General features: G+C 42.5%; 1 protein-coding gene across 1 annotated transcript; it reads right to left on the reverse strand.

Annotated features, from left to right (window-relative positions):
- Positions 1-4,700: 4,700 nt before the first annotated feature.
- efna3a (ephrin-A3a) lies at positions 4,701-59,075 on the reverse strand. Its single transcript, XM_029514676.1, has 5 exons — positions 58,521-59,075; positions 12,368-12,669; positions 12,017-12,082; positions 10,270-10,347; positions 4,701-4,849 (listed from the first exon to the last, which is right to left on the reverse strand). The coding sequence occupies exons 1-5, from the start codon at positions 58,628-58,630 to the stop codon at positions 4,731-4,733; spliced, it is 675 nt and encodes a 224-aa protein (XP_029370536.1). The 5' UTR covers positions 58,631-59,075; the 3' UTR covers positions 4,701-4,730.
- Positions 59,076-72,089: the final 13,014 nt, after the last annotated feature.

Consider the following 72,089-nt stretch of genomic DNA (forward strand, 5'->3'; position numbering starts at 1 on the left):
TCTTTATCTGTGAGGCTGACATACTTGGTAAATCTGTTGCATAATGTTTGTCAGATGTCCTGCATGCATGTCGCCGTTCCAACAGCAGAATCCGGGGGTGACTGAAAGCTTTGGTGACACCTATGGGTGGAAAGTTGAACATTTACTTGCGTTTGGGGATTTGAGTGAAATACTCTGCTATGTATGTGTGTGCCAACATGTTACCTGATAGAGATGTTTCCCACAGCAACATCAAGACAGGCCCATCAGATAGCACGGGAAATGAAAACCTTACAGCTTACACATGAATACAATAAAATATAGTTATGGTTTATATCAATAACAGTTAAGGCAACCAGAAATGTTCCAGTGATGCATTAAAATGTCGGAGGGCAGGAAGGGGGCGGGGCTTCCTGACCAGATTAGTAAAAATGAGGCTATTTCATATGAACAAACATTTAGGCAGAAAATGACTTGGCTCATTTCTAACAAATACAAACTGAGCACAAATGAAAATAGATTGAGAATAAGTGAGTGGCTTTTTGCACAAACCGCTAATGTGCGTTCAGCTTGTCTCTGTTTAATATGTAGCTGTCACACATGAACTTTGTACGGCTTGCTGGTTCAATTCCTGCCTCCTGAGAAAACCCTGAGTTATGTGGACAGCATGCTGTGGGGGAAGTCGCAACATCTGCCAAATATCTATCCTGGGATGCATTATTCTAAAGTAAACCCCCACCCCCCCCCAAAAAAAGCAGAGATTTTGACTATTAGATCACGTTCTGGCTCGAGGTGTATGAATGAGCCACAACTCATTTATGTGGCTCCTAACCTTGCAATGGAGGGAGTTTTGAATGAAGCACTTGCAAGCAGCACTGAAGTCTCAGTGGTTGTCTCATTGATGTCCTGAGCTATAACAAGTTCTTTGAGGAGGAGGCATCTGTTTCATTGTTTGGGCCAGACGGTGCAGCTTGTCAGGGGAATTCTTCTTGATGGCACGGGCCTGCCCATACTACAGATGGCTTATCTCACAGTAAATGATTCAGAAAATGATAATATGCCTCCAAATGGAGAAGAGGTCATCTCCTTTGGCTAATGGAATGTCTTCCTTAGTTAGATCACGGACGGAGAGGTTGTTCGATAGCTATTTAGCAGGAGAAACAAAGCTGTGTCAATGTCTTAGGGTAAGATAGGCATTTCTAATCCGCATGCAACTGTCCTGAGCCTCTTATTTGAATAGGAAGCAGCTCAATTAATGTTTTATTTAAGAACAAGCAAAACATATGCTTTTCCAGACAGGAACTTCAGGTGTAAAGATGACAGTGTTAATTCCCTTACACAGGCAACCGCAGACATCCTCGCTGCCAACAATCCAACAGAATTATTTCCTGCAAAGTAATGGTTTAAGTTGTCAACTCAGGCCTGGGAGACAAAGTTACCCCCCCACCCCCATCCCCCGACTGCTAAGCAGTGTCAAAACACTGGAACAGTTATGTGCAAGTCCAAACCTATAAGCAGGCAAGAGACTGTAAGCCAAGACCTACTGTAATATTCAGCAATTATTGGTCTGTCAGACTGACTCAACATCGCAGCCGAGTCAAACAGCTGTGAAACAGACATTAATAGACTTGATCACTTCATTGTGGCCTGCTTGGCTAAGTGTGACTCACATTGTGTCTACTAAACTGTCAGTCGTGTAAAATATATTAAATTAATGTTAAACATTTCTTGGCACAAGCCCTACACACACATACACACACACACACAAACGTATTGCGACCAAAATCTGGAAGTGAAAAGCAGAAGCCGCCAGCAAAATCTGCTCTGCTTCTTTCTCGTGTGATTTCAGGTCTGATGTGCAACATCAAGGACAAAATCTTATCTGCCCCCCTCTGTCCCTTCTGACACGGTCATTAAAGCATGCGAGACACGTGTCCCTCCCCACTGTCAGCTTCTTTCTGTTCTGCGTACGAAGATCAGAAAGAAGGTGACAGGGGCAAAGAGAAAGGAGAGCGATGTGGAGTGACTGAGGGAGGCAGATCTGTGCAGACATGAATGGCTCGCAGGTGTTTTTTTTTTTTTTTTAACAGGAGCTGGAGAGAATGGGAGACGTGAAGCCGTGAGGCCCCCCCACGCTGTCATTATGTTTTATGGCAGAAAAAGTGCTTGTGAAGCCAAAGTTATGTGCTCTGAGGATGGTCCATGCATGAAAGGGTGAAAGTTTTCCCGCTAACAGCGCATACACCACGATTACTGTCTGCTTACGTGTCTCTTCACAACTAACAAATCTAAAAGTGGCGTTTTACAACAAGAAGGAGAGCACTTCTTTCAAGCAGTGCTCAAGAAGGGTAAACAGAAGTGTGTGCAGGGTGATTTAGGGTGAAGGAGTCACAGTTAAGATGAAGGGGCACACAGAGGAGGGAAGAAGAAACTGTACAAAGCAACAGGAGTCAGTTGCTCATGCACCTATAAATAAACGCACAAAAATAAATTTGCAAAAAGATTTTAATTGCCATTGTTTTTAATCATTCTTGGTTCAATTTACAGTTTTTTTTTTATTCATTCTTGTCAAAGGTAAACACATTTTTTGTGGTTGGCATCAGTAAATGCTTTCTGTTTTACTCTTCCCAAAGCCCGTAACGTAAGCTAACATTACAGAAGAGCACATTCTCTCACACGCACTTGCATATTCAGATCCTACAAATGACTCCTTAACAAGTACGAAATTTCTAAACGCCACATACTCAAAAAGCGCGGACAAACACAGTCTGCACACATACGCACACAATACATGTGCACACATTTTTTTTTTTCCTCTTCCTTGCATACTCATACTCATACTCACACACACACACACATTCCATAACCAGCTTGTATTATAAATATACATTACAATACAGACTCCTTTGTTTCACAAGCGCAGCACTGGAGGAATGCTGCCCTTCAGTCAACATGAGCTCTGTCTGTGCATTCACAGTTGCGTTATGACATGCTCTTCAACAACATAATCTGGTTAGCAGAGTCTGTTACATGAGAGTACGGTTACTGAACATCCCCACTGATTAGTCATAACCAATAACCGTCTCTTTTTCGTCAGGCTGAATTACTTCTGACTATTAATCTACACAAGCAAAACGCTGCAGTAAAAATTGCACGGTTTAAAAAAAAGGATAAAAAATGGCACGACAGCTTATTGAGCAAAGGCCTACAAATGCACACTAATAAATTAGATAGATAAATAATATGCTTTAATGTTAAAATAAATACATTTGAAAAGTAAATAAATAAAAAAAAGCACAACATTGTAATCTGATTAATGCCTGCCTACTTTTTCCTGTATTACAATATAAAAAAGTGAAGTCTTTATTTGCACATTCACACGTGTTTTACTTTTTTTTTTTGTTTTGTTTTGTTTTGTTTTTAACAAAATGGCGGCAGCGTTACTTTGAGACTCAAAGCACAATTTCTCCTCAGGCACCTGCCGCACTCTGGCGACTGTATGGGGTTGTTTCCATGGTGACGGTGACTGTGACGACCGTCAGCGCTGATTGGATGGATGGAAAAAGGAATAGCTTGTAAGGGATTAAAAGGGAAGTTGCTACCGCGAGAGGTTTTTAAGAACTGTAAATTGGCGGGATTCTGAATGACTGCTGATTGCTGTGAGGAGAAAGGTTTGACATCCGGAAAGTCTACAGCAAGTGCTGAAGGTAAATGCATCGGAACAAAACACACATCTACCAAATCTACCACGTCTAAGTGCCATCAAATCACTAGTCCAGGGTCTGTATTTTTCTTGGGTTGTTGCAGTGTGAAGGCAGGAAATGCAGACAAAGGACTAGTTCTCAGAGGGCACTCGCTATCTTCTAAGAAAGACAGGCTTTGCATCTGTACCTATCACAAAGCCAGGGGTATTTCTGATGTCTGGAGAAAAATCGATTGTTGAAAGGCCTGTGGATATCCTCACAAAGTCTTCCACTTTCCTAAAGAAACACCTTGCTCTTTCATTTCCAACTGTTCACTCACTCCCGCGTGAAAACATTCCTCAGTGTCCAGGACAGTCACAGCAGTTCTCATCACTGACTGATTCTAGAAATATCCTGTATAGTCCAGGTAATATCAGCACAGTTTCCAGAGTCCACCTGCTCTCTTCCACATCAGAGCTGAATTTAATCCATCAGAGTGTGGGCACCAAGGCCTGAAGATTAACTTTTGTTACATTTGCCATCTTTGTCAAAGTTGACAGTCATGAAAACCTTGCATTCATCAGCTTAAGACAGTGCAGTGCATTCCTCAGGTGATTTGATATCCATGCTACAATAAGAGTGTGTAGTCTACATCCCACTCAGTACAAGTCTTTCTCTGTTGACGGTTGACAGCAGCACAAAGGTCTGTATCTAATTATTGGTTATGGTTGTAGTCGCCATGTTGTTGCAAACACACCTGCATGAAATGCTTTGGTATTTGTATGGTAACTATGAGCAACAACATGTGATGAAATTGTGTCAAAATACACTGGTGTAGATATGAAAAGGCCTCTCCTTTTTGTTCTTTTGAAGTCCATTAAGTTAGATTCAAAGTTTTCTTTTTTTTTTTTTCTGAGTTCTTTCGATTGTGATTCTGTTGCACCTCTACTTGAGGCTCTTCCGTGTTTCTGCCAAACTTCCACATCAAAAACTCGCAGTAGGTGGATACAAAGCCCTTTGGACAAGGCGGTCCAGCTATGCATGAGGTGTCACTCTCGGCAACAGTCGCTAGGACAAAACCACGGCAGACACTACCAGCATTGCTATGGTGAGAAGAAGGCGGTCACGTGATGGGCTGCTGCCGCTCACGCTTTTCTCCAGTTTGGGAACTTCGGGGTTAAACTCATCTGGAGAGAAAGAGGAAGAAAAGAAGAAGAAGAAAATGAGGAAAGAGATTTGTGCAAGTGTGAAAGAAAGACAGTGACTGTGCCAGACAGAGGGAAACGAACCATTACTGCATTATTAATTCATCAATCTACAGGCAACCAGTGATGCATGCAAAGTGTGCTTTAACGTACGCAGAAAAAGAGGCATGATGCAATTATCAACAAACCACCAATTATCATCAACACTTGCTACATATGGCCATTTCCCCCCATGGGAAGGAAAATTAAAAACACTTTCTGTTTCTGATCTGCCCCCCCCCTCTCTCCACATAGTCCTCTTTTCACACTAATGATGTTTTTATCCTGGAGGGATTTCAATCAAACCAAATTACCATGGCCTTACCATTGATTAGACACAACAGAACATTAGCTGGAGAGGAAAGATGGGAAAAGAGCTGGGAGAACTCATTTTGTAATATTCGCTAAAAAGTGGATTACACTGAGTCATTACGCTCTGTCTCAACATAATGTTTCCCATTATATCTAGAGGGGTTATTATGTGTGGAAATAAAGCAAAAGGAACCCAAAAGCACTCAGTTGCTTACAAATCTATTATTGATTTTTACCATTTTTTTCCCCCTTTTTGGGGATAACCTGCATTCAGATTAATAAAACCTCCTTTTTTGTATCAAACAATCTTAGTGCAGAAAAAAGCTGCAATTTCTTGCTGATGACAGTCACATTAGCACAAAAGATGGAAAAAAGAGATGCAAAGGATGATGGACGAGTTTAAAGCCTTCTGATGTGACACTTCAGATGTTTCATTGTGTCTTGAGGGAATTATCTTGATTTAACATCTTAAAATGAGGCTGAGGAGAGAAAGAGTATTTGTTTTGAAGAAAGGACATATCTATTTATCAAGCTGTGAAAAAAACTCTCTGCTGACTACTTTTGTTTGTTCATAAAAAACACCATTACTTTTGCTTTAATGTGGTGTCAATATAATGTCCAAATGCATAACAGGCATATCGTCACCAGTAAATACATCAAATTAAGGAAGCATGGTGTCTACACATTGCCGTTTTACTGTGATGTTAAAGCTGAGTTTTTGGTTTGGTCAATATTTTTATCTGCAAGTAAAAACAAGAAAGGTGACAAGAGATTGCCGATAGAGTCCAGAAAAACATGACAGCTGATGTTTGGTGAATGTACGGAATTTTGTTTTTCCTCAGTGTCAAACTGAACCATCCAGACATTCTGGTTTGTCCTGGTCATGAGTTACTCCAGCCAACGTCAACGTTGCTCTTAAGAAACACAGGAACACAGGCGTCTGTCCCAACTGATGACAAACAACACTGACACACCAGGACAAACTCAAAGAGTGAAGGCAGGAGTCAGAATAGAAACCTGAAGTCTGCCTCAGGCTGTGGTGCCTTTACACTCTCTAAAAGGTCTTAGACATGTTTAAGAGGGAAAATGTATAGTCCGTGACAAAAAGGCTACACTCTGCAGCAATTCATTATGATTCTTAAGTGTTTACATTTACATGAGCACATCCCATTTGTAGCAACAACTCGGTGTCCTCAGTTGTTTTGCAAGGAGATTCTTCCAGACTTGTGGACGGCTTTGACATTTACAAACCTTCACAATATGCACCTCTTCAAAACTCTTGCTATTTAGGGAGTCTGTCCTTGCAAGATGAAGGTGGGGAATGTTGGGTGCCTCGGGCCATAACAAGTTATCAAAGGTCCTCAGTATGACACTTAACATCACAGTACAATTGTGGGATACAGCAATCAATTTTCCAGCACACAATCCGGCGCAGTCGTGTTTGTATGGGGTATACACAGAGCATGCAGGGGTGGGAGCTCTCCCGTCCACAGTAGAGCACCTGAGGCATTTACAGTGAGATAAGAAGCATCGGCTCGAGACTATTGATGAGAGAAAAAGGTTGTCTCGTCGGATAAATCCTTATGCCAACTGTGGCACAATGAGGGCAGACTCACAGTGAAGCAATGGACCCATCACGTCTGGCTACAGCTCTGCAGGTCAGAGGTAGAGATGTAACAGTACAGACTAACTCACAATCTCTTCTAACTGTAGATGGACATCTTGAACATACCAGCATGTTTTTACCCTTATGGCCATAAAGCTGCAGAGAGAGTAAAGATAAGACAATCTCACTGTGAAAGACGTCAGGAACAATCAGGTGAGGTCAGAATTAACCGAGAGCGTCTCCATTACAACCTCAGAAATGAAAGTGCAGTATGTGTAGAGGGGGTTATCAGCACATCAACCTCTGGCAATTCAGCAAAGCATTGATATCTTTCAGGCCTTAAAGCTCACCGCTGACAATGTTAGCTTTAACACGGCGAGGCTAATAGAGAGGTTTCAGATGTCCAATTCTACCATCTACCATCTGCGTATCTTTAAATAGATCTCCTATATGCCGAGCATTTGCTATGCGCACCAATTGGAGAAACAGCTGGCCAGTCAAAATTAAGATATCATTTTCTAGCCTAGGCATAACAGTTCCACAACAAGCAAAACATCCCAAGGGGAACGCGGCTGACACAAGCGAAACAATTCAGTCTTCTCCATAAACTGTCCGTCTGTCTGCTGTGAAGTCAAGGCAGCTATTAGCACCAAAGGTGGTCCAACTAAAACAGGCTTTGAGTTCTTCTGCTCTCTGAATCAAAGCGTTTTGGTCTGTATGATACGACAGATTTCGAGAGTCACTATGAACAGATCGGGGATGCTAATGTCTATTGATGCATTGTGAAATTATGTATTTTCAGCTGTATTTTCTGCTCCACCACCTGATTTAGGTTTGAGGCTGCAGCTCTCCACTGTTGCTGCAGACGTTCCATAGAGGAGGAAAAGTGTTTAAGGGCAAGTGTGTCACAGATGGAAAAGTGCACAGTAAATTAAGCTTTGCTGCAGGAAACTATAAAGTTTTGATTAACTGAAGTCGGAAGCAGCATGACTGATGCTGAATTCTTATAGCACATTTGTGCAAACAGTTGGCTAAACGATCTTCTATCAAAACTAATCTCTGTTATTCCTATTTAAGGTTTAAACCAGCTATAGGCAGAGCAGAGGTGTATTAGACCAGGTTTTTTTTTAAAAAAAGGCAACCTGGTAAAAGATAAATCTGGTTCGTTTCAACTTGGTTCTTGGAAACACCAAATAACTGCAGAGGTCTGGAAACACTTCAGGTGTGGAAACGAATCAGATGATCTGACAGGTTGTACGCAAGCCTATGGTGGCCTGTCTCAGCGTTGCCTCGCCTGGGGAATTGTTCTGCTCATATTTCCTACATTTTCTAACTGATACCTGCAGCAGAGTTTCTATAGCTAAGCAGTTAACCAGGTAAAATGAATGTTGCATTGTTAGCTGTAAAAATGATGGGTGAAACTCGAAAAATGTGAATTATCCTTACCGTACCGTGTTAAATAAGGATAATGTGTCATAGAGGCAACGCTAAGAATAAAGTAATGAGTCTGACAGCAAGTGAAACATATGTGGAGAGGGAGGGAAAGGTTTATTGAGGCGAAGCCAGTCTGTGGGCTGGTCTGGTCCTGAGGGTGAGTCAAGAGAGTGGGTGTCCAGCGGTCAGCAGGGCCATCAGGGGTATGGGTTGGTTTCAAGTGTGTGTGAGAGAGTGCATAAATCTATGTGTCCTGATTTTGTTATTTTCCAAATGTATTCAGCAAAATGCATCACAGTGCCAGAGGCTATGATTTTTTATGATTCCCTGCCAATGTGTGTGGTTTTTTTTTTATTTTTTTTATTAAATTCGACGTAAGCTCGAGCCCGAGTTACTGCTGAGCAATTCGCCCACCACCGAAATTTTCTTTCTTCCTCTGCCCCTACTCTGCACAGCCCCCTTTCTCTGCCCCCTCTCTGGTTTTATCTCTTCTTCTGCCTGTTTCACTTACTCTCTGCCTTATCTGTCCCTCTTTCTGCATTTCTTCTCCGCTGCCTCTTTCCTGTCTTTTATCGGTCTGACTTTCTCTATCTCACTTTGTCTCTCACCTTTCATTTCCCCTGCCTCCCACCCCCCCGCCGCTGTACCTTTCCTCTATTCCTTTCATTTTCATGCCTTCTCCTTCTCTCTCTGAAGGTACTCGTCGCTGATGGCTCGAGAGCTCCTCTTGTTCTCTCTCTGCTGGTCTCAGTTTCCATCTCAGACAGGTCACACTCTCTTAGCCCTCGTCACACACTGCCTACGACTCCCAGAAACAAGCATGCTAAATGATTCCGGGCAAGAGCCTTTTGTTTGAGATGGGAATGGAGAAAGAGAAAGAAAAATAGAGGGTTTATGTAACCACTCAGCTGTACAATTGACTCACTCGCTGACATGCTTTCTCCTAAAGTAAACATGGACCTTTCATTCCTTGCAAGACCTCTGCTGACCCTGTGGATTTCATGCAGAGGAAACAGGAAGAAAGGTTTTATATATGTGTATGTGTGTGCGAGTGAGCGTGAGCATTTGATTTACTGTGACAAACAAAAGACAAGCGTTTTGATTATTGTATTAAAAATAATCGATGGACATTTCTGGTTAGATACTGTTTCAAATGCTAATCATTCATTAAAAAAAAAAGCTAATTCCTTCATTACTATCTGAGGTCGGGGAATGTGTGAAATTGCTAAACGCAAGCCTGATGGGGTAATACAAGCTGCTAGACAGCTTCAACTTACCTCAGACAAACTGATGTAAACTGCAAAATTATCACCTAAACTGTCCACATGCCATCCTGTCAGTGCTGAATTAATGTAACAGGGAAAGGATATGCTAAATATGGTGATGAGACAGCATGACAAGGTCATTATCATGGGCGATACTGTGTCGGTGTAGCTGCGAAAATAAGAGTCAGGTTGTAATAAACAGAAACGCTTAGACGTCATTGGGATTTCTGTCAAGTGGCTTCATTTGCATATATATATATGCTGTTTGACATATATCCTGTAACATGATGAACTAGAGCTCCAAACTGATGGGTGGCAAAAATGATTTTTAATTCTTAAAATCACAAATGCATCTTTCTGTGAAAATCAAAACTTCGATGATGATACGAACACAATTGACTGTGCGAATACTGTACATCCTGTGAATGAAGTACAATGAAGTATGTAGGCCTTTTTATATAAGTGTGTCTGCATCGCTGAATCACTCGACTTGTAGTAGTCATGGTCTTCCCCTTGCACAACTCTCGAGAGCAAAAATAAAGAATGTACTCATCAACCACCTATGGCCTGTGGCTTTTCTTCTGCCAGTCACAGAATAAAAAAAAAAACTAACAAATGGTTGTTTCCTTGCTGCAATGATTGGTACACAAATCAAACCTTGCAGCCACAGCCAAATATTGACCAGCATCTGGCGATTGGCTGCTGTTCATTTTCAGCAACACAGAAACAAATGTCGAGTCACTCACCAAGGTTGTGTATTTTGATGTTTGGCCTGACTGTGTAGTCGGGAGAAGTCTGACTGGAGTCATCATCTGCCTGGGAGACTGAGAAACACACCACATATACACGCAAAGACAGAGGGGGGGAGAAACAACAAAGAATAGAGGAATAAAAAGCAGACCGAGAAAAGAGTAAGACACAGACAATGAAAGAAAACACCCCATTAAAATGACAACACTGAGTAAAATGTGCATTTTAGGCACCATTAAATTATGTACAGATATAGTTGTACCCGGAGGAGTTAGTTTGATCCTGCCAATGAGCAACTATGAAGAAATCCTGTGCTAAGCATTTGGAACCAGAGGACAGGAATTGTTAATGCAGTCGCTGTTTGTCTAGACACGGAATTACATTGAATCTGCATTGCTAAATTAACTATGAATGAATGATGTGTGGGTTTCTTGATGTGCATGTGCATGCATCCTTACGGATTTTCTGCTTTTTTACGGCTCAGTGTGTGTTTCTGTGTCTCTGATTCTGACGTGCAGTTGAGTGACTTAAAAAATGCTGAAATTACAGAGCTGGCAACAATTAAATTGCAGGTCTTCACAGATATTAAGTATGTTGTGGATATTTCCACGTCTGTCTTATCGGAAAGTTTTGCGAGGTTTAAGGTGGGGAAGCATGCAGAGAGAATGAAAAGGGGTCTGAAGGCTGCAGAAATTGATAGCAAGCTGTGAAAATGACCTTGCTGAGCAAAGGTTGCAGGTTGTATACTGGCCAAAGCCCCCATGCACACCCAGCCATTCAGGAACATGGACAAACACGCATTGAAAAAGATTTACAGCTGACATACTGCCATGTGCAGACACACACACGGGCGCACACTCTCACACACAAACACACACACTCACACACACGCATGCACGCACAAAGACAGACATGCTGAAACTCCTGCAGCTTGAACACACGCAGTGAGGCGGCCAAACACACACAAAAGTGAACAGAGGCGTGGTAGACACATCAATAGATTAGCCATGACACGGAGATGGGGAGGGGGGGGGGGTTGGGGGGTGGGTGTTAAGGTGATGTGTACACAGGGGCTGACACTGGCCTAAGTGTGGGATGTATTAGTGCTGACAAGGTTAGAGGAGAGGGGGAGGTTTTCAGCACTGGGCTCCCTGATCAAAGGCCTGCAGGGGAGAGAGCAGGCTACTGGGGTAAAAATAACACACACTATACAGAGCAGCAGGCGTCACAGACAGAAGAGATGGTCAAGAGGGAGAAAAGGATGTAGAGTGACAGAGAGAGAGAGAGGGGGGGGGAGGACAGCAGGTTTGGATCTTGCAGGCAAATCTGTTTTTGTTTTTTTTTTTTTTTTTTTTTTACATGAACACGCCATTCACAGAGAGAAATAGAGCATTACGGTAATAGCCCAGAGACACAGAATAGCATTAAGCCATCATTCCCAAAACATTGCTTGAAAGCGGGGGAAAAATAATGCCACCATCAAAACCTCGCCAAGCCGGCATGAGGTAAAGTTAAAAAAAAAAAAAAAAAGCCTCTCCCTGAGACGAGACTGTCAGATCTCAGTTTTTCTCCTTGTCTCTCTGTCTTTATTTCTCTGTGTGTTTGTGTGGTTAGGAGTTACAAAGAGATAGCAAGGAGAGATAAAGAGAAACAGAACGAGAGGTGTGTCAAATGAGTGGGGGAGAGAGAGAGAGAGAGAGAGAGAGAGAGAGAGAGAGGTAGCACGAGGTTATTAGGTCTCACCAGTGGAGCAGCAGACGAAGACCCTCAGTCTCAGACAACTGTGGCCGTGGTGGTGGGTGGGTGTGGCTGAAAGAGAGCAAACACACACACATCATGTCAACCTTGTGCCCTCTGCAGGCAACCCCACCCTCAACAATCAGCCACGAAAACTGCAGCGAAGCAACTAAGCAGCACACGGTGTCCCCAGCTGAACCTCCAGGATCGATTAGAAACACCAACACAGCCGACTGGTGTGAGAGACAGCAGCTAGGAAGGGAAGCTCCACATTATAAACTCACAGTTGCATCCAGTGTATGGGCTTCTTCTGTCCACCACAATAAGCTAACACTGCTCTTTGCTAGCCAGACTTACAGATATAGTAGTACTCCTGGCCCACGTTGAACTCGTAGCCCAGGGAGAAGGCGCTGTAGCGCTGGAACTTCTCAGAGAACTTGATGGGTGTGTGAGGTGCGTGGGGCCGGTTGCACTCCCAGCGTTTGAAGCCCATCAGGGGGTCACAGGTGCGGTAGCCGCGGTAGTTGACCATGTAGAGGATGTACTGTTCGGCCACATTGCGGTCTAGTGTCCCTCGCTGGGTGGTGTTGTAATGCGGGCAGTAGATGTCCAGATAGTCATTGACGCTGACCTGCACCGTGTATCCTTCCCGTCGTAGCCTGGAGTACAAACGCAGGCAGGAAGAGAAAGACAGAAAAGGAATGTGAATGAGTAACTTGGGCTGTGAATAATAAACTGTTTACCCTCAAAGGAATATTCCAGCATTTGGAGCCTTCTTACAAAGTTTGTGAGGCAACCAGACTCCAGGAAATCACTTCTCTCATCCAATAAATAGCACAACACACAGTAACCCATAAAACTGCTCATGGGTGCTCCAAGGTGGATTGTTTTGGACAGAACCAGACTACCTGTTTGCCCTTATTTCTGGGTTTTATGTTGAGCAAAGCTAATATCTTGCAGCCTTCAGCTTCATAATTAGTTAACATTGGACATTGGACTGATATCAATTCCCTGATCTAATTCTTGGTTCATATATTTCCAAAACACATCAAAATATTCCTTTAACGGCTATCTTCAAAATTAGTGTATTTATTATCTGGTCAGTTCAATAATGTCAAAGTGTGAAACGCCCATCACAAGGTCAAAAAGCCTGAGGTGATGTCTTCAAATTGTTTATTTGTATAACAATTTTTTTAGTATAAAAGGAAACACAACAGCACAGCAAAGCTGGGCAGTTATGGACTCTAACGCACCTTTTTCTCCTTCAAGAGATAAAACTATTCCACCTGTGTATCCCTCTACATGTAAATATACATGTTCTCCCTCTAAATACCTCGTGTCAGGTGCTGAGCACGATAATCTGCACTCCTGTCTTTCCCCATGAGCCCACTACAGGCCGGGTCACTGAGGCAGAAGGAGATCCTGTCAGTGACGATGTATACCTTGGCCGCAGGGGAAGCAGCCTGCACACAGTACATAGGATGGTTCATGCTCCACTGGCAACCGCCGCTGATGGACGAGCAGGCTGTTCGCAGGCAAGGAAGGCCACTCTAAGGTTGAGCGTGTGTGTGTGTGTGTGTGTGTGATGTACATGACGGCACAGTAACCCTTTTCAGACTCCTGTCTGAACATCTGAGGTGATGATGCGGTATGAGTTTGTATTCAGGAGCCCTGCTGTGATCTTCACTGTTTATAATACTGAGTATACTTATTATGTAAATTACACAATCTTTAATTAGACAAAGTAGAAGTCATTAGAAGGGCTCCTGCAGGTGAGCTGATCAGACGAGAATTGTCCTTGGCTGCAGTGATGTGCAACCTGTGCAAACGAGCTGCAGTGACTCACTGGCACCAGCAAGTGGCGGTGTTGCGCTGCATGAAGCTGAACCTCCGCTCTTCTCGCTTTTGCACGTTACTCCCCTTCTCCTGGCTGTCGCTGCTTTCTTACACATTCTCTGTTACATCCATGCAAAGAGCACACACTCACAACCACCACTCATTGTGTGTGCATTGTGCCATCTCTCTCACACACACACACACACACTCACGCACGTGCACAAGTATGCTCACACATGCGTGTGTTATTGGGTCAGACCTCCAGAGAGAGAGATTATTATTCAATTACAAAATGAGGATCAGAAATGTCATAACACCTCGCCTTTCTTTCTCTCTCTCTTGTGCTGCCCCGCCATCTTTCTCACAGTGTTGTTACGACTGTTCCTGTTTTCTGGCTCTATCCTCCACTCCCATCCTCTTTTTCATCTCCACCCCTTCGTTCGCATACATACATCAGCTGAGTATCTGTTCTCTTAACCAGAGTTCTTTTTGGGCCATCAATCCTATCTGTGCTTTCTATCCCTGCTGCTCAGATGTGAGATGACAGACTTTTGTCTTGCAGTGTTGTGGGTAGAGACAACACAGCTATGCTTCAAAGGGACTATATTTAGCGAGGGGGGTTGGTGGTGGTAGGAAAGGAGAGGAAGTTTTGGATGGGGGTTGAGAGGGAGGAGAGGTAGAGCAAGCTAAAGATGTACAATGGGCGTGAAATAGAGAGAATGGTTAAGGAGATGAAAGATGAAAGTGGGAGAATGGGGTTTGTGTTGAATATGAACACATGCCACAAGGAAAATCCTGAATGCAACGGGCATGGAGAGAGTGAGAGAGTGACACGGTCAATGAGAAATAGGTGAGAGGAAAGCAGCAGAGACGAAATGAAGAGCAGCAGGAAGAGAGGGTGTGTGTCTGTATTTATGGAAGCCTCTGAGTGCTGCTGTGACAGGAGAGCAAATGCAGCCAACTCATCACCAGGGCATTTAATCATCATTTATGATTTACTGGCAGAAGAGATAGAGAGATGTAAAGGTCTTTTTTACATTTTTTTTTTATCATGCTATTGGTCATTTTGCCCGTTAAATGCCCGTAAAAAAAAAAATATTATAATGATGTCACACAGCTAATGGTGACATCCAAGTCACCTTCCAAGATAAAACGGTATTCAATTGACAAGAAGCAAATCCTCACATTTAGGATTTCCAGGATAATTGCTGAGTGATTGATGATCACAATTGTCTGCTGTTTCACCACTACACAAACAGGGAACTCCGTTTTTATTGTTTTGGTTATCACTTAGTGTCACAAGCTGCAGCTACACAGCAGAAGCAGCATTTGTCCCAAACATAGCGTCAGCAGCAGAGGAAGAGGAGGAAGAAAAAAAAAGACTCTGTAGGAGGAAGACAAGGTAAGGAGGCGCAGAAGAGGAGAATGGGAGGAAAGGAGGGGGAAAAGGGGTGAAGAACAGGCTGGCTGTTCTGTCAAAGTCCAGATCCTCAGCGTCAACGCTCAGCGTTACTCCAATCAAAGTGAGAGTAGCTCATTTAAACTATGACTTGAGCAAAAACAACAAAGTACTCAAAGTACTCAAAATACATTTTCCTGAAGCAGTGCTTCCAAAGATCAGACAAAGTAGAAGTCATTAGAAGGGCTCCTGCAGGTGAGCTGATCCCCTTATTTGGCCCCTTCCATTTATCCTGGCTTAGGACGGCACAAGAGTACCACTGGTGGAAGCCCTGTGGGTGGGGCACCCCTCGTGGAATCGAACCCCAGCCTCCCGCATAAGTGGGTAGACTCCTAAATTCAAAGAATCTGACTCTACAATAAGGCAGTGAATGAACTGATTTGAACCAAGGGTTAGGGTTAAGAAACCACCCCCGTTAGAATGAAAACGCTAAAATAAGTTCTAATAAACGTCTTGGCTCGGTGAAAAGGCCTCTTAAACTTAGACGTTGCCTGCTGAAGCCATGAACTGGGGTGCACAGCTGCAGCGGATCACCTTTACCCTTCCGTTCCCGAACGATCCGAGTCCGAGAGCTGGCTGTTTGAAGTGAATGGCAGGAGGCAGCTCTTGATTGGGAGCTGATGGTTGTTTTATTTTTTCTTTTTTAAACTTTTCTTTTCTGTTAAAGTCACGTGTGATCGGTTGAGACGTGCGGTGGCATCTGTGTGTCCATGCTGAGCAGAAGGAGTAGAGCACTGTGAGCACACAAACAGAAGGGAGACGAGACAAGGAAAGAAAGTTTGTCTCCTACAAACAGACAACACACTGAAAGGTGAGAAGCGCAGACCCACTGAGCGGGAGACGAAGGGCTCAGTCTGCCCACATCTTCCACTGTGATGGCACAGACACTGTGCATTGTAGCAACATCCGACCCCTCAGAGAGAATCCTCTCCTAAATAGGCCAGATAATAATAACAGAGAGAAGAAACAGGATTAACCCCTCAAAGCTGAGACACTCGTCACTAAAGACGAGCTCAAACTGTTACCAGGATGCTGCGTTTTTCTTTTGTTGTACACATTTTATTTGCACTGATATTTGGGTTTTGGGTATTATTGTTTGGTTCAGTGTGCAAAATATTTAAAACAAAGCCCTATAAAATAATAAAAAAAATATTTAACGTATTTATATTGCTTGGTCCTTGTGCACATAATTTTCCATTACTTTTGTGATAAATAAATTAAGCAACAAAAAAGAGTCGACTCTCTTTAGTGAGCTGAGCCAAAACAGCCGACTCGCCCATCGCTACCTGCGAGCTCGCTCCCAAACAGAGGGGCCCACGTGCAAAGGACAGCTACAGCAACACCATCAGCACTAGAGATGCGCATGATCGGCGTTTCTGGAATTTTCTAACGCAAATGCAAAGAGTACTCCATCGAAATGTAGTGGAGTCAAAAAGTACACAGTTTCCAAAAAAATAAATAAATCACTGAAAGTACTGATCCTCAAAAACTGTGCTTAAGTAAATTTACTTTGTTACTGTCCACCACTGGTGGGGAGTCCCTCTAGGTGTGTGCAGTTATATAAGCAGTCCACTTAGTGGCACAAGACAGAAAGGTTGCAGGGCAGAGAGGAATGGAAGGAGGAGAAACAGGAGAGAGGGTGAGAGGAGATATAATAATTTACAGTCAAGGGAGGAGGGGGATTGGTGCGAGAGGGAAACACACTGAAAGATGACAACAAAAAGAAAGGGATGGAAAGGAAGGCGGGGGGCCTCGACAGAGACATAGTGCTCCCCCAAGGATGAACATATATGTGGTAAAAGTGCATAAAAAAGACTGATGGCTCTCATTCTCTCGTTGTTTCACTCTTCCTGCAGCCCCTTCTCTCTCTCCAACTTGCTGCCTCTCTTTCCAGCATGCATTGTCTCTGTGGTGAATTTGCTGTCTCATCATCATTTTCCTGAGTGGGAGTGCACAGCTAGTTAGTAAAGGCTGCACAGGCTGGTGAAGACTGCCAAGGGAGGCAGATAGCAGGAGTGAGGGAGGGAAAGAAAGGAGAAGGAGGAGGAGGAGGAGGGGAGAGAGAGAGAAAGAAACAACAAGCAATGAAGACTGAGACAAAGATAGACCACTGCAGCTTTCACACCTGCACTAAAAAGAGTCTTTGGAGGATACTGCTGGTATCAATAAATAACCACGGTAAGGTAGGACTACAGCTAAAGATACTTAAAAACATACAGTGGACAGAAACAGAGCATTTCATACAACCACACAAAAGCTACACTTCTAAAAATCATAAAAGGCCATTTGAAAAATGACAAGCACTAGGAAATATTTCCCACACTTTCCACATGAGTGATGTAAATCATTTCTTGTTTTGCTCACAGAGCATAAAACTAGACCAAATTCATGTTCTCTGTATATTATAGATCTATGCTCTGTATAATAATCACAGCAGATTGCATCAAAGTGAAAACAGACAGACTTTCAAGGAAAAGAAAACCACTGCATCTGTATTTGCTTTATTTTTATTTTTTTCTTTGTGACAAAAATGGATATGAAAGGTCTGAATCCACAGAGATATTCTACACAATCTAAAGTTGGTGCTGTTTGTTCTGCTGCGGGTTCTCCCCATGTCGCTGCCACGGGCTCCAACTGTTTTCATGAATGCATTAAAAACAGCTGGAGGAGACGAGGTTGCTGCCTCTAATGAAAACAGGCCAACCTCACAGTAGAAAAGACAGAAATAACATTAGTGTTTGGAAATAAACTTTTAACTCTTCATAGGTGTTAGTGCTGATGAATGCATTATCCTCTACAAATGTATACCTCAGCAGCTGTTGGAGCCTTCTTCTTAAAATTCCAGGGACTCACAGGAAAAGGAAAACATTACAGTTTGAGCTTCACTGCAGTTTTACTTCAGGATTCGTTTTTTTTATTTTATTTTATTTTTTTTTTGTGCAAAGATACCCTTAGATTTCTTTTCCCACCTGTTTTGTGTGCTGGTATATCTACAAAGTAATTACGGCCAGAGCTGTGCTGACTCAAAAATTGCACCACGGACTCAACATGATTCAATTCAAAGAATCGACGTTGGCTGAAGCGCACATCGCTGCGCTGCCTAACACTTTCCCTGCACTGTCAGTGAGTAATCTATATCTCATTAACAGGTTGTTTTGTGGTGCCCGAGTTGTTTGTCACCGTTTCACTCGAAGATGTCGGCCATTAAAAAAATTTATTAATTCCACATTTTTATGAAAGCGGTTATGTAAAATCTCGTAGGCTATTGGCTGGGTTACTGTATTTCACTCTTCTGGAGGCTTCTCTGAATCGAGATGGGGTCAATGTGGCATCATCACTGATGATCTTAAAACCACTCTCTCAGGGGTAATCAACATTAGACTCATCAGGAGGATACACCACCGATTCACAAAATGGCACAACTTAAATGGCATTTGCCAGTCGTCTGTTTACCTCCGACAAGAGTCCTCCAATCAAATCCCACGGCAGGGATGGGCTAGGCTCTGCTGTTTTTCTCTGTACCTCAGCACCAAAACTCATTAGTTGTGCACACATACATACACACACACACACACACACACCAGACAACCATAAGACATGCAGGCAAATGAACACACGCACACACACATTAGCTCTTGTGAATCGTCACTGATTGAGTTAACACCGCAATTAACTGCCCAATTTACAGTGTTTCGATCCAAAATGGGGGAATGAGAGAGGAACAAGTGCTGAGCAAGACGGTGGGAAGCGGCAGACACTGCAACTATGCTCCATTGCTATTAGACCGCTGGGAGTCATCCACCGGCTCCCTCCACAACCTCTGTCCACTCTGGCCTCAGAAAAATCGAGGAACATTACCTTTTCATATTTACCCATTTCTCTGTAACTGTCCCACCGCTTATTCCCCAGCCGTCGGCCTTTACTTCCATCGTTACCTCCGCCGAGGAGCTTATGTGTTCACTTGTGTCCGACGGTTTGTTCATTTGTTAAGCTTACTGGACCATTTTGCAGCAAATTCGGTGGAAAGATGGCACACGGTTCAGGAAGAGATCATTAAAGTTTGATCCATTTCCTTCGCATTGCAGGAATTCAGATGTATCTTGATGCTAAAAGCAGAAATACTTATGGCATTAAGATCTATGTGTATAATTTTGTGGATTGGGGTTTAAGATAAAGAACTAAATTCACATTACCCAGTCATACTATATTTTTTTCCCACATATTATTGATTTATATTATCAGACTCCTTTCTTTTTGCTCTAATTTATTTATTTTTGTTTAAAAAAAAAAAAGCTGGGGGGACGTATGGGCTTGTTTGGCCTTGGTACAGATTTCTGATCCACTGGGTCATTCCAGTTTGAAAAATTGGAATCCTAAATGTATTTCTTTGCTTATTCATGCCTTGCAGTAATAGTTTTACCATTTATATGACATTCATATACATCTGCTGACTCCGGAAACACCTGCTTTAGCTTACACCTCTGTTGAAGTAATTACGTTTCACACAAACACACATTGACAATAATCACTTATTCAAAACAATCACCGCAACAGCAGTTCATCAATACAAACCAATCACAAATCAGCTTTTCTGTTCCCTGACCCTTACTCCAGTGTGGACACAGCACATTTTCTGCTGTTTCCTACAGCTTCTGTTGAGCGGACTTTAAAGCATACTGCCTCCATGTGCATGCGAGCTAGAGGCCTGAGACATTTAAAAGCAAACAAGCAAAAACAGGTGACGTTATTGGATGAACATCCAAAATACTGAAACCTGAATAGATACACTCTGCTCTTGAGAAGTGCTGAAATGCTGCTGCTTTTGAATAAATTACTCACTTTAGTGAAAAGATTTGTGTTAATGTTGCCTGTTCATGGCATTTACACTACAGGCCAGCAAACGAGAGGTGAAACAACTTCATAAGTGAACCACAAAGGCTTGGTCATGGCTGCTGTAGTTTCAACATGCAGACATCCAGCTTTAAAGAGATATTTTATGGATCTGCTACAAAGAAAATCTCTTCGCTTTCCCCTCTCAGTGGGAGGTAACGCAGCAGCGTGTGGGAGCCCACTGCAGCCAACACATGCCTTTTGTAACGTTGGGTGTGGGGTGCGCGGATGGGACCTGTTCAGAAATGCTAAATGTTAGCCAACTTGTGTGATGTGCAGTGTCACATCGACTGGCTGCCAACACCACTGGATTTATAGCTGGTGCAAGAGATGGTGCAAGAATGAGTCAGAAGCTAGGAGGAGAGAATTTCATGAAAAACATAAATGTGTCTATATAGGACTGTGACCCAGTAGGCTAATGGATCAGCCTCCTGAGGTGGGGACTGTGAGTCCCACCTGAGTTGCTCGTCGTCCCTTGGGGTTGTTTCCAGTGTTTGAGGGAAGACAGCCTCATATTTCAGACCACCAGTGATTAAGGTAAAGTCAGAAAATGTAGATCTCTACTCATAAAAGACCAGGACAGACTGCGATCACACCTGGGGGGCATTTCCACAGTGCCGAATGGAACCAATGCAAAACAACAAGAAAAACTGAAAAATCCTCAGAAATGTGTGAGCTTGATAAATGCCCTTTAATAATTATTATTCTATTCAATTACATGATTTGGTCCATTTATCAACCAATTTTTTCGCTGCTATATTTGTTATTCACATGTAATTAGATTAGTCTCGAAACTGTTTCTTCAATTTTTGCCTCCTTAAACATGTAAAACATATTAAACCACACAATATGAGAAGTAAATAATCTATTTTCTTGAACTCTTATAAATATGCAGCGCTGGAAACAGCCTCTCAGTCAGATATCGATCTATTTTAAGAAGCCATGAAGTCAGTGGTTTAAGGCAAAGGACACTTGATTGTCTGCTGGATTAGCGTGGGAACGTTTATTTGCAATGTGTTGGTGAGGAAACAAAACTGACTATGATCAACATAATAACTCCATTTCCACTGCTCCAACTTCTGATTAAAGCACTTGCAAAGCATTATGGGTCACTGCAAGCTTGTCCACAGGAAATATGAACGTGCGCGAATTTCATTGATTAATCTATGTGCCCCAAGCTGCTCTTTATTTTCTAGACATCCACAGAGGAAGTTTCAATATCAAAAAGAAATATAGATGACACAGTTGAATATTAAACTTTGGCTGTCCTCCAACTATACTTTTTGCATAAAATAAATATGAGAACCCACTGGCATCTTTTTTTTTTTTTTTCCCAGGGACCTCTTGGGAATGTTTTCTGGTTATAACTGGCCCCTGGGCTTCAGGTTTTGTGCTGGAGTGGCAACTCAGACTGGCAGCAATAAGGCTTACACTTTAGTGAGCACTCAAATCTAGCAGTAAAATCTGCTGTCTTAATGACTGAGGATTCGTTGAATGCAACTGGGATTTGGAGTAGTCAAAATTTAAGGCAATCTCTGTCAATGTCGGTGCTAAAGTCTGTGAGGTCCAAAAAGCTGGTCATAAATAAAGTGGGGAAATGGAGAAAGAAAATGGGAATCCATTTTGTATTAGTGGCAGCATATTGAAACCCCTCAGCGGTAACATGAGGTGATGTTAAACTGTGCTCGGGGCCATCCTTAAAAAGTCATCCATCCCACTGAGCTCCTGGTGTGATAATATCTTTCGACAAGGCACGATAACAAGAGTCCATTCCTCTCAAGGTGAGGCTCTAATTGTGCATCACTATTGAAACCTCGATTGCCCACATCAGCTCGCTCACTTTTTCTCCGCTAGCCTTCTTCTCGTTTGCCATCTCACACCCAACCCCCTTTGGTCCCTTGTTCACCATTTCTCTGCTTTGCAGAACACTGCCCTCAGATAATGAAAAGTCCAGCGCATTCTGCTTCTCCCCCCACATGGAGATAATGGATCGGCCCGGTGGAAAATAATTGAGCGTGTGCGTGTTCAGGTAAGCAGTATAAGCCAAACCAGATTGCATTTGGCATGTTCTAACATTGTTGAATGTGATTCTGTGAAAAGTTATGGAGTTTTCTTTTGATTTCATTTGGCTTAACAAGACTAACTAACTAAGTAACTAACTAAATGAATAAATAAATAAATAAATAAGCCAACAAACAAACAACCCCCCCCCAAAAAAAAAACAACCCAAAAAAAGCTATAAATGTTACTTAGCTACATTACAGTTGGAGATGGAGCCCTCACTTAATACAAAAGGTGAAAACTAAAATAAAGACAACAGCTGTGATTCATTTGCATGAGAATTAATTAAGAGAGGATGAAATGAAAATCAACTGTCCTTGATGAACTAAATGGGCATCTAATTCAAAACAGACGCACAACACGGAGGAGTGAATGTCATTTGATCATATTTTTAATTTTCCAGAATTAGTTCCTTCCATTAACTACAAATCTTCCAGGGACAAAAAACTACATACGGCACTCTGACAAAGCAATAATTATTCACAAATTTATCAAACCGGTGTCGTTTCTACTAAAACAAAACAGGCACATTTTCAACCCTACATCGCGTATTCTGCTAAACATCTGTTAGGTACCATCACCTAATGTATCTCATGACCATATGGTGTCTGCTGCAATATGGAAAACAGTTTAGTTAGATTTTATATTAAAAAAAAACAAAAACAAACTGTGAATCATGTGCAAATTAGACAGTAAAATGGTGTAAAATAAGCAAAAATTAAAGTAAATGTTTTCAATGAACAGAGAAATCGGCACAAGCTTAATGAAGGATGCAGTTTGCTCTGTCTCTCACATTTTTAGTGTCTACCATAATAAGCCTTCGTACGGGTGGAAATAACACTCAATTTCTCTTTGTCTAGAATCAATTCAGCTGTTTGCTCCAACTGGTCCATCTTCCCAAAGTGTAAATGAGACAGGCGGAAAATTTGTCAAGTTCTGACCAGAGATGTGGCCACATTGTGGCGATTGCACCATACCTGACACATTTCCTGTGAGAAGAGGCCAATTTCTGTTTTATTTGTAGTTAACTGCCTCCTAAGTGTCAGGGTGTGTACGACTCTCTCAGAGATGGAGAGGCTCTCATCAAGATGAATTCTCCACAGTACACACCTCCAGCGAGGGTGCCGGGCAGCTAGCCCAGTGCGGCCATATCTGAAAACAAATGCTTGTCTTGCCCATACCTGACTGTTGACAGAGCAGAGGGCACCCTCCAAAAAAGGCTAAGAGGGTTCACAAACACACATCATCCTGGTATTCAGGCGTCAACAAAGAAATAAATTAGTGTGAACTGGTGTGGCGGTAAAACAACAAAACCGGAGAGGAGACCTGCATGAAAATATCCCGCAAAAGCAAATCCACAGAGGGGGCGCAAGCTTTGAGACAACAGAGCCACTTTTATTATCTTTATGAAGTACAATATGCAAGCTCTGAAGCTCAGTGTGCGAGGGGCTCGGCTTCTCTCGCAGGAAGTCTTTCACAGTAGGGTGTTCACTTTCACAAACCTCACTCTTTAAGCCCTTCCCCTGAGCTGGCACACATATCCCTCTCTCTGCGATCACAGAGGAGAGGAAGAAGGAAGGGAGGAGAGAGAGCGAGAAGGGGTGAGGAGGAAAAGAAGAACTAAAGATGAAGGAAAGTAGTTCTAGGTCAGATTTAGACCGGACGATATTCAGGCCGCGCCAACCTAACGGATGCCAAGAAGAATAATCTGGTCTTTTAACTTCAAGCCATGGCAACTGGATGGCTTCATGTAGGTACACGGCGCCCCCGTAGAGACCACCAAACATACACATACACACAAATTCACTTTTAAAGCCACAAAGTGAACATATTCCCTGATTGCCGAGGCTTAATATAATTAGCTTAGCAGAAGAACATTCCCTCATGACGTCATTTCTCGCTTGTGATTTCCCCAACCACACCGAATGTAAAGAGGCCCGACCACGCAAACACCACCCAGCAGGCCACCATAAATTATTCACCCATTCTCTTTAAATAACCCATCGGCCTTTTAAAGTATATTCTCTTTTCTTTGTGCAAACAACCTTCCAGCTCACACAGCGAAGCGGTCATGGAGTAATTATTTACATGTTCGACCAGAGAGCACTGATAAGAGCCTGAAGGTAAGAGCTTTTTTTTGGGGGGGAGTTTGAGGAGGAGAGCCGGCTTAGGTAGCATGTCAATCTGTGGCCCATTAGCAGGTGATGCCAGCCAGGCATGTTAAAGCGGCTCCCAAGGTACGACAGACCTTTCTCCTCTGAATAATTGACTGGCTGCAGCCTGCGTTTTCTTGCCTCCCCCTCCCCCCTCCATTTGTCTCTGTCTCCCCTGCGTCACCTGTATAGTCCTTCTATGGCTTTTTTTTTTTTTCTTTGTCTTTTGTTTTCTCTTCCGATCCCTCCCATCACTCTCCGGCTCCCAAGGCTATGAATTGTCGAGGCTGTCGGTACATATAGGTACTTATGTAACCCGAGGAGATAAAGAGTTCTGCGAGCTTTCGGTGTGAAGCATCCTCAGAGAGGCGACACATCTCACAGTACTGTGTGATATCATGAAATGGCCTAGCGTTTTTCATGTCACGTCTATGTATTTCAATCTTTTCATGTGTCATTTAACACCATTTCAGATAGGCTAAGGGTTACTCTGAGAAATAGCATAGTTGTAGTTACGGCAGAGAAATGGACAAGGTGCGAAATGAAACGCGAAGAGAAAAAAATGTGTAGTGATAGCACACAAAATGACTTAAGAAATTGGGCTTTTATTCATACACCATTTGGTGATACCAGGCTGCTGAGTGTGTTTACTTCTTCAGGACATTTTCTAACACCACAGCTGCTGTTTGGTGATGCATGCATACCAGGAAGGGAGGCAGAGAGAACGAGAGAGACTGGGAGTACCGGCTGCAGAAGGCTGAAACACAACACATTTGTACCGCTCTCGCTTAAAACACTTCAAGCAGATTGAGAGAAGCTTTGAGTGGACAGTTGAGGGCTTTGAATACTGAGCAGGCTCAGATGAGGCTTGATGGAGATAGGCCTGGAACACAGCGAGGGAGGGATATCAACGGATGGTGGGGGGGTTATTACACCACAGAACAATGCTTAAGGAAATCCACCTGCTCTCTCAATAGTCACAATGCCTCCTTCTGAAAATGGAGCGCACTCCCCCACCCCCCATGCTCCTTTCTGGAACAACTTTCTGATGAGGGACAATATATTATCCTGAGGGATCAAATCAAATTCAAAGCCCCCCCCCGCCCTCGTCTACCTTCAATGTGCTGCACAGCATCTGGTTTGGGCCATTAATGTATGCTGCCTCATGCCATCCCCTAATGGAATTGCCTTGTCTTGGAGTTCACTGCTGTGACACCGGCTCAGCAGTGGCAAAGAGATTACTCGAAAGATTAAAAGACAGAAGAAACCAGAGTCTGCCTATGACAGCGAGCCCGGCCTCAAGATCACACATTAGGCAATTGGTGCAAAAAAAAATAAAAAATCTCTCTTCTCTGTCTCTCCACTGTTTTCCACTGGGGTTGAAAATTCCTGATACAGACACAGATCCCTGCCTGTTGTTCGGTCACACCTTTGCATTGTAAAGTGGCTGGAACAAAGCCTGTCAGCTGGATGTTGGGTCTGAGTGAAAGTGTTACCTTTGTGGATCCGGCAATGAGCCCAAAACCAGTGGAATAGTTAGCAATTCTGCACTCAGCTGGTTAGATTTGGTAACAATGCAGCGTCCACACACACACACACACAGTCACAAATTTACACAAAAGATGAGCACGCACACACACAGACACACACACACACGCACTCGCTTCTCCAGTCCAAAACAAACACCCTCTCACTCCACTACAAACACACGTGTTATCTCCTTGTCTTATTGTGCCAGTGCATCCTGCTCGCCTTTATTTTTCGTCTTTGCTTCACTCGACACTATCTTTCTATCTATCTACAGTGTGTATCTCTGCCTCCATCTCTTCCCTCCTCAGAGCAGCCTGGCGAAGGGCTTGTGCCCTTTCATAATTCATGGAGTTGTTCTTATGGCTCAGGCAGCCATGTCGGATGTGAATCTGTGCGCCTCAAAGGCTCACTCAGCCTCCACTGCCTCAGCCAGAAGGGTTACTGTTGGAGTTAGTGTGCTCAGGTACCAGACTAAATCTGGCATGCTCAATCACACATGGGTCACACAGCACATGCAAATTCTCTGCTTTTGTTCCAACCAACATAAATATCTCTCTTCAATAAAAGATAGCAAAGTTTTTGTCACACATGAACAGATCATGTTGTCCATGATCATCATGGACGTGTTTTGAATTTAACAGGTGATTATATTGATATTATATGTTAATTTGCATGCCCTTTTCTTCATTATGATATATTTAATAGCAATTAGACTGAGTGGTTTTGAGGGTGAAGTAAAAATTTAAGTTGTTAAAATCAGCACAACATGCTGAAAGATAATGAAATTCAAGGAATAAAGCAAAAGTCATATCTGCGACTTTTCAATTTCTGTAGCAATTTGTCCACTCTTATAACGAGACTCCTTTGAGCAGTTTTGAATATCCCCATACATATTGTCATATCACCAACAACCTATCAGACCATGCCTTTATTCTGTATTCTCAACTCCATCCATGCAGTCTAAACCAGACACCTACCAAAATCGTTTTAAGTGTATATCTGCATGCACACATCCATGCACATGAAAGAAAATAATTTTCAAATAATGAAACACTGTGTCAGACTCAGTGTGTTCTTGAGATAAAATGACAGCTTTGATTGGTCACTTGATTGGAAGCTGAATTAAGCTACGGGGCGTTTGGTCCTCGCTGTTCAGATCTGAGTGTAAATTGGTCCATGTGGCAGAAAAACAAAGGATGAGAGTTTCTGCTCAACAGGCGGCTAAATTACAGAGTGCAAGCGTGCGTACTGTATATTATATGCACACAAATGCATGCGCACAAAGACAGACACAGACACAAACATGAGCTCACACATGCCTGCTTGTCTGCAATCCCATCAAACATACAGGCACCTACACCTCCAAGCACTCACAGCTGGGCTTTTCTTCTCTCACACACCAAGGCCAGATGAGTGACAGCTTTATGAACACAACAACACACTCACGGAAGCACATGCACTAAAACACACAGAAACACACACCAACAGAATGAAAAGGAGACTCGTTAGCCACTTTAATCAATGTTAATCACTGCAGACTCGCCTCACTGTCAAGACTGCGACAATGTCTGTCTGAGAGAGAAGGGAGGAGATGGAGCAAACCAGACCGGGGGAGGTGGGGGGGTGCAGAGACAGACTGGGTGGAGCAGGGTGGAGAGAGCGTAAAAATGTGAAATGATATCCAAAAATACACACTGCCCATGGAGCAGTGAACCCGCTGCAGTTTTGATGTACTTTATCTTGTTTTTCAAGGTCTGTTTCTCGGGTCTGTGTGGCTGAGCCTCTGTGGGAGATGTGGACGGGCCAGACTCATGCCAAAGGGGTTTAATTTCAGGAAGACCAGGAGCAAGGAGAGGGAGGGGATAGAGGTCAGAGAGGAAGGGCGCACGAAGTAGCTCGGCATGGAAAGATAGAGGAAAAGGACAGGAAAAGGAGAGATGAAGGAATGTAGAAGGGGAGATAAGGATTCAGTCGAATGGAGGAAGTGTGCCCTGGCATGTAGATAGTGGAGAGGTGAAACACTTTAAGCGACTCCGAAGAAAGGCGTGCAGAAAGTGAGGGCGTCAAAGAGGGAAAATTGAAAGATGAGAAAAGAGATTAATAAGAAAAGATGTGTCACGCACTAATAACTTGTGACAAAAAGGAATGGATCTGCTGAATGCACGGAGAATGTGGAGGGGGTGGGGTGCATTGTTTTGAAGTTGGAACGGGTGCCGGTGGAGGCCAAGGTAAAGGCAAAAACTGACGGGGGAGGAGGGGAGGGGAAGGAGTCAGCAGCAGATTGGGGACACAAAGTAACGGCCGGATTGTGTTTATCAATATGTAATACAAATGTGGGCGTTATGAAATGAGCTTTGGCCTTCACGGTTTAACCAAAACTTTTGTGCAAAGCTTAGCCGTTGCACAGGCAGCCAGTGGAAGCACAGACTGAATAGTAATGTGTATGAGTGGTGATTAGAATTTCAGATAGAGGCAGGCGGGCCGCTTTGCCATGATTCCTGGGCCTAATGCAGCCGGCCTGTGTAGTGAGGCATACAGGAGCTCTGAAAGTGACCTCATGTACGTGGAAGATAGAATACTCTAACAGCCTAATGTAGTGAGCTTTGTGTGTGTGTGTGTGTGTACGCGGATGCAAATTCATATGTTCTGAAGCATGACAGAAGCAAGGTGATCTGACCTTATTTAATATGCACAAATCAAACTCTAAACACGTGCTGCTCAGAGCTAGAAAGCAAACACAGAGTTAAACGGGGACCTCCTATGCGGGTCGCGCTATCAGGCTTCACATCGCATTAAGCACAAATAGACAAATGCGCGCACACATAAACTTCATATACTGTCTCTGTGAAGTGTGTCTGTCCGTCTGAAATTGACAGCTGTCAGTATGGACGGATCAGCAGCTGGAGGGGGGCGGGGGCAGGGTGAGCGGTGTCAGGGTAGCAATGACAGGAAGAAGCAGATGGAGGGGCAGAGATCAGGAGGGGAGGAACAGAGAACAGACAAATGAAAGGCAGAAAAAGAGAGAGAGAAATGGAGGCACAGAGACGGAGGCTGAAAAAGATTGGAAAGAAAGACATTAGGAAAAAGAGAGCATTAAAAGGGTAACCTCCTCCCTCCCTGTCAGTCTTTATGATCGTTTGTTTCTCGTCTCCTCTCTATCAGCGACTCGGTAACCTTCAGCACAAGACCCACGAAGAGATGATGAATTGAGACGGAGAGCAGAGAAAGGACGGAGATTAGCAAACATGGACAGATGATGAAAAATGACAAACAGAGAGGGTGAGAGAGGAAGGCAATGAGGGAGAAAGGGAGGGAGGAGAGAAGGAGGAGAAAGTAAAAAGTGGAGGAAGGAAAGGTGACATTGGGGGAGGAGTGTAGAGGAGAGCGAGCCGCTGGCTTTTAGCTGGAGGACGGCCACAGGATGACATTAGAGGAACGCACTTTGGCTGCTCCTGCTGGGAGGTTCTGCACAAACACAGCCGCGCACGCACACTCGAGCAAGAACACACAAAGACAGGCGAATAAACAGACGCATGGACGGACAGTTTTGCAACACACACACACACACACAGACAGGTAAAATAAGCGCCTAACTGGTGCTGCATACTTATGCCTCCTAACCTGTGGGGAGCCCGCCGCGCCTCCTCTCCACCTCTAGTCTAGTTTGTGTGCTGGCCTGATAACCTTCATGGCAACTGGGCTAAACCCGCACTCAGGGTGACAGCTCTGTCTACCTGCAAACACAATGATAACTTTGTCTGGAAGAGTTTCTGAGGCTCCTGCCAAATCCTTGCAATACTGATACTCCTATTATTACTAAAACTGGAAAGATATGAAATGTTTCAATTTTAGCTAAATGAGCATATTATCGGGTTAAAACTGAGTCACATGTCAGTAATTTTATGGCAGAGCGGATATTAACTTTTTGCTTAGGTAAGATAGATAAATCAGCTTATTAATACATTTGACTGAAACTGGCCTTTAATTAAATATCAGAACTTAGCCAGTCAAATAAAATAATCGACTGAAATACTTAAAAAATGTGACCATAACACCTGCGATGACAGTCAATTCATTTTTTTTAACTCATCAATTTAGCTGCTTAATATGTTGAAGTGAATTTATCCCTCATTTAAAAGCAGTGTTGTGCCCCAGACTTTTCAGAGTTTTTACACGAGCCCTGCCGATTTCATTAGCAGCACGGTTAGAAAGTGGTTGATTGCAATTACCACGATAACGGCAACAAAGTCACTTTTTTCGACACCTCCATTTAAAGATAAAAAAAAAAAAAAGTGAAAAATAAATAAATATTTTCCACAAGTCAAACTTTTCTGTTCTCTTTCATCACAGCTGAATAAGTGTATAATGATCTGAATCCCATTAATGAATTCAGTAATTAATATGCTAATTACCTGCATAAAATATTAATTACTGATAGGTTGAAATTTAACATAATACAAGCAAAGAAAAGTTCCTTAAGTTAGTGGCTCGGTGTAACTTAGAAACCAAGACAGCAACAAAACCAGGGCTGATGAAAAAATGTTAAGTAATTAGCCCACTGACAGAAAATTCACTGTGACAATTGTGACCAAGCAAATAGCTTGAGAGGCTGGAAGCGGTGCATGTTTCATCGAGGATTTTCATCTTTTGTCTGTTTCGTTTAATTGGAATTTGAATTGGTTTCAGTTTCAGATTGTTGCTTGGCAAAAAATAAGCTATTTGAAGACTTCAATATGGGGCTCGAGGAAATGTGTCTGCTTTTTCAATTTGTCCATGCCAGTTTATGGTCTTAAAAATGAATTGGTTAATTGAAAAATAATTGGGAGTTGCAACTAAACCAGGGGTCTCTAAAAAACTCGAAACATGTCACCAAACAACAGAATATACAAATCGTGTGCTGTCAGGAGTAATAAACTAGAAGAACAGCACAACCCAGATTTATGAGGAGAGAGCGGACAGTGCTGGAAAAAAAAGGGGGTGGTGGGGGAAATAACATAATGAAAAGAAGGATGACTCATTCAGTGATAAAAACAGCATTCCACACCTTTTGCCCAAATTGCCCACATTTTCAGATGAGCCCCCTCAAAAGTACACACACACACACACACACACACACACACACACACAACTCAGCGCCCTTTTACTCTCCCTTTGAGTGAGGCATAAATGAGTGGAGTGACAGACAGAGAGAGCTGATGGGCCCCCTCCCTGGAGAGGGGAAACGCACTCATCCGTACTGATCTTAAAACAACAACCTCCCCCCTCCCTCTCCATCCTTCCCTCCATTACTTTTCACTCTGACTTTCAACCTCCTTCTGGCCCCCTCACACGTCTGGAGCCCCTTCTTCACTTCCTCATTCCTCATTCGTTTTAATTTGCTGCTACTTATTCGTCGCCCATTTTCTGTTTGTCTGTGTGATTGCTGTTGGTGCTCATTCTCGATAATATGGTGACCCGACATCAGCTCTCAGCCCCCTCATCCCTCATCAGTAAACGTTGCTCTTTCAAACAGTCATTTCTCACTCTCTCATTCATTTGATCACATTTTTATGTCACACTTTATGTCTCATAAATATCTAAGAGGGATCTTTGACCCTCTTTAGTCTGTAGCACAATCAACTTCTCTCGTCTTGTCTCCCTGTCTCACTTCTCTCCTTTTCGCATTTTTCACTCATGAAGATGATCTGAATAAAATGGCTAATTGCAATGCAATAGCATTTTCTGTACATGAAAAACAGGCCTGAATTTGGGCTTCATTTTTAAAGACTGATGTACATTTGTATCAAGCATGATCATAAACTTACTGGATCCATCTCATCCACTGCATCCAACTCCACATGTATATATTCAGGTATAATAATGCTGTTACTTGTTCTAAAAACTACAGCATGGTCCATTTCCTCTATAGTTTTCAAAATAACTAAAAAATAACCAACTTAGCCCACATATCAATATTAAATCACTGGTATATAATTATGAATATTCAAATGCAATCCAGACATTCCAGGCCTGTCATATCTGTTATGATGGATACAAAGCTGGGCAGGTATGTGGTAATAACATCAAGCTGCTCATAAGCTGGCTCTGATAATGTTTTGATGTCTGACTGACGACCCCCTAATGATACTTTTGACAGGTCTGCACCGTCGCTGCAAGAGCTCACATTCATCTCCTGAGACTGAGACGCTGAAGTGCCTCACAGCCCTGAATTCTGGGAGTCATCTTAAAATGATGGCATGATATGCTTTTCCATTCAGAATAGCAGCCTTAATTTATCAACTATAGATGAACAGGATCACGACTCTTCATATGAATCTGACATTTGGTTCAGGAGTAACTACAAATGTGAGGTATGTGAGCGAGGCATATTTCCGGTTACCCTTGAAAAGACTGCACTGACATAAGTTTTTACAGTTATTTAGTCATATTTCTCTGATTACAGCACAGGAGTCACGACGAACATTGATGCCATCTTCGTCCTATTAATCTGTCCCATTTACCTCTGACAGTGAACCAGCGTGCCCGACACCAGGACCCTGAAACTTTAGCTGCTAAGTAGCATTCCTTTGGTGGACCACTGCCATGCTGCAGTCTATACTGGATTCACGCTTCACATAACCCAGACAAAGTAAACTTTGTTTGAAAGAGCTGACTCTCCTCATTCTAGCCACAAATTGGTGCTGCAGCTTTTGCCAAAGAATTACCTCAAACTTTTGGTTATGGCTCAAAAGTGTTCCCCCGTCGTCAAGTTAAAAATGTACATTTCAACCACACTGGTTGATTTTCTAATTATTCAGAGGTTTTGGTTGCCAAAATTAAAAAGGAGATCAGAGTTTCCTGTCATAAAGAAGTGTGAAGAACAGTAACCTTAATATTTTGGGTGGACCGTTTTCAACCAAATTCATTGTACCATTTACATCCGTGATTCTTTTACTGTCAAAATGCCCATATTAGGGAGGCGTATCCAAATTTCTTTAAAATGCTTAAGTGGGTGAATTCACAGCACCGTCCACCATCTCATTAACTGACTAATTATTATAGTTACCAGTCCAAAGTTGACATGGCAGTGAGATTATTTATCTCGAGAAAGACTCACTACTGCATTTTTTGAGGAGTGCAAAGTTGCAGCGAACTCATTCCAAAATGAAAAGAAACGGAGCTGTGTTACTTCCAGAAGTGTCTTTGGGAGCTGGCGTGCAGTTTATTAATCTGACAACTGCCAAGAATGTCTTCATTTGGTGAACTCTCTGAATTAATGTTAATTAGCTAAAGCTGAGTAGGTTTGCCACCAACAGTTGTCATTGTAGTTTTTGAAATCAGCGGTTTCCAAGAAAAACCTTTCACCTCCAACAGCTTGAGAAACTTACTTCTGTGGGTTCATGATTCAAATATTTGTCATTTAAAAAAATGAGACCCACTTTAGATTAAGATTTTAAAAGAAAACTTGCTCAGCTTTGTCTCTTACTCTCTTCCCGCCGCTTTGCTTATGTTGCCCTATTCCACTTAAGAGTCAATTTGGGACAGAAGTGCTCCACCAGTACCCCTGGTTTTCATTGTTTTCAAGTCTGCATTTAAAATGGTGCACACTCCACAACCCCGATTCCCATCTACACTCGGGCTGAGTGAGAGAGCTTTTCCGCACTCCATGACACCACTGAGATGCCACTGACGCAGTCCAGTGTTTGACAAATGAGCCAGCAAATTGACTTCTCCGAGCATTTCAAACAACAGAGGCAAAACAAAACAAATCTCACTTAACTAAATGCTGGATGAAATGGCACAATAGAGCGCGCAGGCTCTTACAAACGATCCCTCCCGTGCACTCCATCTCATCGCTCCCACCCCTCCTCTTTTTCTCTTAATCTTTCTTCCTCCCTAACATCCCCTTCCCTCTTTTCCTCCCTTTTTCCTGTTTCTTGTGGTTCGTGCCCCAGACGCACATTGACCCACGTGCTCTGGACCCAGTAGGGGGCCTTGTTCCTCTGCGCCGCTCCACTGCACATGACTGACATTCCCCTTACGGGAGGAGGAGGAGGCGTAGGAGAGGGAGAGGGAGGTGGAGGAGGAGGTGTGCAGGAGGGAGCAATGAAGGGAGAAAAAGAGTGAGAGTCAGTCAGTGGAAAACAGCAGCCCTGAGTTCAGGGAGGAGGGAGATGGAGCTGAATGTGATTCATGATCAATGGTGCTTCTCCAATTACATTCCAATTAAAGGCAAGTCTCAAGCACAGCTCTAGTACAGCGCAACACAGAGGAGCTTTTGACATGCTTTACACTGCCGATGCTGTGCCCATAACAATGCCCATTTACGCACGCACCAGCTCGCTCCCTCCCTCTCATATCAACTCTTTATGCACACATGCACTTCCTCCGCGTATCTATGTATTTATTCATTTATTAAAGGGCTAATGCCCACTATTACATCGATGCTAGTTTAACACCGCCTTACACTGTTCCACAGTCAATAAAGAAGAAGGGAGATGGAAGGAGAGCAGCCGACCAGAACCACTGGGGATGAAGAGAGAAGGAAAGGAAAGAGAGAGGAAGGAGACGGGGGGGGGGGGGGGGGGGGGGGGGGGGGGGGGGGGCAATGTTTGAGTTGACTGGAGCATGGCTAACATGGATTAGAGCACAAAGTTTCAAATGATTCCAATTAGACTTAAATGATCAATTAGAGTGTTACACTGGTTAGATTACGGCTGGCAAAATGCTAATGACAATGACAAACCAGTCTGTTTGTAAGCTGCAGTGAACGCAACACAGACTCTCCGAGCAACAGCGGTGAGTTCAGGGCTGCTCAGTCACCAGTGAAAGAGACACTTACAATACAAAACGTAAGAGCTGAGGCGTACAAAAAACGCATACACAACCGAGTCATCCTGGGCTCTGACATCGAACCACAGCTCCGTCTGACTCTCCTTTTCTCAGTTTGTACCTTGAGTCATCAGGTATTGACAGTATGCATCTAATTGTTCAGACGTTTCCTGGGTTGTAGTCGGTGACCGTGAACTTGCTTGCTAGAGCTTGTTTTACTTTAGATTAAATGCTGGCAGAGTTCCTTAGATTGCCGCTTGTGAATAAATCTTAATTTAAGGTCTGCTTACAACCTTTTTTCCAAACCTTTCAACCTTATCCAACTGTATTTTCAGTGTTAAAAAAGACTTAAAGATTTGGTTGAAAGCTTTTTCTTTCCAAGCTATGTCCAAGGTCATAGTACTGTCACTTACAACCATTTTTCTTCTAATCTTCCATCATCTCGTGGTTTTTCTATTAATCAGTGATTGATCTGTCTATCAAATGCCTTAAAATCCCAGATGATGAAGGTAACATTTTCACATTTCTGGTTTTGTTTGATTAACAGCCCAAAATCAAAAAGATATTTGGAAAGTTAAGAATCATGAAAGAGCAGATGTGTTTGACTTTATCAGATGGGGCATTTTCCTGGCGCGGTTGCGGTGACTGAAACCATTAAATATTCAGGAGATGTTTGGATGACAGTGTTCGACTGAAAGGGCCCAATTGAGACTATTGGGTAACTGTCTGTTTTGATGCTTTTCATCTTTGTCAAATAGCACTGACTGATGCTTTTCTCATTTGACCGGAGAGCCTGTGTGTGTGTAAAACCTGAAGACTTCTCTCTTTGATTATGTATATATTTTTATGTATAGATTTTTTTCCTCAAAACTGTCACATAAGCCAATGAAAAGCAGAATTTGAAGAGGGACCCGAGGTTATACCGGAGATTATCAGAAAATAGTTTTTCAAGGATAATCAGTTATCAGGAGTTATTTCAAGTACTGAAGCACTTGTTCAAGATGTTTTTTTTATTTTAACGTTTACATAATTTAGATATCACTTCTGACATAAATGTGATAACATTGGCATGAAAAGGAGATGTTGGAATAATGCAAACATTTTAACGCAGCATCCAGACAGAACATTGTTGGATTTAGGGGATAAAAGGTTCATCTGGCACACAGCTGAGCTGCTGATTAATATGAATCTGATTGTAGCTCTTCATGCTCATTTAGTGATGAAACAAAATGCAACGCAAACAACAACAAAAAAAAAAAAAAACAAAAAAAAAAACAAGTGTAAAGCCTATAATGATTCACAACAAAGATGGATGGCTTAGTCATCACCCTATGCTTCCTGGCTCTCAGCAAACAGCATCCTGGCAGAATAGCACTTTGGTTTGAGCTTGTATTTAGCAGCAGAGTTAATTATCCTGTGTTACATGCTATAATGCATTATTAATGTGTGTGAGCAACATGAGTCAGTGTTCTCCAAGCCCACAGGGGTATTTGGCTCAGTTCTAACTGTTCAGTCATTACTGATGAGAAACACGGACAACAGCTCTTGAGTCGTGGAGGAAACTGCAGCCAGTTTCGGCCGGTTGGCTGCAGCTTAAGGCCCATATTGATTCGCACGAAAGTTAGGAAGCCTCTGACAACACTAGTGTAAAACCAGTTTGATTTGGCTCCTTTCTTGCTGCCCCCGGGCACCCCCATGTGCTGGACAAAGGCCTTGAACCACCCAAGTCCACAGCTGAGAGCTAGCTGGACACGTTCCAGTCGGCAGAACCTCGCAGTTCACCACACAGGGCCTGGCCTCTACTAACTCGGAAGAACAGCTGACAACAATCTTTTAAAATTGGATTGTTGATAATTAAACTACGCAGACCATCATACTATTTCATTACTGCAACAGCCCGATTCCATTATCAAAAAGTTCGCCACAGTACATATTCTATTAATCCTACAGTGTCGAACACATTTTCTTCATTATAATTTATCTTATAATAAAATTTTTAGTCGACAAAATAAATAGAATCTACTGTTTGGAATTAGAAAAAACTGTAATATAATTTTAACTGCAGCGACCACACTGAATAGGTGATTCAGTCAAGGATTACCGGATTCTGTATCTTAATCTCCATAGACCCAAGATTATCAAACACATCTCACAATGCATTGGAAGCCAAAACTGATGAGGCCACTTTATTGTTACTAGTATTCTATCTCTAGATGAATAGGCACCACATGTAGCAGCCTGATTCCTGATTCATGAATTAAAAACTATCCTACTTAATATGGTAATTGTGTCCTTTTAAATGAATAATCCATCATCCTCTGTCAGGTGCATTGGTTAAAACAGCGTCCATGTAGCCTGGAAGAATTACCAAAACATTCTCATCTTTTCATCTCCGCTTTATTCGCTTCCCATGTCTGCAGGTGCTTCTTCATTTCCACCACCGTTTTCTGCTGCTCCTGCTTCTTCATCTATGCTCTCTTTAAATTAAATTACACTCACTTGCCTTGAGCACAGATCGCTCGGTTTGGCATGACATACATTTGTGTAGCAAAAGCGTGAACACAAACAAAACAAATTGAGCAAGGAAAGAATAAGTGGGAACAACGAGCAGTGATTATAAAGCAGAATTAAACCAATAATCCCATGAATGTGTTTGGAACAATTAAAGAGAGAAGAGTTTTGACAGGCAGATGTTTTTGTTTTTGTTTTTTTTTGGAGGGGGGGGGGGGTTGCCCTCCCTGCTGTGTTGAGGGATGTGACAGGTGGCGACAGGCTTTCTGCACACCTCAGTGTCGCTCTCAAGAGGGGCTCCGAATTATTGTTGAATCCATGTTCCTATTTACCGGCAGTTTGTGCACAGCCAGTGTTCTCCAGCAAGGGGCCAAATCATCCTCTCTGACAGAGACAAACAAATACGCCCACGTTCTAACAGGTACATGTAAATACATTGACATTGCCCCCTGCAATTCACCACAGAGAACAATGGATGAGTTGTACATAAAAATGTCCGCCTCTTCAGTTGACATCTTTCAGTCCTGCGGAGCTATCCCACAATGCAATTTGCACCCCACGCACTTGCTCCATTCTTTGCAAATAATTACCTGTTGTACCGAGACTGCCGTGTGTGTGTATGTGTGTGTGTGTGTGTGTGTGTGTGTGTGTGTGTGTGTGTTTAAGTACACCCCACCCCTCCCTGTTCATTTACAAAAGATAAAAAAAAATTAAAAAATGAACCCCCAGAAGCAGAGAGAGAGATGTGTGAGCACACTTTAGGCATAATGCTGAAAGCAGCAAAAAAAATAAAAAAGACAGGGAAGAAAAGAAACTGCACAAATAATAGGGGCAGATGGACATTTTGAGTCATATGCAATACCACAATCTGTTCCACTTGCTGGTAGTCTGCACAACGCTCACTCTCTACAGACAGCGCTGCTAAGTACATTATTGTATTGTAGTGACTTCCTACTAACAAGGAGCAGATCTTTTTTCGATTCAGGAACGGTGAAGCTTCACAAACCACACTGAGTGAGTTTTGTTTTTGTTTTCCATCTCCATGTGGCGTGTCCCTGTGTGTCTACTATGGCTGCGTACGGATTAATTAAGGCCACCACTCCTGCTATGATTGCTTTCCTTATTCGTTTCCTGTGTATCTCCATCTTAAACCATCCATACACAGCCGCCTTTCACCTGTCAAGGGAGGCTCAATATATGTCGTGACTCACGGCTGGTGACATAAATATTTCTCATCATCAGACACAACATTAATAGAGATAAGTGCAAAATGTCACATTACACTCAACGCCATTAAATAAAATTATGGACTGTTTCATTTCATTTGGATGCCTTTTTTTTTTTTTTTTTTTTTTATTCTGTACACATAAGAGGTAACTTTGAGGTTCAGCACGTAAATGGGAGGAGCTGGGCACCAAACCTCATGATTAATGGCCAGTCCTCTCTGCTACCTAATGCAATGTGTGTGTGGTTTTTTTTTTGTTTTTTTTTTTTACACGGGAAGATTTTTACTTATCATAGTTGGTATAATGTTCTATCATGCTGGGGAAAATGTCAAGAGCGTCGCCAGCAATTGTACACTCCAGTCGTCACTGTAGAGGTCTGTTAAGTCTGTCTTAGCTGCCCTTCCTACACTGCTGCTGGATATCTGCACTGGACACTAATGCTCCGTTCCTGAATCGTCCAATATTAATATAATTGCTATGGATGCTCGCCCCTATTCTGCTCCCTTAACTGTTTGCCTCAAAGCTGAACATTTAACTAAATATGCAGGGCATTTATCATAATTGAAACCAATAGGCAGCTGCAGTTAATACAGATGTTGTGTTTAAACATCTTGATTTACTATAATTGAATCCTGTTGCATCCCTGTTGTCAAGTAGATGGATCAATTAAGTCATTGTATGGTGCGTGGACACACATGCAGAGCGGTTCAAAATATTCGGTTCCGGTTGAACGGGCTTTCAGGTAAAGCAGATGATACAACATGTCCGTCTGACAGGTTATGCATGACGCACAGCTTGTATTCATGTATGGTACAGATTGGCCTATAAACTGTCGTCTTGTGGCAGAGCGCGGTGTGAGGCCGACAACATGTTCGGTTGCTATTCCCCTGCCACCTTCAACTTCCTGAGGCACGGAACATTTTTGAAGGCAGGGCTGAAAGAGGGCAGAGAAATGCAATTACTGGTAAATACAGACTCCCTGCTACTGCAAATTTATCCAGGGTCCAGAAATTATTCCTCACAAGACTGCTAGAGGTGTGTGTGTGTGTGTGGGTGTTTGTCTGTCTCACATGGTGTGAATCATTGTGGCGGTGCCATTAAGGCTTATCAGTCTCCAATGGAGCTGCCAAGCCGTGGTTGGCTCTTTCCTTTCCCCCCTTCCAGCGTGTCACTGAGTGGCAGTGACTGCCGGCCGTTGCACGATCAGCCGCTCCTGCTGACCCCCACTGGCACTCAGGCCAAAAAGGCAGGAAGGCTGTGGCAGCTTTATTCTAGAAGCCAGTCCAATTCAGCCCTCCCAAATTCAGCACAAATAACAGGTGGATGGGTTGTTCTATTTGGGGGTTGCGATAATGGCACTGGTACACTTTGTGCTGCGTACATCCGCCACCTCCTTTAACCTTCTGTCCTATTTCACCAACCGATTTTCCTTACAACCTCCCACAGATGGCAGGTTTCCTCCTGTTCAATATCTGTTCCACATCACCACTTTTCTTTTTGAACATTCACAAGAGAGTGACCTAGAATGAATCGTGGCAATCGTGACAATCTGAGTGCTCACTACCGGCTATATTGTGCTCCACGATGTTTCATGGGGACAGAACAATAGTGGAAGGAGTGAAATGGCAGAGAGGTGTGCAGGCAATCAATGGCTTCAATGGTTATGAATAGTTTTTCTGTTCTGTATTGAGTTTGAAAGCACAGCTGAGGTTTTTCTTTTGACAAATACCAATCAGATCCGACTGTATTTAATTACAACCTCCTTCTCCCACTCGCAGTCACTTGTTTCTAAATGTATGTTATTGACAAAAGCAGAATACAGTACGTATTTATTTTTATCTAAATTTATCTGAATCTAAATTCCATTTGAAGAAGAAAAAAAAAAAACCCAACATAATTATTTCACCTGGAAACGCGGCTTCAGTGATTGGCACATACAAGCAACATGTAAACGATTACTTTCTCCGTTTCTCCCTCTGAGATTCAATTTCCCCACTAAGTCGGGTAAACAGACTCTAATTTGTGCAGAAAGATATCAGCGCCTCTCGTTACAAAGCAGCACGTGCTGTCACATATGCTACGAAGGCGGCAGGCCCTCTGAAATAAAATGAGAAGACGGCATGTAACATGACTCAGCAATCATATCTCCATTCACTCCATCCACTGCGCATCTATTCCAGACATGCACATGTAATTGTAATGACAAAATATTTATTAGGACGCATTCACAAATATTTCGTGACCAGTTCTTGTCGAAGAGAAGGTGAGTTTTTCGGTCATATATAAAATCAATAAAAGGTCTTTGCACCTTTTTTTTAATTAGCATATTAAATACATAAAAACTGATGATAATGATAAAAAGTTTTAAACACTGTGTAGGAGAGGTTGGAAGCCAAAAGAGGCTTATAAAAATCCCTCCAATATATAAACAACACAGATTCTTGATCAAATGCCAGCAAAAGCAATCACCAAATACATAATTACATGATACAACAAATGAAAGCTATAATTATATATATATATATATATATATATATTATGAACAATGATAATCTAGATATTGATTGTAATGTTGTATGTAAATTTTACCTTTCAGATAAAGCTGCAAATCAATGCCATTTATATCTAAATGTTACATGTGTCATTTTATATACCTAGAGATTTCAGAGGGGTGTCTGTAATGACAACAAATGCTGATAAGGGATTTCACATCGTTTTTATTTTTTATTTTTTTGGTCAATCAGAGCGATATGAGCTGAACAGGGAGTGTGGTTGCCAGTTATGCTAATGAAGGTAGAAATCTGCCTAGTGTTTTCTCGGAGTGTTGAAAAATGGTTTTGATCAGGTGCAAAACAATCCTGGTTCCATCTGTTCTTCATAAATTTCACATTGATTTTTTGTACTAGCAAATAATTAACAGCTGCATCACATGTGCAAACCCAATTTCTTTGAATAGGTGTTCTGAATACTATTTTACTACTATTTGAGTGTTGTCAAAATAACAAAATCTACTTTTTGCAGCATTTATTTACTGATAATCAATACAGAGCACAGTATGAATGCTGAATATGTTTTTTTGTTTCAGGCAAAATAGAGTTTATTGCTGAAAAAAAATAAAACCCAAAACAAAACAGGCAGCTTCTTCTTTTTCCACTTAGGATAATATTGTTTGACTTATAATAGATTTTAAAAAAAACAACAACAACAACAACAACAATAAAGCAATCAAATCTCAAATATAACAGCTTCTCGTATCACACATTCTGCAACCGTCAGCAAGAAAAATATTTAGAAAAATCAAGGAATAAATTTAGGCCATTCACTGATGCAACATATTCCAATAAAATGACTTTAATAAGCCTAGCAGAGAAAAAAAGTGAGTGCTTTCTAGCAAACTGAAGAATTCCCCTGCAGGTAACATTACTGACTGCGAGTCTGTCTTGTTGTCAAAGTCATTTTTTAACCTGTCAGACATCAGCTCCTTCCAGGTTACGTGCAGTGCAGCCTCCAAAGGACACAACCTGCCTTACAGCCTTTGAAAAGACACAAAGCCCGATTCCCCCTTTCATTAGCAAACCTGGCAACCGAGCACTCAGCCACCATCACTCTCTGTTTGGAGAGTCAGAAATGATGTGTCCCCCCCTTTTGGCTCATCACACAGACATCAGATGGCTGCCAAAAGTCTGCATGTGTACAAGATGTGCTCCATGCATTATTAATTTAATGCTACTCTGTGTGTGTGTGTGTGTGTTTTGTCCACGTGAGCAACATTTTTGCATTTTTTCACATTCATTAATGGTGAGGTGCATCAACCTTTGTGGACATCTTTAAAATATTTTGCACAGTATTCAAACCAGACAAGCTGTAAAGTACAAAGTCCTGAACTACTTGTGGACAAATCATGATGTTAAAACCAAACGACAAAGGAACCACAGAGACAGCAGGCCGACAGTTTTACTTCAGACTGTCAGAACAGTCATAGCTCAAATAAAATGCCCGTATTAGTCCTTAATAGAGAAAAGAAGCTGGAACCATGTTTTGTTTTTGTTTTTTCTTTTCATACGAAAACAGAGAGTTTGCTGAGGGCCTCACTTTAGATCATAACATTTATTGATCCATTCATTTACTATGATTAATTCATGTTTTGAATGCACACAGGCCCTCTGGTTAATTACTTTGGGTGCTGCTCTCTATCTATCTATCTTGATCTATCTTGATGAATTAATATTAAAACCATCAGCCTCAGTGTAGGTTCAAATCATGTTCTAATTAAATCATAAATACAGCCAGCTATTCCAAGTGTTGATGCCTTGAATTAATATAATATCCATGCTTGATTGGCAACATTATGATAAAGACAAGGTCCTTTATGCCCAGTCCCCGCTGAAAGGCTGAAGCGTAGGTGCTAATTTTTCATATTACCTTGACTGTCAGCATCAGGCCATACATGCCACACGTCATTGATGGGGTCATGCATTTTTCATAAGGTTGTACGTGTATTTTAATGAGCAGGGTTGATGAGGTGTGCTACATCGGCATGGAAGACGGCCTTAACACTCCCTCTCATTCACCATGTTGCTCACAGCCTGTCAGTCAACCACTCCGAGGCCTCCTCTCATCTGTCTCTCGTAGTATCCTCAAATATCAATCAAACCAAAAATCTTTGCATATTTTCTTGGAGATAATTAAGAGGAGATTGCAACTTGGTGCAGATGATCAATCTGCAAATCAGTGGACCAGATTAAATCCAAATTCCGACTCAGTTTCACAGATGGCAAACTAAACAGCCTAAACTGACAGAGATGCGTTCGGATGGCAGGCTGGATACCCCCCCTGCCGAGTGGAGGAGCCCATGTCAGTGCCTGTGTGTAATTTGGAATTAATGGGACGGTAAAACTTTTAATTCAAAATCCCAGCCTTGGGGACAAACACATTTGCATACAAATGAACACAATTTCCTGTTTATTCGGTATGCAAATACAAAAGAAGGAACTTACAGAGGGGCTGCCAGAGTTGAACAAGCACCACGACTCTCACCCAAGTGTGGAAAGCACAGGCACCCAACCAAGCACTTCAAACACAGCTCTGTTTGAGATATCAGACTATGGCAGGGGTGCGCCGAGACCATCCTGAAGGACTGCAATGTCTTATGGGACTCGAGGTAACCTTTCTCTCCTCATCTCATTTACACCAAGAAAAAACAAGTGAGGTAAGGTACAGGTAATTAAACGGTACTGATCTGGGGTGGAAGAGGAGAGAAAGATGCCCATCCCAGGGGCAGAGAACGGCTAAAACTGCTCAGCATAAAAACTGCAATTATTTCATTGTAATCAACAAATTATACATCTTTAGACCTTTTATTGGGCGGACGCTATAAGAGCTCCTGGAGTATTTCTCATATTAATTGCAGATTTTTCTCCCCATTTATTAGCCTAAGATAAAAAATTTCCTGAATAATGTTCTTCTCTTCTGTAGTTTTTCAATAGAGGTTGCAGCAATGCTCTGAATGCAAATGACACTGAGGGTATGGGACGACGATCTGATAGCATATAATTCATCACTGTAAACATTAAATAGGCAGGGAATGGGGGAAGTTGTTTGCATTAACATAAATGACTGGCGCGTTGGATGAGGAACAAACCTCCAGCTTGTTAAATACACCAGCCAGGGTGATATGCTTGCCAGGTTGGAGCTGGTACAGACACTAAACAGTGCACTTAATGACATGGTGTGTTGTGTTTGCATTGTGCGAGATGTGACTAACTGAGGCAGGCATTACTTATTTGCAGTTACACATTTGAGTCGTAGCCAGAATCGTTATTTTTCACTGCAATATCGAGCCGCAGAGAGACAGCCACAGAGACATATCACCGCACACTAAATAGCCAGCATTTGTAATTAAGTCTTGGGTCATAACTGAAATGACCCCAGACATCGGACAATGTTGAAAAGCAACCAATTTCCCAGTGATTTCTCATTAGTAGGCTCTGCAGCAGCTCCCCACGTACAATCCTCCCTTGGAACTCTGAAGGTGACACAGCAGTTACAGTGGACTTTGATGGGACACTGGGGAGCTGTACTTCATATCACAGGACTGCTTCCTCTGCAGAGTAAAAGGTTTCAACAATCAGCAGCTGCAGCCATTTGGGAGGAAGGCAACAAAATCTTCCTTCTCTGGCAAGAGGAGATGTTTTTTTTTTTTTTTTCCTCTCCGTGATTTCCACACTGTCTCTGCTTCTCCAACACTGGGGGAAAGATTAACATCCTACAGACTGTTTCCACCCGCCACCAATATAATCCAGTCCCCAAATCACTAATTAATAGAGTTTGCATCACCAGTAAATCTTGCTGATCTTCCACAGGAGCCTCTGTCACTGCCTGAGCATCTCTCACCACTATAACTGTGGGTCTGCAGAGAAGTAAGGAAAGGCTTCAACGTGCCACCAGCTTCGTGAAAAGTGAAAACTACATTTTTCTGCAGATTTGCGGATGTGCTTAACAGACAGGTCAGACAGGATCAAGGTGCCTCCTCACCCACTAAGCCAATCGTCCGTCCCAGGGATGGAAAGCAGCGCCCATCGCTGCTGGGCCACTAGTTACCACCGCCCTGATCGCATTGCGTATTCACTCACCGACTGTGGGTCTGATTAAATCTGTATTTAATTGGATCAGATCTAGTCGTGATGGAGCGCTCCCCCCGGCGTTTAACCCACAGTCCTCTGTCAAGTGAGAGGAGAAAAAAACACTATGGGGGAATTAGGAGTGGGTATTGAATACCAATGATAGGCTGTGCTAATAGCGAGCAGAGGAGGAGTGGACCACACCTGTGGGGCTTTGCAGAGAAGAATCAGCGGTAGCAGCTTCTCTGTCTGTGCGTATCTCTTTGTGTGTGGTGGTGTGCAGTGCATTTCTTTCTTGATTAGTTAGACATTGCGTTATTCAGACTGTACAGAGACTTTTTGGTTCATTAGCTCTTTTATAAAGGTATGTCAGTGACAACTGAGCAGCTAAAAAAATAAAAAATAACTCTCCGCTACGAAAAACAATCAATCAGTTTGTCATGATAACTCTTTGTGTATTTAGACAAAAATTATTGAACAAATTTGTTTAATTTTTTTAAAGGCTAACACAATTTAAAAATTATACCCCGATTAAGAATCTTTATCTCAATCAAACTATATTGTGTTTGAACGTGTGTCTCTGGTGTGAACTGAAAATGTAAAATTCTTTTATTAGATTCACGGTGGATGCTGGCTTGAATCAAAGGGCTCGTGGAAGAAAGAGAAGATTTGACGTTGTGGTTTGATTTGAGTTGTACAGTGTGACGTGTCTTGTCTGCCACATCTCACTTGAAGCTGTAAGGAACCCTCTCAAAAAGTATGTACGGATTAATAAGTTGTGACTCCTCCATACATTGTCATATAAACACCTGCTCTCACGAGCCTCTCATTTTTACAGCTGTGGCCTAAAATCACACCCACACAGTAAAACCACTCCTGTATCACTGAGAATTAAATGGCCACATCTGAGCAATTAAAAGTTTATCGCCTTGCTCAAGGGCACCTTGGCGGTGAACGATATGATTGTCTTCCAAGGCTCCTCCACCAGATGTTTCCATCCTATTGGTGAGCTGAGAAAATCAGTATTGGGCTATAATGCAAAATTATCTTCATAGTTCAAAGATGCTCTTTTTCTATTTCCAGGGCCAATATTTTAGTGCTTAGGGGCACGGTGGTTGAAATGAGAGACAAACTGAGGTAATGACAAATAAACTGTGGTCAGGGTTAGACTACAAAAACACTTTATGGTCAATAAAAAAGACAAACGTTAATTACAATCATGGACAGGACCCAGACTCTGGTCTTGTGTATAAAAGTGATGACACACTACGTGGCCGTTCATCACCACCACATAAAGAGCCCACCACCTGGTGCTGGGCGTGAATCACGAGATGGGGTATTACATGGACGTTATTTCCTAACATCTGAGATATTTTCAGCGTAATATTCCTCTCTCACCCACACACACACACACACACACACACACACACACAGACACTCTGCTTATTGGCCTCTTTTTAAACGGCTGAACGAAAATGTTAAAAATAATAATAATAATACAATGTTTGATATATTTGCTACTTGGGGCAGAATTGGCAGCTTCTGGGTTGTTACACATCGTCCAGAGGCTTCTGTTCTTGTCACAGATGGTGAGTGGCAACTTTATTACTGCCAAGTTTTCTTTCAATATTGTTTCAGGAAAAAAAAAAAAAAAAAAAAGAAGAAAGTTTTGAATCGTAAGGACAAACAAATTCATTCACGTGTCTCTTAGATTTGTTGAAAACTGCTTGACAATGCAAGATGTCACACAAATGTCTATACAAATTGTGTTGCATTATTTACTTTGAGTTAACATGGCTCACTTTTAATTGCCTCATTAGCGGGGCTGCCAGCAGTTGTTACCTTGTTACAGATATTACACTCTGTGTTCGGACACATTTTCAGTGAAATGCTGCCTGACCTGGGATCATTTGTGAGACACCTGGCTGAGTTTTTTCTGCCACCGTGTCCGTCAGTTGGCCATCTTGACTAACTTAAGGTCAGGCTTTTTGTTATTATGATGCAAGGATACCTCATTAAGAGCCAAACTATCGCTTTATATTACAGCAGCCGTCGGTGTTAACATGGTCCAGTTGGAGTCTCTGTGGAAGCAGTGAACACCAAGTGGAGGCTAAAAGGTGTCTTTCCACCACATAACCTTAGCAGTCAGAGGAATTTTGGGTAAAATCCCTTTTACAAGGTCAAACCTTTATCAAAGGCCTCAGAATTAACCATATGGTTAATTGAAAAATGAACAGATATTTGCATACAACACACTGAGTGGAGGCTGGCAGAGGAGCAGGCTCTGGCTTTCTCTGCTCTGTGGAGGTGGCAATGCTGTTTGGGGGGGGCACGTCCTCATTAAGCAGAAAAGCGTCATTTTCTGAAGTTCAGAGGCGACGCACGCAACACACACAAACACACACTCTCTCTGCATGTGCACACACAATCGTTGGGACAGAATAAAAAATATAACCGAAAGCTAAATAACTAAAGAAACTGTGCTGTGTGTTTAGCATGAACTTTCTCTGCTCATCAATAATACATATGATGATATATTGCCGATGAAACGTCTAATGAAGGGGGATGGGGGACAGGGGAGGAGAGACAAAGTTTTTGCTGACGTATAGCTATTTATTTATTTATTTTTTATGGATTTAAAAGCTGAGACCTTGCACACACAGCACCGTGCAGGAATGCTAATGTCCCTGGCATTTTTGAAAATGCTGTTATCTTCATGGCACCGCACATTAGCTAGAGATATGGTTTCCTTGGCACTAATTTACCCCTTTACAGCAGACGCTGGGGGTTAGAGTCAAAACTTAATGAAACCTCTAATTTCACCAAAAGTTCATTCCCTTTATGGAAATTAAAGCCTGTTAATTAGAGATTACAACCTGTTTCATGAATTGCAAATGCCAAGTCAGGATGTGGAAACAGACGTTAGGAAACTGTGACAATGCTACAAGTAAAACTTTCTTCCGGCAGACAGGAATTATCTTGACTGAAGTGAGAACTACAGAGCTTGATGCTCAAATCTACATTACTCCAGATCAAATGAAAAAAATAACAAGCAGAGATGTGAATTTGATTATCTACAGCCTCGCTCTCTTTTTTTCAATCATGACCCACGATGTTTTTAACAGCACTCTGGCTGCTAGGGAATAAGCCTTCTGGTATTAGACCAATTTCCACAGGAGGAATCCATCTTCTGCAGTTGCTGACTGTCACACTTGTTTTCCCAACATAAACATCGACCTCGGGCTGTATATGTTATTCTCTTCAGTACATCATTTAACTCTTAACAATGCCTATGTACTGTACTCCGCTCCCTCTACAGCTCTCTGTCATTTGCTGTATGAGGAATACCATATTCATACTCCATGCTTCCTCTCCTTTTTGCCTCCTGCGTCCATCACAGGCCTCTTCTTGGTCCTGTCATTGGCTGTCACCTGTGATACGGGCCTTCACAACAGACGGCGCGTAAGTTCATCCCGCGCATCGTGTGGTAAATGAGCATCGCCTCCCTGGTTCTATCTTTTGAATTCTTCTGGATTTCCTTCCTCCTCCTGCACACACACACACACAAACTCATGCACATCTGCGTGTGCACACACACACACGGTTCCTTCTCCTCTCCTTGTTGCTGTAGATCCCTGCTCTGACAGGTGCTGGGAGGGATTTCAGACTCCTGACACAGCGGCAACTCAAAAAATCAGTGAGTGTGTTTGAGTATGTGCTCATAATACAGAGGGAAAGATGAATGAGTGAGACTGAGATAGACAGATAGAAAGATAGACGGATAGATATGCAGATAGATAAAGAGAGGGAGGGAGGGAGAGAGAGAGGAAAGAAGAGAGTAAATGTTTGCTGTATCTAAACAAAGCAGGTGTTGCAGGTCAGATCTTTACCTCCAGGCAGACTCTAATAAAGTCACTTCTCATAAATATGTTACACTGAGCCAAACAATTTCTCTCATTTGGCACTAGTAGGATAAAAAAGAGCACACATGGGTTTTCTCTCGTTATATTTACAATTGTTGTGGCGGCCTTTCACAATTTGTTGCTGCTGCTGAATACCATTCCCTGTAATAAATGTGCGTAGGTAGTTTTTTAAGTTTCTGATGATGCATTTGCAGATTCTGCTTTTTTTGCTGGTTTTACAGCAATGCCTCCAAACTGCTTGTCCTGATACAGTACACATGAGCACCAGAAAAAAAGATACTCTACTTCCTGACACCATTAATATTCTCCATTCAATCTCCCTCTCCTCTACATACAAATGCCTCCATTCCCCTTCCTCCTCTTGTATCCCCACTTACACTCTGCCTTAAAGCTCTGTACCGCCTTAAAATCCATCTTTTTTTTATTCTTTAATTTTTTTTTTTTTTTACACACTTTCTTATCCCAATCTTACTTTCTCTGTGATGCTATTTTTTTTTTTTTTTTTTCTGCTGGAACTTTTTCTACCACTTTCTCTTCCTCTTTCTCCTGGGAAGTGGCACAGAATTCCTTTAAGTGCTGCAAAAGCAAGTCTATTTATCATAACCTATCTATCTGTCTCTGACTGCACATATACTTTATGGCATACTGAATGGCATAGTTAAAGCCACAAACACAGGCCGTAGTGCAAAAAGTAAAAGCTTCTCTCTCATGTGTACTTACACAATGAAATAGAAAGACAAGTGCAAGTACAGTAAATGAAAGGATTTTTAAATAATGATACAACACGTGTGATCCACACTTTTAATAGCAACAGAGCAATAAATTAAAAGGGAGGTAGATGGGCGGCGGTGCCCACTCTCCTCCCACGCTCGGCAATGCAGGTGAGCGGAGCAGTCTTTGGGGACTTCCCATTGACTCCACACAAGGTGAAAACAGAGCGGCAACAGAAGGCTGAGGAAAAACACTTCAAACAGCACGACATAAAGACAGGGAGGGCTGCTGCTCCGCGAGGCGAAAAAGCAACGAACGCAGACATGACGAAAGAAAAACTGACCGAAAGAGACAGAAAGGCCCGACGGTGGGAGACAGGATCATTACCCTGCTTTCACCTGCGATCAGTGGAAGAAGCATGTATGCACAGGCACACACTCACATAACCCAAACAATGAGACATGAAAACACCTTAAATGCCACCTGATAACAATCAGAGAGACTCACACATACACACAGTGAGAGAGCACAGTAGGACATTGATATTCTTCACACCCACACACAGCATGGTGAAGATCTGGGCTCATCTCTGCGTGTCTCCCAGTTTTACACACTATGCTGCTCTAGAAACAGTCCCATACAGCAATGCACTCGCTGTTACCACAAGAAAATATTATGCAAGCCATTGTCTGACACATACTGAACACAAAGTACATGTCACGGTCAGAAATGTGACTTTAGCGCCATTACAGTTATGGCAGCACCACACACACGCACATACGCTCGCACACACATACACACACAGATTTGCTGCTGTAAATAGCCCAGAGCTACCAAAAAGCTGCTGGACCAACTAAATAAACACCACTGCAGCAGATATCACAGCCTCAGGATAATTTGCAGTTTTAACAGGGATAGCAACGCAAATGTGGCTTCTGACCCAGATAAACATTCCTCTATAATCTGGTAAGAGTAAGACATTCAAAATTTAGCAATAACAAGCTGGGTGCCACCCTTTCTCATCCCCGGCTGGAACACATGCAAGTAACAGACTGTTTCTCTAACCAACTGATCGAAAAAGAACGAGCAGGGGGGAAACGAGGGGAAAGGAACACCCCGTTCGCCCCACCCCCGCATTGACGGAGGATGCCAGTCGTGCATGATCTGTCCCGTATTGTCCATATAAATCAATGGGTGAAAACGCCAGAAAGCAAAAGAAAAAAATAAATGCATGTACGAGTAGGGAGACGTGATTATGCATATGCTCTAGCTCATGTATTAACCATAACTGAATTTACACATCAAGGCGGCAAATGAATTCGGAATGGATTTTTGATGCAGACCAACACGAGACCTGATTAAATGATGAGGCTGAAGATGTGGAAACATGGATGGAAAGACATGAATGTGACTTTTTATGACGTATTCGGGGATTTAGCCAGAGAGAGCATGTAATTGTAATAGCGGCCTCTTTCAAACATGAACAGTGCAGTCAGTCCAACCACTGTGCCCATTTGCTCCTAATAAAATCAGGGGCGGAATCGAAGCTGTCAGCTGGCTTCTCGTTCTCTCTCTTTTATTATTTTTTTAATGAGTTCTATTCAAATTTACTTGGAGAGTTAGCCAAACTACAAAATCAATCTACATATCATTTTGATGATAAAACATTTTGTGAGTATAGCATGGTTTTTTTGCCAGTTTCACACCAGTTGAGCAGTGACTAACAGCTTACTGTACAGGGCACTTAAACTCCCAGTTATACATGAAATACATCACATTAATACTTAAAGAGCTCAATCGAGATCATTCAGAGCTGAGCTGCAGCTTCTTTTATCAGTTAAAGAAATCTACGTGAGCTCAGCAGATAAAAGGCCAGACGATATCTGATATCTTCAAATGGGACTTGCCTGCAATAATGAAGAAGTAATTTTAGGTATCCCAGCAGGAGTTCTCTAAATGTGAACTGCTGCTAATTGGTCTTGTTTTCTAAATATAGACCAACTTTGAAGCTGTTTGGAAGTAAAAGTCACATATTTAAGTCTTGATCAAGCGTGTTTCACCTTATTTTTAAACTGTATCACTTGACAATTTGTAAAAAGAAAATCTAATTTCTTCAGTGTGGACATATATATATATATATTTTATTAATTTTTTTTTAGAAATAACTGTATGCATAACTATCACCATATTGTTTCTTGACCCCATTGGACTGAGCAGTGGAGCAGTCGACTTCATGGACCTCCCCGAAAATCCTTTTTCAAACACTGTGTAATGGGTTTGTGTGCACAGGACAAACTGTAGAGTTGCATACCCTCTCCAAAAAGGCATTTTACTCCATTTTTCCGTGTCGTTACCTCACCAGGCAGACTATTTTAATAAGTAAAAATCTGAGCGGCACAGTCCTTGAGCTGCCTCACAAGAATATAACTTCCTTTTTTTTCTCCCCCCGGTAGGTAGCTTCCCATCCAATCCACTTACATCACACTTTCAAGCTCTAAAGACTTTGCTATCATATTTGTAATAGAACAGTTTCGCTTGAATATGTACTGATTTAAATATTCCCTCTAACAATATGAGAAGGACACATTAAGACACTGAAGGTGGTGAGTGCTGCTTCTGCTGAGGGGTCAAATTACTTTCAGCCATTCTGGATGCACCGAACACCAGAGAGAGATTTCAATTTTCCTCAAATATTCTCATTACAGACACGACAGTTGCCAAGGGTCTCAGACCTTCATATAATTACATCTTCAATAGGAAAAATCTCAATTATAACAGAATACCTAATTATTACGCAGCTTGTATTTGAAATTGCCCTTGCATGAAAGGAAAACTGGAACCGTGTCATCCACTAAGCTGTGAGGACACTTTCCACTTCTCGTAGCACCGCTGTTGTTAAGCACCCGAGAGCATTAGAAGGAAGACCTGTCACGGCTCGGGACCTGAAGGGAATGAACAAAGAACAAGATATGACAGAGCACAAACCTGTGTCCTCACTTGCTGCCTTTTTCATGAAGGGCCACTGATAACTCTGAGGACGCCGGTTGGTGCAAAATACCACCTCAATTGCAGCACCTCAGAGGAGGCCTTCTGCTTCAATAACAAAACAAATTATTTTGAGCAACTGCTGCGCCTGCCATATCGTTTTCCAGGCCATGTAGCATAACAAGCCCCATTTCCAGAATAATCAAACTCCAGCCAGTGACCATCCACCTATCAACAGCTTTGATCTTTTTCCTACATGGCAACCATTTCCATCATCGCAGCAATGTAATTTCCCAGTGGGTAACTGGCGCTGCAGTGCAGACTCCCAGTGCAATGTGCTGTGGAGCCACCATTCAGAAGTTGGAAAGTTCTCTTTGTAGAAAGAATTTGCATTCAAATCATTAAGTCTGAAATTGGTTCTACATGTCTGGGATCAGAACTATCTCCTCTGGGTTCCCACTGCCAGTTAAGTGCAGATTTTATAACCTTGGCGCGCAAGAAATGCAAATATTAAATAAATTTTGATGGCGTATGGAGGGGCCTAGCTATGTTTTTTTCTTTGGACTCCTCCGATGAAAGCGGTGCTCTGCCTCACCTGGGGAAACTCTTAGAGGAATCCCGTAGCACCCTCCCATCAGAGCTCATGAACAGGTTATAATGGTCCACCAAATCGGCCAACACCTCATAATAATGAAGCAGAGAAGGCTTTGGGTGCTTTGGAGCTCCAGGGGAAGCGGAGAAGTTAAAGACCAATAAACATCAAGATGGGAGAATTTATTGTGACAGAGCTATAGTCAAAGTTTTCACTATTTCCCACAGTTCATAACCGTAAAATTTCAGGTCGATGAGTCTCCCCTCCAGAGGTTTTAATCTATATACCCACTTACCTTTTAATTGAACCCATGTTCAGTGCACTGTAGAAGCTGATAAGGGTTCATTGAGACAGCCCAGAATGAACACTACTTTCTTTAGGTTGTGCAGTTGTTTTTACAGAAGTCTGACTGGAAGTGAGGAGAAATTTTAATGAACATACCTTAATACCTTAAACACAATAAATCTTCAGCAAACATTCGATGTTTTTTGAGTAGGTTAGTTTTCAAATGTTACTATATGCAGATGAGCAAGGAGGAAAAAGAAAACAAGCATGTACTGAATACGAGTTGATTTGGGAACTATCCCATCTCATTTGCACCTGGTGGTTCATAGCATTTCAATTTTTTGCATTCTTTTTTTCCCCCCCCTTTCCTTTTGTCTTTCACGGGGAAAATTTATATTTCATTAAGGTCTCAGACATATTCGAATACCTGAGGTTTTATTTCAGCCAGCTTTGCCAATTCCTTGCTTGGTGTGGACATAGTTAAAGCTATGGACCATGAACACCACAGCAGTGACTGACAATCCCGTAATAATCAATTCTCAAGCACGCTGTTCAAGGTAATACCTGACCCGAGCTCCCTGAGCTGAGCTACTGACACCTCATGGCAGTTTACTGATACCGTGAAATCAAATTAAAAATGCATTTGGACATTGATCACCTGATGCACCCAGATTGATTACTGCTCAGAAAGCAGCCTTGTTGTGTTTTTGTTCAGCCGGTGTCCATTCACCTTCCCATGCCGTATAAATTTATTGATCTGCACACCCACTCTTGGATCCATATGAACCATTAAATATTCTTTCAGTGTTTCTCAGTCCATTTATGCAACTCATAGCAGATTTCAATGAGCTAAAAATGGACAGCACACCACTTAGCTGACCTGTAAATTTTTTGACAACACTGCAGATCTTCAGCATAATGAAGCCAGGTGATGATGTCAAGTGCACTGACTCTGCTCACCAAACATCCACATTTCTAAGATTAAAAAATATATACAGTAGTCTGTCCAAAAACAACATATAATAACTGGTGAGCGAAACACTTGAGAACAAATTTCATTCTCAAAACGTATAAAAGATCAATTTACCATTTCAATCACCGTTATTCACAGATTCTTATTTAACACAACTGCGAACAGGGAAAGAAAACTACAAGCTATCTAAAGCTGTTTGAGGCACTTGTGTGTTGAAATAAATGTGAAAGAACAAATTGAATACCGGTGAATACGATGCATTTGTATGCAGAGTTGTGGAGACAGCCTAGAAATGAAGCCGCAGGCGGGCGGACACGCATATAATCAGGAAGCAAATACGGTTGTCTGCTGCATGCTCGGTGTGCACCGTGTTGCCCAGGGTGGAGGGGGCAGGTGAATGGCAGGTGCTATTGTCTCGGAGCAGTAGTCCATACAAATGGCCGAGCCTATGTCCACGTTAGCACGGATCAACTCCTGTGCACATTGTCTCCTCAGAAAACAGCAGCTACAGCACATTTGGCCAAATAACCCAACTTCCATATCCAGTAAAACCCACACTCTCCTCCAACCTTCCTAGCTTTTGGCAAGCTCAGTCAATCTCTCACATTTTTTTCCACCACACCTGCATCTTCTCCTTCCATCTCTTACCTACAGCTATATTTATCAGCTTTTCTATCCTTTTCTTTCCCTTCATCAGTTTTCTGATTTCTCTTTCCTCATAACTCACTCGCCTTTTTCATCCTCTGCAGCAGCTAAATATGTAGAAACTTCCCCGGTGTGTTCAATCCGGCGCTTTCCTCCACTCCGTGGGGAACAACCTCCAATTCTAGCTGGGACTGCACACACCCACACCAAGCCATTTGTCAAGGTGATAATTTATTTTGTAGCACTAGATATGGGGATTCGTGTGGTCTCAGGGCCTGTGAGACATCATTTTACACCCAAATCAAGGTCACATTATTCAGAGCTGCATCTGACGAAAGATCAGGCATAAACAGAGGAAGACTTTCATCTCCCTAAGAAGGAAAGGGAATGGCGATGTATGTGAGAGATGTGACACATTTTTAAACTCAATATCCTGTTATTCGTTCCCGTGTGGGTACAAAGGTTTTTTGTTTTTTTTTTTTCTGTGGTGTCCTGTGTGGTTATAAGAATTAGCAGAGACTCTGTGTAAAGCAGGGAAGGAGTGGTGGAGTGAAAGCCCAGCTATTGTTTTGATCATGCCAACATGGGGTGCCCAATTATGTAGATGTGGCCTGTCTAACCAGTAAGGCCAAACACCTAATGCGAATAGGGGGCAGGAGCATGGGACGTTGCTGGTGGGTAGGCGAGGCTACCGCAGTGCACCGCTGCTCCTGCGTGCTCTCAAGATGTTCCACATCTCCCCCCTCTAATTGGCAGATGGCCTCAGAAGCAAGATGATTTAATGGTCTGTGTGTGGGTTTTTCTTTTTTTCCCCCTCCTGCTTCAGTCAGCCATTAGCAGGGACATCTGTAACGAGTTGGCCAGGCACACTGCTGAGAGCGGAAGCTGAGAGCAACACTTTCTAATGGGGAGGTAGTGCGGTCATGACGGACTTGGGCAGTAATCAAAGCACTTTGGGCTATTTCTTTTAGGTAATGATAATTGAGACGACTGGTCTCAAATGGTCCGAGGCAGAGGAAGAGATCTACGATAAATTGTCTGATGTTGTTTACCTCAGAGAGTTAGCAAAAAAAGAAAAAAAATCAAACACAGCAGTATTCCCGGGTATCGACTGTGTGAGAATCCCCTTTTTCAAGACATTTCTAGCTGAGTGTTATCATAAAAAGCCTTTTTCATGGCTTTGGCACAAACAGCCTGGCTACCAAGTGATCCCATTTTTTGCAGCTGTGCCGTAACCATCTGCACTAAATGCTGCGCTCAGGGGTAAAACATTAAGGCCCAAGCTCAAGTTTGGACCTTAACGTGTTCGGGTTTTAGTTCTGTTGCTGCCTTCATTTCTTCCTGCTCCCTTTTGTGCTTGTCTTGATAACCAGATCTGGATGTGAGAAGGAGCTGCACCGTTGAACAAGTGAGGCCTTCAGATCGGTCTTTATGCATGTACATAGAGTGGTGGAGGAATGGCCTTGAGCCTAAGGCTTTTTAAAGCCTGATGGTCATCAGTATTCTTGCCATCGTCTCTGAGGATTAGTCTGCTACCTGCAAAATGGGTCAATTTTTGCATTATTTCAGAAATGTGTATCTCAGTGTTGAGCTTTTTGACACACAGCCATGCAGACCAATACCTGCTCTTTGTCTCTCTCTGTTTCCCGCCCGCCCTCGCTCCCTTTTTGACAAACTCTGTTTTCTGATTTCATGAATATGAATACATATTTGTCATTTTCACACATTAATGTCACATTTAAACCATAAAATGTGCTAACATGTAATGAATGACTGCGCAGCTCAATGAAGCCCATGCTGGGAAAATCATCTTAGCACAAAAAGACTAATTAAACCTGATAGATAGGACTAATATTGATTATGATATTCAAAAATCTTTCCACTTTTACAGCACTTAAATGCAACTTAATATACCCATTCACAATTCATGTCACACTGTTAAAGGAACTACACTCATACATCTAAAATAGTTTTTGAATGCGCCCATGCCACTCAAACAGTAACGTTAATGAGGAACTGACAATGCTGCAGTGCCACCTCGACTCTTTCCACCATGCCTATAGCAGTTTTCCTTTTGTTTTTGTTTTTTTGTTTGTTTGGTTTTTTTTAACAACAAACCCCTCAAATATTTGAAGTATCCCAGATCCACACACATTCAGATAACTTGCACACAATTTCTTATTCTGTTCATCTACTGGAGATATACTCTGAGCTGGGGGCTTGGGAGGTGAATGAGACACCAGGAGCAGATTGGGGGGGGGGTGGCAATGGAATGCAGAAAAAGGGGAATTGAGAGGGACAGGCCGACTGGTGAGACAGAGCAGAAAAATACGAGAAGGAAGAAAATAACCAAGTATGAGATAGAGAGGCGATAGGAGAGTCGTATCTGAGGTGAATACAAATGGACAGGGGGGGAAAACACAGATAGAGGAGGAGGAGAAGTGTGTGCGTGTGTGTGGTGGGGGGGTGCAAAGAGAGGAGGTTGTGTGAGGAGACGAGATAACAGAATGTGAGAAAGATGGATTCACTGTTGCTTAATGAGAAGACAAAGGCGGTAGGATCCACATTGATCTCTGCCCCACAGCAAGCCGGCTTTATAGCTCACAGGTAGAGTGGGAGAGATAGGACAGCCTGGGGAAGCTTACCTGAGGTAAGCAACCTTCCTGTTGTAGGAGGAATTGGACTCCAGTGATAGGCTCCGATGTGTGTGTGTGTGTGTGTGTGTGCGTGGCAAGAACACTTATTTATCGTGAGTGTACATACCCATGCAGATTTATGGAAGTTTAGAGCGGTGTGTATGAATTATGTATCCGTGCTGCATAGCAGTAGGCAGGATAATAGCCGACACAGACCTGACAGCAGCTAAACGAAAAGATGACTGCCTAAATGAGTCATTACTGTGAGGCAGTGGATGGACTAAACGTGAGATAGAAATCAAATATTTATATAGCAAGCACTCTATGCAAGGTGGGGAGCGGGAAGACTGTAGAGACAGTTTCCACCTGGACATGCATGTTACCAAATAATTGGAAGGTTTAGAGATGAGAAGAAGGAATAAATGAGTAAAACTCCTGTTTCCTAATAACTGTTGATTAGTTTTATCATGCGAAGCCTGAATTCCAAAACTGAAAAAAAAAAAAAAACCCTGCTTCATTCCTGGATGTTAACTGAGGCGTTTCATGCTGTAAAGGTCTGCAGAGGACAAGTTATTATCAGCTCAGGTGCGCATCAGCAGACGGCGACACAGGGAGTTTGTGTGTGAGCACGGAGCGGGCTGCGTTAGGACAGCAGACACTTACAGCAGGTTTGAGCTGTTCCAGTACACCGCATGCCGGTTGCTGGCTCTGGTCAGGTGCAAGTTTGTAAGCGCCAGCGTGATGAGGCTGAGAGAAAACGTTGCGAGAGCCATAATCCCTCCGGTGCCGGTCCAGCCCTGGTTCCCCCCTCTCTCTCTCTCTCTCTCTCTCTGCCTTCGGCTCCTTCCCTTTCTGTCCCAGGCGGTGGGTCGCTCACAACATCCCAGCGGCCAGAATAACGCCTTTTCAACTTCCCAGCCTCCTAAACGACGGGCTGATCTGCCTGGTTACGTGTTCTTCAACTCAAATCCCATTGCGTCCAGACGCATTTGGCCATCCGCGCCCGTGCCAAAATCTGTTGGGACTTCGTCCTCGCGCTGGATGCGCACTTTCAAGTCACTCCTTCTTTTGTTTGGCAAGTCTGCTGTCACCAGAAAAGAACAACACCCGGGTTGTTATTAATGACAAGACAAGACAGGCGGCCACACTGGCAGGTGACAGCCGAGGTCTGCGCGTTTTTGCTCTTTACGCAGCTTTAGAGTCGCATCCAAGACGCTGCATCTCCGCTCAGAGGTGTGTGTACCTGCCGCTCCTCTCATCAACATCACCATCACCACCACCACCATCATCATCACCATCATCACCAGCAGCAGCAGCAGCAGCAGCAGCAGCAGCAGGAGCCACACGCTGCGCACACAACGCTACAAACCCGCCCTCTGATGGCCGAGATGCGCTCACATGTCCATCTCCTGTGCTGCTCCGCCCCCTTAAAACATGAGGCTTCTCCCACTGTGGGCTTCAGTCACTTCATGCAAACGTGAACCAATTCATTAAAGAGGGACGTAAATATGGAATAATGATCTGGCTGCGGAGAGTTGATCCCTGGGGGGTTAGTTTTAGAAGTGATAAAATTGTAGGTTTAGTTCTGGTTGAAATTAAGATTTTCTAGTTTTAAGCTTTATTTGAGTCCGAGGTGACTGAGAGTTAGCAGAAGGTTTATTTCCAGGATATTAAATAAACTAAAAGATGATCCAAAATGCAGAACAGATCACGTTTTTTCCTTTACTTGAGGGTTTACTTTTAGATTAAACTAAATTCACTAACAGACTAAAATCCTCACTGAGTGAGATGATTAGTTATCAGATACTTAATCATTAAACTTAATTAATGAGCACACTGTTCAAATTTCTGTCAAAAACCAAGTTAAAAAATAGAAGTTGTTTGATGTAAGCAGCTCTTTGCATCAGTTTTGGATACCAACACGATGGTTGAGAGCAGAGAGATGTCGTACAGGAATCAGTCCACATGATTTGACACCAGACTGTGAGACACGGCAAACTATCATTGGTCAAGCTCCAACCTGTAGTTTATCATGTCTCTGATTCACAGATGGTGTTTTCTGATCCCAGTCTATCATGTCAGTCCAAAATCTCCTTTAGTTGTTGAATCGGCTTAGTGCTTGGTGACTGTAAAGACCTTCACATGTGATTCATTGATTTATCATCCTTAGCATCTGTTTTCATTATATTTCTTTTCCCTTTCGGCGCGAGGCTCCATTTGCAACATACAATATAGAAGTAAGCGTTGTCTTTTGTGTCTGAGAATTTTGATAAATAAGATTATATTGGAATTACAATTCAAAATGGGTGAAAGGGTACAGGGGGCAATAGGATTAATATGAGAAAAATTAATACAGTCGGAAGAAGGCTATCACAGGTATAGCAATAATACACATGTGGAAGTAATTGCATGAGTGTGAGTGTGCGTTAAACAGCACAACTGTGGGACAGTGTGTGAAAATTTGGAGACTTTAATTAACCTGTTTAATTTCGCCGGTAGTGGTTTAACCACTCTATCTAGATTTATGGCAGCCTGCAGTATTAATAGCTCCGTTAATTCCAAATATTAGGCATTAGCCCCGGTTTGATTAACTTTGCCAATTTCATATCTCATAATAGTGTCCCTTTTTGGTGGGGATATCAGTGATATTCACACCCATGTAGATGCAGCTGGTGAAAACTTAAGCTGGGGGATCCGAACATTAATCTGAATGACTTCCAATGATGAATGAATGTTCATTACACTTCTGAGCCGAGTCCCTGAAGGTCAAACTCACACTTCTTTGAGAGAGGAGCAGTAGCTGGAGTCAGTCTTCCCCTCGTCTCAGCTCTCATTCATATATAAAGTATGTCTAGTTTGCTCTCATTTGCTTTGCTCCCACTCACTCTCTGCTTCTCTGTTGTTTTTGTCAGTGATGACGCCTCTCTTGAGTGCCCGCCAGGCATGTTGCCGTGGTGACTGGAGTAAAGGGGTGGATGAAAGAACAAACGCCATCACCCCCCCCCCGACTGACAACCCCTCCATCTCTCCGTCCCAGCACCTAGCTGTGAGGCTCCACTGGATCACTCACCTCGATTCACTAAAATTTGTCATCCTTTTCGCACCTCACACTCAGGAGTGTTGCATATGGGGACCATATTCTTCCATTTCGTCATAAACCCTGCTTCCTGTTGCAGGAAGGCAACCACCGAGTGCTGAAAGCCAAGATTAAAATATGGAGGGTGACATTTAATATGTTTCCTGGGCCCAACTCGAACAGCGGCAGCACAAATACATATTTATGAAACGCTTTGTGTGTATGACTGTGTATGTTGAGCATGTGACTGAGTGAGGCTACAAAGTATCATAAGTTGTTGAACATATTTGTTCTTTCAACTTTGCAGCATGTGATGCAATGTTTCTGTGTGTTTGTTGCCTCCTGCAGCCTCTGCAGCTGCATAGTTAGTATCTTTCTGCAGGCGTCGGCTCACAGTGTGCACAGTGTAAACAGTAACCACGGCTCATTGCATTGACTCCAACTCCTTTTGTTTGTTTTGCATGTGATTAATTAATGAAGTCTACGGGGATATTGATTGTTCAGAAAATCTGTTATCATCAATCAGCCCCAACACTTTCATATATCCTCGTTGACTCTATATTGATTTCCTAACCAACTTGATTCCTGATGCTAACAAAATTCCTGGAGAGAAAGGGCTGGTTTCCTCCACAGTGGCATTTCTTTATTCCTCTGGCCCCTATCTGGGCCGTCACCACTTTCCCACACACATCTGTTATGCTTTGTTATGCTTTTCCTTATGTCTTATTTTTGAATTACACCAGCATTAATGTTAATGGATTGAAATGAGGTTGTTTTGATTGAGTTTTATCTCCAGTGTCCAGTGTCAGTAAACAGCAAATCTGTTTTTATTAATCAGTGAATCAAGTCAAATGTCAGACACTGAATAAAGTAACTGACTAAATCAAAAGCCTTTTGAACTTGGAGACAAACAAGAAACAAAAAGCAAGAGATGTATCACCGGGCTGCCACTCGGGCTAAGAGGACTGTTTCAGAGAGCCCTGAAGACGCAGTCACTTCACCAGCCTCCCTCGTCCTCCTTTCCTCACTACTTTCACTCGATGTGCATCTGCATTTTACTGTCTTAACCCTGCAAGTGCGATAAAAGGTAGGATGGATAAAAAGAGTGAAGGACAAAAAAAAAAAAAAAAAATGTACAAGGTGTTAGAGAAAGAGCAAGAAACGGAGAAAGCCTAGGGGCATTGGACAGCTCGAGATTGGAGGGGGCACGAAATGATGCCGCAGGATTCAAGGAAGAGGTAGAGAAGGTTAAAGAAGACATCGGCCGAAACTGAAAGACTGAGGAGTGCGTTCAGGGAAGATGGAGAGGGAAGCATTGAAACATTAACTAAATAGAAGAAAGGCCAACTGTGGGTTTGATAATGGCAGGGTGCTCAGAAAAGGCCTGGCCTAAACTCCAGGTGGGCCTCCATCGTTTGGTACCCTCGAGTCTGGTGCTTAACCTGCCTCGCTTCAGTAAGTACCCAGCTGCACAAATGGCTAATGTGATTGTGAAGATATAAGCCTGGCATAATGGCATCTGCCAAGCAATCAAGAACAATGTTCCTCAGCGTCAGGCTGTGATGAAAACGGAGACCTGGGAAATGGATGCTCGGATCAGGGCTGAGCCTTTGGGGAAGGGAGTGATGTGTTGGTAAATGGTTGTAAAGGACAGAGAGCCAGAGGTGCAAGGGGACACACGGCAAATGTGTTTTGAGGATCAGATAGAAGTGGAACAATGTTAGAAGAGATTTGGCATGGATTACAGGCACCTTAATCCTTAATAAATCAAAATATGTCCGTTGTATGAGGGCATGGAAAACAAGGAGAAATATAACCACGACGCTCAGGGTAACAAGATTATATTCTGAGGGAGCCTGAGAGCCATTGCTGCTTTTATAAAGCCCTTTTGGAAATCTGCAAGTTATAGTACATTTTGTATCAAATGCCAATATGCGCAAATGCAATACAATCCACTCTTTGGAACAGCAACCCTCTGACAACTTCCTTCGCCAAGCTGTGAGATATGCATTCAATGCTTACACTGTATATACTTGAATTGACAGATAATCATGACAAGATTTAAAATGTAGCCTTCACAGAGACGGTCAAACTGATACTGAAGACGGGATGGGACTAGTTTTTTTTTACATCAGCACCAGAAAGGCCATGATGGTGACAAGAGTAAATACACTAATGTATACAGCTGTTGGCAGGTAAAAGGGTAAAAAGATTTTGGAAAGGGCTAATTAATGCGAATACTGAGTATGTGGGAAGAGATTCATTTACAAATAGCCCCTTTAACTTTCCCACAGCAGGTCAAACGATGTGGTGAATTGTGTGCATGTTGTGTTTGAAAGATTTCAGTTTCAGGGAGGTACAGACAATTCAGACATCAGAACAGAGTGTGTGTGTCTGTCTGATCTAAAATAATGTTAGCTGAAGTGTACTGAAACCTTTATGGTGTTCCTGCTGGGAGCATCTTAGCTGGAATATTAGCAAACGAAAACGCATTTTTAGTAGAAACTAGATGAAAATGCATTAGTGTATTAACGCAGATAGACAACAGAACATGCCTCATCACACATTAAATGTGTGTTGTTGTAATCTAATATGAACGTTTTATGGTTAATTGTACAATTTAATTTCAAGCGATCATGAAATACATTTTTTTTTTTTTTTTACTTTGGTCCAATTCAGTCACAAGAATGCTGTAAAAAGATCTTTTTTTTTTTTTTTTTTTTTACTTCTTTTTACCGTCTACAACCATGCCCAGCATTCAGTAACACAGTAATCTGAAGGTTTAAACTCTTAACTAAACCTAATTTCATCTCACAGGGAAACAAAGAGCTCACTTATTGCACTTAAGGTCGGCCCAACACACATGATGGCCTCTGCTTGAAGGATGGAGGGGCAGAGAGCGCGTTAAGAAGGTGGAGGGGTGTCGAATGATGGAAAATATTGTTTTGACAGGAGGTGGAGGGGCACAGGGATTGCCAAGAATAGATGCACTTTCATTGGCATGAAATATTGAGAAGAGAGGAGAGAGAAAACAAGAGACGAGGAGTATGTGTCTGATGAGCAAACAAACAGAGGAGAAAATTATTAGCATGACTGTTACAGGGAAGGGGAAAATTTTCCATTGCACAAAACCTGCAGGAAGCTTAACCAGAACAGAGAAGGACATTTGTGTTTTCAATGTATCTCAAGAACTGTTCAAGGTGGGGGGCGGGGATTTTCTAACACACAAAACAGGAATATATTCTCACTTTGGTTTTGTTTAATGATTACAGGTGAATTATAGATGTGAGTCGATATGCAAACAGAGACCAGAGGAAAGGCTTCAATCACTGAAGAGAATTATTCTGCTGACCCTTCATTTACTAAAGAAATACTGTAGCAAAGAAAAGCCTCCGTATTGCAAATTGCATTACTGATTCATTGAGCTAATATCTCAGACAGACAGACAGACAGACAGATAGATAAGACAGATAGTTTGGTCACTGCAGCTGTCTTAGGTGACACATCTTTAAAGAACACTGAGCATCACAAATGTCTCCATAAGCCTTACGCAATAACATTTGAAGAGAACAAGCAGAACACATATTGACAGACATGACAGCATCCTGAGAGCCGCAGTGTTTATTGTGCACTTTTTCTATCTGGTTAAAAGGCTTTTTTTTCCCCCCCCTCAAATGGGCCTGTTCTTGGTAGAGCTCAGAGGATTGGTTTTGTACAACAAATCAAACAACAGCTGAGTCAATAACCGGGCTTAAATCGGCGGCCTCGACTGACCGCAGGAAGAGCATTGACTGAGGAAGCAATTAAGTAAGCCTCTCAGTGTATTCATAAAGGATTGCTCTCTCATCAATCTCTATTCCTCCCTCTTCCACTCATTGCTGCCTCTTGGTAAAAAAAGTTAGGATCCCTGAAATCTTTTAATGACCAGTAATTGGCCAGTAAGCAGGCGACAACAGTAAACACAGCTTTTTCCTCACTGCCACTTCGGCTAACTTAACAACACACCCTGGATGGCAAAAACCATGACGCAAAAGAACTTTGCATCTCATTTTGCTTATCCACAGCTCTAATGAAAGCTATAGAGGAAGAAATGCCGTGGCAGAGTGAATCGGTGGCGGTGTTAGTCGTTGCCATCACAGCCTTGGGGGTTGGCTGTATCCTCAATGTACAGCCTCCATGATGCACAAGTGAAGAACACTTATTGTTAGCATAGAAATGACTTGCAATATGCCACAATGGTTTGTACATGTGCCGGAAAAATGCTGATCAACCTGTGACCAGTCTGTCAGCCCCGTCTCAATGTAGAGAGTTCACCCTGTGTTGTCAAACAATGATAATCCGTGCACGTTGCCTCCACTCACCGATCCATCCAAAAATATACAGCCACACTAACCCTGCTGCGTCTTCACATCGACAGCTATTTTTTGCCTCCTCTGTAAATGTTAGGTCGAAAGTTCACTTTGAAATAATGGAGCATGTGACCTTTTTCTCTGCGAGCAGAAGATATTGCTCTAGAGGAATTGGAGCATTTTGGATGAGAGGGTGAACACAGGCGGGGGGTTCAGTAAAGCCCTGAGGGAGAAGGAGAAATGTCACAATCGCTATTGGTGCAAGGCCTGGCGTGGACATCAACCTTTCCCTGCGTGTGCGTCATGGAGGAAAAACAAAACTCCACAGCCGCAGGATTATGGCTCCCAGTCAGGGGGATATATTTTGACGGAGATGGGGATAAGGACAATTTTATGAGGATGGTGATGACATGGAAGGTTCAATATCCATAAAGGTGTTGAGTAATGGTTTAATAATTTATATCATGTCAGGTTGGAGGAAAAATGCAGTGTCATTTACAGATGAAAATCCGGCAGCCCATCTACAGCTGCAGGATTACTATTGGTGGTGTGCTGTGGTGTCACTCTTGAGACCAAATGCTGTGAAAGTTGCTCAGTTTGACTTTGTGGAGTCATCTTGTCACTGCGTGCTATCCTGTCCATGGCATTGTTCAACAGCTAGGAACATCATCAGTTAACGGTGGTCTCCAACCTGGGCTGGACAATAAAAACAGGGCCTGTTTAACTGCTGCTCTAACAATGGGTCATAACGACTTAGGACTTCGCACATATGCCCATAGGTATATATTAAACAACACCAAAATAATATGAAATATGAATGTTCACGCCTGCCATTATTCTGAGCCCTTTTGTAACTTTACATTATTGTTGGCCTATAACAAAACACTATAAGGACCTTGACTTGATTTGTTTGTCTGCTGCTATGTCTATAGTCTGGAATATTCTGCAGTATTCATTTTTATATTAAGTTAGCAAGCAATTTTCCTCCTATCATCTCTTTTCTTCAGACCTCTGAGACTTCTTCAGTTAAAGCAGATATACAGAGATGTACACAAGAAAAGTGCACACTCACAAGGCTGATTAATTCCATTAAGAAATGTGGAAAAGGTAAAATGCGCCCAAATGTTTATTTACACAATTTAATATAAAATGATGATGAAATGATGATACTGGAGTTGAGTGTGCAGCTTTCATGTCCTTTCTTTGATGTCTGCCTGCTTATGTTCATTTTTCCAGTATGCACTGAGTGATAACTGGTCACAAGAAGACATGGCTTTATTCGAAAGGGCTACAAACATTGTTTTGTATTACATTATTACATTGTATTTCGGTGTACTTTCATTCAAATCAATTTGACTACCACATTGAGACCGTCTCATTTTTGTCTCTTCCTCTTGTAGTCGAATGGTGTCTCTCATTGTCAGGTTCAAGAGAAAGCGAAGACTTAATTGCAAATTACCTTGAAGCATTATCAACTATGGTTAAAGAAATTCCCGGCGCAGATATTTGTCAAGGTGTGTGTTTATCTTCCTACATTAGATCAATCGTTGTTTTAAGGTTTGTCTGCTGGGTGATGAATGAAACCCTGCTCAGCTGTTCAAAGGGACTTTACTCATAGTTGTCTTACATCCGTAGAGTACAGGATCAAAGCGACACATGGCAAGAAGCCCAGAAGGCCTGTGCTTGATGCTTAGGATTTCAATCATGAGTCCAACTGATCCTCAGGTCACTCATCCCTTTGGCTTTGGACCAATCCCAGCTAGCGATGCCCAGGCAAGCCATCATGAGGTCACTGTGTCAGACCTGACCATCTTGCACAAACCTACGCCTGCAGGGCCGAAGGAGCTGACTGACCTAATTAGCAGTTTGAATAATTGCCCTGCTGCCTGGCATGTGGCTGAATTTGATGAACCTGTGTGGGTGTGCGTTTGTGTCTCCATAACAGAAGGAGCGACAGCGAGGACAAATGGTCAATAGTTGTGATAAAATGAAACATTTCCGCTGTCTTTCATTCATCGCTACAAATGAATCTGCGTAGACAAGCTGCCATTGTGGTTACACCTGTTTTTTAAGCCCAAATATAGCATTGCAATGTGTACTTTTAAAGGATTTGACTTTTTAAATGCTTTTGCCAACAAATCTGTCCAAGAGAAACAGTAGAACCTATTAGATGTTGAAATTATAGTCACCAGAGACCATTAAAAGGAAAGGTTCTAATCTAACCTGCAGTTTTTATAAATATTTCGATGTATTTTATTTCTTCTGTAGAACTATCAGCTGCATTTGTAGATTTCAACTTCATGAAAATCACTCCAGCAAAATCTCATGCAGATTTTTGTGCTCATAGTTTGAGCTAACTGCCACACACAACATCTGTTATCTTGATACGACAGCTTTACAAATTCCCTTTAACCACAGACTGTATGTAAAAAGCTAAGCCTGGGGGGGGGTGACTCCACTGGTTACAAAAAGTGGTCTGATTGTTTCTTACTTCATTAGTTAATGCACGCAAAGATTTCCCAAAGAAACACATGGTCTCCATGGCTAGTTTCAGGACTTCTTTGGGAAAGCAGACAATAAAGCCGGGCATGCATTATGGCATGGCTACTGTATGAAACAGAAACAGTGAGCTGTCTGACAATCAGGATAGAGTTGCTGCTTTTGCTGGTTTAAAAAAAACAAAACAAAGGAAAGGATAAAATTATACATTTGAGGCTTGGTTGCCACATGTATTTTGCATTATTCGTATTTAATGATGCATTACTTCAGATTATAATGGAGGGAAATTATATGTTTTCATAATTAGCCTGGAAGTGATTTCTGCCGGCTTTAACCTGTCACTGGGACTCACTGTTCAGTGAGACAGTATGGAAAGATTGTTGGGTTGTTGTTTTTTTTCTCTCTCCACAGCCTGTGTCACAACAAATTTGAGTTTGACTTCTACATACACACTGCCGTCATCAGTCAGAGAGGGCAAAAGCTAGAAGCTAATCATGGCTAATCGATCAAGCTAATCAACACATGCACTGGCCACGGACAACACAAACGTCAACCAAAGTTCACGTAATCTCACGTTTTTCTGCAATCTGCTCCTGATCACATGTCAAGACTCGTCACCCAGACTGACACCTCTCAGCAAACCCTTCTGAGAGTCCCAAATCCATATCTGCCTCTGTTTGAGTCTTCCTACTGTGGCTCAGGGAGCTGTTTCAACGTGCCACACAGTGCTGCAAGCGCTTGCACAAAGGCCAAGTGTAACGCCTCAGAGGAGTATTGTCAGTCGTTAGTCCAGCGAGGAGGAGTAATGAGGCGAGAAATCAGTCTAACTTCTTCATAGCTGTGACACGCAGCTGACATAGTCTTATATCAAGTAATACAAACCTCCTGTGGGCCTTTGTGTTGAGCAACATCAGCTTTCAAGCCGTACAGACCCAGATGTAAATGGCAGCCATCTTGGAAGGAATCATCTGGATTATTTCTCATTCTATGCACTCTGATGGTCTGATTTTGGACAGGAAAGAAAACAGTGCTGAAGCGGTCTTCAAATTCAGTTCTCTTATTATCTTTATCATGCTGCCAAGCTGAGTTTTTCATGACATGATTTTTCCCAAATGATAATGTTCAGAAAATGCCACTCAAACTGATGGAGGGGAGAAGGGAAAAAGAAAGAGTAAACGATGGAATCGGGTTAAAAAAGCTGAAGGGGTTTGGAGAGAATCTTGTTTAGCTACATTAATGCTGAAGAGAGAGAGAGAGAGATGGAAAAGGTAATAGCGATCTCTGAATTGAGGATGCCTCATTATTTGTGGTGATGTGAATCACATCAAAGCAGCTTATTATGATCATCAGTGCTCGATAGTGGAGATGGAGGTGATCCACTCCTGGGCTGAGGGCACAGCCATAGTGTGCTATTGATTTGGCTGTTAAGAGGTGCTTGTGTTACAAAGGGCATGCATCTCAGTCCTCCATTAAGATAATTATGCTTTCTGTCGCCTTTTGCACACCTCTCTGGTCCATTGAATGAATGAAATAGTAGATAATTACATTTCTCTTTATGTATTTTTTTGCGGAGCCCAAGAAACTAAGCAGCTATGTCCTACACACATGGTTAGGCAGGTGCTATGAGGAGGGAAATAAATACTTCCCCGGTGGAAAAACAAGCCTGAGTTTGTCATAAAGCATGGGCTTCTGGTGATTTCATAACTGTCACATATGTTTCTAAATTGGCCCTTCAGATATTGAAATTTTGAGCAAGCAGCTCAGTTTAGGTTTGTGCACGAAGTTAATTAGGCGAAGTTATTTCAATGTTGCTGAAAAGCTGTTCTGCCATGAAGACGCGCTGGCTATAATGAATGCAGACGGCTTACATTACACAGGGTTTTACCCCTGGAACTTGACACAGTGCCCTCTGAACATGCACTGCTTGTGGTCTTCTTCCCCCTTTTTATTTGACACGTCAAGGGCCTTCTCAGAGGGCCTGTTTTGTAGAGAACCATTTGGTATTAGCATTTTCAAAAGGGCAATCGAGTCAGTGTGTCAGAAAACAGGGAAAGGTCACCAGGTTTCATGCCGTTTAAAACCTCCACACTCTATCAAGTTCTTGCCTTGCTGCCATGGACCAGCTCATGCCAAATTGAGAGATTGCCCATTTTTCTCCCTGGTGACATTAAGAGGGTCATTTAGCACTCCAGTTTCAAAAACCCTGATCGGGCTGAACAAGCCCTCCCCTCCTCTGAACTGCAGCAGACCGGAGTCGGTGGAATGTGGTCACTCAGAAGGTTTAGGGCTCGACTGTGACATGACTGGCACCAAACCTCTGAGTTAAAACCAGCGTGCTGGTTTGCAAAAGGGCTAAGAGCACTGGAGGATGGTTGCGGGGGGATTTCTCCATGAACGTCTGTCTAGATTCCAGCGAAGCCAGCGGTGCGTGCCTGGTGCATGCTGTGTGGCAAAGTAAGCAAGCGCCCCCACGGAGGCTGGTTCCAGCGGTGGGGGAGATGTGCTTACACGGTTGAGTTAGCTAAGCCTGCAGATCCAGAGGGGACAGGAGGGGTGGCATCGGGGGGGGGGAAGGCAGAGCTCCAGGGAGCAGCGTGAATCTTGGCTGTGGATAAAAGTGCTGCCTCACAGGCGCCCGAATCACCGAGCACCCCGGGGCTGACCTTGGCAAGTGCACTCACTGCCAACCCATCTGCTTTTATAGAGATGTAATGGTTAGGGTGGTAAATGAGGGACCTTACCAGTTTTGTTGTTTTTTTTTTTGTTTTTTGTAGAAATACGCGTCACAGGGACACAACACATATCTCAAAATCAAAACCACAACATCCTCAGAGCAAGAGAAGTCATTTGGCCTTAAATTGATAAAATGCTGATGCTCTTACATTTACATGCACCAATTTATTTATTCTCCACAGTGCTACCATCTTATTGTGTGCGCCGACTCAAAGAGACTTTATCTTAAATTTGATTCAACCAACCACAAAGTACAATAATAAAAACAGAGATGGCTGGACGATACAAATATATAAAAATCGACAGTGTATGTATACAGCAGATGGGTGTTAATGTAGCAAAGTACGAACAATAAACCAATCCATACCCCACTAGCAAGAGTAAGTCTATCTGTGATGTGTGTACAGTATAAACTATTACACACAATACAATAATTATTGCTGTTAACAAACGTGAAACAATCCAAGATGGCAAGACTTTACATTTTATTTTTCATACATTTTAGTTGTTGACTGTTAGTCTATGTATTATAAAACAGACTGAGCATGATTGAGTTGCATTTTGCTAGTGAGCTGATGTTTACTTGTTTTACTTACAGCTAAATCTCAGAATTGCCCTTCTTTGTCTTTTTAAGTATCTTTTTATATTGCAATTTTCACCAAAATGTGATTACGTGTCCAATATTTCAGTGTAGGTTTACATCTGCAAACAAACTCATTTGTTACATATTATTTCCTGGCACAATCCACTCAATTTTTATTGGCTAATACATTTTCTCTCCCACCACCTGGTGTCCTGTGGTATTTCTCGGGTTTACATGGACTTTATTCTTTTCAAATCAAATCCCCTGATGGGAAGTATGGGCGGCACAGTGAGTTCAGTGAATCTATGTTGTGTCCTTTTCATTTTCTCCTCCGTCCTCTCGCCCGGTCCTTCATTGCCTCTGTCACTCTGTAAACAACGGCTGAATGCGTCTCTCCACCTGCTCCTCTCATCGTCAGCACGTTATCATCTCCTGAACACTCTTTTTCGTTCACTGCCTCTCCCCTCTCCCCTCTCCTCCATCTCTCATCACCTGTCCTCATCCAGTCCCCCCCCCCCCCTTGTCTCTTTCTCTCCATTTTCTCCAGTGTACCCCACTCGTCCTTTTTGCCTGATCGGCATGCGGTGAATAGGTAAATAAATCACTAAGCAGCTCTGGAGAAGATAACGAGGCAAGAGGGGATACTCTGCACTCTGCAGATGTGTGCAGATGCTTCGCCTGGGGCCACATGGAAGAGGACCACGCCACTTGATAGATAGATAGATATATATATACACACACACACCAGATATCTACGGCACCCTGAGAAAAACAAGGACTTAAAATCATGCTTTTTGCCCGTTTTGTTCAACAGCCTTTGCAGGGACAGGGAAGTAGTCATAAAAATTTGCCATATTCAACTTTTTCTTTCATGATCTCTCAATGTACTGCACCTCCATCGGGGGGGGGTTAAAGACGAGGTGAAAATATCTCCAGGGCAAATTTTTCACTCCCGCTGCTTTTACATTCAACAGATACAGAGACAATCACCA

This window comes from Echeneis naucrates, chromosome 11, assembly GCF_900963305.1.
Source record: "Echeneis naucrates chromosome 11, fEcheNa1.1, whole genome shotgun sequence".
Classification (NCBI taxonomy): Eukaryota; Metazoa; Chordata; class Actinopteri; order Carangiformes; family Echeneidae; genus Echeneis; species Echeneis naucrates.

What these genes read in the sequence shown, in the direction of transcription:
- efna3a (XM_029514676.1), bottom strand. Translation starts at nt 58,630, where the DNA reads ATGGCTCTCGCAACGTTTTCTCTCAGCCTCATCACGCTGGCGCTTACA. An exon ending in TGGAACAGCTCAAACCTGCT is followed by an intron (nt 12,670 to 58,520) that starts GTAAGTGTCTGC and finishes TTTGTACTCCAG; the next exon opens with GCTACGACGGGAAGGATACA. An exon ending in CATCAAAATACACAACCTTG is followed by an intron (nt 4,850 to 10,269) that starts GTGAGTGACTCG and finishes CTTTCTCTCCAG; the next exon opens with ATGAGTTTAACCCCGAAGTT.